Raw genomic sequence first — 72,089 nt, 5'->3', positions numbered from 1 at the left:
TTTGTCTGTGGTTAAAATGTGGAGGAAAATGTTCATTTGTAAAGGCCTTTAAGGGCTGAAGATGGGGATGTTTGTGATCATCTTGAAGGAAAAAAGTGGAAATTTGGATCCATCGTAGGGTGCATTAAGAACCAAAAAACTTGATCAAGCATTTGTCTAGTAACATAAAACTTCCACCAACTAAACTACAGCTTGCTTCCCACACAAAAGCTATAAAAATATAGAAGAATCAGCACCTGTTAGCAAAATTATGAATTGAAATATCTTGAGTTCCGGTGTTAAGTTGCTTGATAATTTTATGGTTAACATTCCTCTTCTTTAGAAATGTTGTAATATGATTTGCTTGCATATCTTGAACACCTCTATAGAAACACTGATTTTGCCGAAGTGGTCAGTTTTTAGGAAATGTTGTCAAAATGACCACTTGAAAAATATCATTGGTTTATTTCTGACACTTCTAAAGCACATGGAGAAGTGCTCATTTTATGGATATAAAATACTTACATGTTGTTCCTCCGCTTGGTGGAAATTACTTAAGAATTCATGTCCTGGTGTCTAAGATGATTAAAGTTACATAACAAGTACAGAAGAAAAACAGTTTTAGTGGTCAAATCAGTTTGACTAGCATGTAGTGTTACTTCCTATCATAAAGACAGAATTAAAAGATACCCAATAGTTCCATTAAAAAGGAAAGTTTTATTCATTTCTTTCTTCTCCATTCCTGTCTCTACTGCTTCATGGCAAACATTGAAGAAAAGAGGAGGCGTGTTAGATTCCGTGGTGGCATCTGCCGTGACGTAGAGCAATGCTTTGCTGTCTGCTACGTATTTGGGGGCTGGTAGACTATCTAAACCTTGAATAACTTATTATCAAAATACCACAGTGATGAGTTTCTCTCCCTCAAAGAATCTGATTCACTTTACAGTTACTAATCAGCAAAGAGCACAGGGAAACTTTTATGAAGAAAACTAGATATAAAGTGTATTATTTTCTTTACAAAATACATAGGCTAAAGCTTTGAATGGAATACTTGAAGGGAGTTTTGCAAGATATTTTAAATATTTCAAAAAGCCCAATGAAAATTCAGTGGATAATAAGAGCTACCTGACTGTACTTTTGGCTTGCATATTTTTATAGCATGCTGATTAAGTGCTCTAATTAGGGGTTATATATGTCTAACTAAGGCATTACATATGATTAAAAATGGAAAAGTATATTATTGCATATGATAAATATAGTTTGTTTACTAGACATATTTTTTTAAAAAATAATGAGGGAAAAGCATAATGAAACAAATACGAGGTGATGAAAACGTTGGGAACCACAAATCTATACTAATCACTTGGCAATTAGTCACCTTTCTATACTGCTGCTTTAGTGAGTATTATTAATTTGTGATTTATACCTTACATTTTTCTGAAAGAATTTAAAGTGTCTCATGCTAGCTAAATATTGTTCTTTCAGTATTTTGGTTACTTTCTTAATGCGTCCAGTGAGATTATAGAATCCTTAAGGAAAAGAAGCACCAGTCTTAGATATCCTTATGAACTTCATCCTGTTTTTCTAGCAGGCATTTTCTGGCATAGAGTAAGTGGTTTCCCCTTGTCCTACTCATTGACCAATGGATTGTTGGTAGAATTTTCTAGTCAGATCCACTTGTTGCCCTCATTCGGCAAATACTGATTCAAAGACTACTATGTGTCAACTACGGTACCTAATGTCAAGTGTAATTAGGCAAAGGGAATAAACATAAAAGGAGTAGGCTGAAAGTGTTCAAGGAAAAGGGAACAGTTTATGCAAAACTGAAACTGGGAAAGAGCTGGGCTGGTCCCAGGAACTGAAAGGACAAGAGGTTTAAGCTCTGTGGGCGAAGGAATGAGATGAGCTTGAAGAGGCTAGCGAAAGCCACATCATGCATGACCTGGTAGGCCATGGTATGATGTTCTTAAAATTTTACTTTCTGACTGTTTGGGTGAAGAGATTGGGGTTGGGGTGAGGGTGACAAGAGGTGTATCAGAGAAATCAGCACAGAGGCCAGGTGTTGGCTTAGACCAAAGTGGTAGAAGAGGAATAAAGAGAAATACATTTAAGATTTTTTGTGAAGGTAGAACCATAGGGCTTACAGATGAGTTAGATGTAGGAGATGAGGGAAAGGCAGAGGTTTCTGGCTTGCACAGTTGCATGAAACTGAATATGCCACTGTCTGAGTTGGGAAGACTGGGGGAGGACAGGTAGAGCTGGGAGACTTTGAAAGAGAATCAAGAGTTTGGGAAAAAAAAAAAAAAAAAAAAGAGTTTGACTGGGGCTATGTTGTGTTTGAGATGCCTGAGAGAGATTGAGAGAGAGATGGCAAGTTAGTAATTATGTTTACAATCTGGAGCCTACTGGATATATGGTTGATCAGCGTATATAATATTTATATACAATGTATATTTAATTAAAATAGTATTTAAAGATATGTTAGTGGGACTCCATATTTCAGAGATTGAAGAGGATAGTGTAAGAAGATAGAGAAGAAATGGGGAAAGGAAATAGGAAGGAAACTGGGATGTGTAATGTACCAGAGGTCAAGAGAAGAGAATGGTCAACTGAGAAGTGTGCAGCTTGAAGGCTACTGAGAAGTGAGCGTGAGGATAATAAAGTGACCATTAGATTGGACAACACCAAGGTCACTGGAGGCCTTAATCAGGTAGTTTGGAGAGCATGACAGAGGTGAGCAATTTAAGACAGTACAAGCAGATAAGTCTTTGGGGAGATTAGGATAGCGTATAAAAAGGAAATTCATAAAAAAAGAGACAGATCTGGGGAAGGAGATGGGGCTGAAATGAACTAAGTTTTTAGGTACGGTGAGCTTCAGGTTGCTACAGAACATCTGAGTGATAATATCTTACAGGAGGCTGGATTATGAATTGAGAACTTTGGAACCATGTATGTGCAGCCAAAGCTGGGACAGGCATCTCTGGCCCAGATGCCCTTTTAACATACCAGGTCCCCTCGTACTGTCCCTGCTCAAGGTCCTGATGTAAAAGAGATTTAGCATCTAACCTCTCTTCCAGACGTGAGGCTTGAACTACTCACCTCAGCTAGTAGCCACTGACTCCATCCTCTCTCTAGAATCTACAAGCCACCTTAGCCCTTTCCGTGGCCCTACAGTTTTTTTCTGTAAGCGAAATTTCTAGAAGTAGCATTTCTGGGCCACAAGATATGTCTTGATCTGACATTTCAGAGGCATGACCGTGGCAGGTTGGAGAAAGCTGAATGAGATATGCTGTCTCTCTCTGTTCCTGCTCTGAGTGGTACCTTACTTCTGCTTGGTTTCTGTAGCCTTTGCTAAATAAATCAAGAACTTCATCTTTCTTGGGTCAGTTAGTGTGGTCTCTTGAGCCACTCCATGGCCCAAGACTTTCTTTCAGTGTTGGGAAGGAGAAAATAGCTATGAAAATCAGAGGAGGTGGGAGGACTTTTGGAAGTGGAACCCATTATATATGATTACTGAGAACTTTTCTCAGCACTTTGGTTTAGACTGTTTTAAGATTCCTCATGGGAACACTTTCTTGTGAGAGTTGCATGCAGGTATATTTTACAGACTCCTTTTCCTTTTTTCAAAATAACTTTAACATACACCTACTCAAATAAGCCACCCATCTTATATGAACTGAGTCATTTGTCAATAACAAGTGCAGAAGCCAGTGTGGAGGCTGACTGCTCCATCAAGAGCACAAAGTGTATTGTATTTCAGCTTAAGCACGTCGAGCAGTGAACTTTTCCTTGTTCATAGGACATCCATTGAGTTACATGTGGGTCCTCAGTGTCCTGAGAGAGACTGTAAGTTCAATGCAAAGGGGACAGGGACACAACATGGGTAGAACGTAATAGAGATGATGTATGGTACATCAAGAAAGGACTATCTCATTGTATTCGTTATTGTATTAGTGTCCTAGGGTGGCCACAACAAAGTATCACAAAGGGGTGGCTTAGAACAACAGAGATGTATTGTCTCCTAGTTCTGAAGGCTAGGAGCCCCAAATCAAGGTGTTGGCAGGGCCATGCCTTCTTCTGAAACCTGCAGAAGAAGTCTTCTTTGCTTCTTTCTAGCTTCTGGTGGTTGGCCAGCGACCTTTGGTGTTTGTTGGTTTACAGCTGCATAATTAGTCTCTGCCTTCATCACCACGTGGCTTTCTGTGTCTGCATGTGGCTGCCATCTCTCAAGAACACTAATTATGTTGGATTAGGGCCCACCCTACTCCAGTATGACCTCATCTTAACTAATTATGTCCATTTCCAAATTTTTGTGACCCTATTTCCAATTAAGTTCCCAGCCTGAAGTACTAGGGATAAGGACTTCAACCTATCTTTTTTTTTTTTTTTTGAGGAGACACAGTTCAGCCCACAACACTCATGTTCACATCAAGGAAGGGATGGGAGGGAGGAAAGGGGGAAAGAAAAGTGATAGTTATGGATAATGAGTTGGAAGGCTAGTTGTCCCCATTACTGTTTCCAGACCACTACTTCCCTACCCTCTTCTAACAAAAAATTGCTTCCAGGGGGCCCTGCTATTTGGCTAAACTACCCTCTCTTCCTTTCTTCTGGTAGATATTGTTATGTACTGAACAGTCTTCTGTTCTTTGCACTAAATACTGGGCAGTGGTTCTCAAACTCTTCTGGATATTCCAGATCACCTGGGAACTCGGTAAAAATACACAGAAGTCCAGGCCCTATCCTGCTTCAACCAGCCTGTCTCTGTATCTTCTAAGGCTCCCTCAAGTTTGAGAACCACTGGCCTTGGACATATGGCTTGCAGTCTTTACCCCAACCTTTGCCAACATCGTGGGTACGTCATCATCAGAGTCACAAAGATGACTCTGCCAGCACCAGACCTTTCATTTCTTGACCTCTTCCCCCTCAGTGACCTTCTACTCACTCCTTCAGAGCCAGCCTGTCCCACAGCCACACCCTGGACCTTGTCGGCATTATCTCATTAATGTGCGGAAGCAATGTCTCTTGCCTCCTACTGGCTTCCTACAATTCCTTCCTCAGCCCCTGGCCATCTGGTGGCAGCTCCTTCCAGCCCGTCTTGAAATCTGAGATAGCTCCAGACTGCCTCTTCCCACAGGCCCCCACGTGGTCTAGGAGAAATACCCACCGCTGGGAGGGGTGCTCCCAATGCAGCCTTACCGCTCCCCCCCTCCCCTTTGGTCAGAGCTTCTCTTACCAGTCCTTACACTTTTCAAACTTAAGGAGGCACATTTGAAGCTCTTCAGGTTGCTTCCTTAAAGTATCTCTTTCACTTGATTTAAGAAGAGAGGAGAACCATTCCCTTCACCTGGGGGGGGGGTGGGTGTGGAAAGAAAAAGCCAAGGTATTCCAACAATTCTCCAAAGAAAACTCTCAATTTTTCAGCTCTTGTGCTTATACAAACTCCAGTTGGGTGGATTAAAGGTCACAAAACCAGTTTGACCCCTCTTTACAAGTTCTGCATTGGTGGTATAGCCCCTCATTATAGCACCTATTGTTTTCTTCTCAGTCTTTAGGCCAAAACTAAAACAGAAAGAGCCCCAACTGAACATCCTGTTTACATAGTACACTGCTCCCTAATTTAGGAAATGGCTAGTTCGTTTGTTAAACAATTTTCACTAGGACCATTCCTTGACCTTAAGGGGACCCTTCCCTAATTCGTGGTCCCATTTACTTTCACCACTAGCCTTCTCCCGCCTCCCTGCATCACAGGTTAGATTTCATGGTTCCTACTCTCAGTAATCCTCTTGCCAATGCCATAAATTTCCTTGTCTCCTTATCTTTTCCTCACATCAATCTGGAAAAACCTCCATCCTGGATTAACTCAACAGCCTACAGCCTCCATGCCTGCACCCAGGCAGCTGTGCACCACACTTTAGAAACACAAAAGGGCAAGTTGGTATGACTATAATTTTAAGGTCACTAGCTCTAGGCCCTTACTGCCAACAATTCTGTTATATTTCTTGGAGAACACGAAGTCATTATACTGTAACACCTTCTCCCTAGCAAATTTGCCACCCAACCTTCAACTGCACCCATCCTATTCTCTTTCCCTCCTGTTAAAATAGAGATATTCCCCCTTTGGTCCAAGACCAATGCCTCTGTTTCTTCTTTGGATCTCATTCCCTCTCACCTTCTTAGGAACCATACACCATTAATTATCCCTTCTTCCATCTGGATTCCTATCAGTGTCTAAATATACTAAAGTCTCCCCTAGATTAACAAACCTGTAACAGCTTACACTATATAAAGTACTGTGCATCACTATTATGCTAAGTACTTCATATATGCAAATTATTTAGTCATCATACTACCCTGTGAAGTAGGTAGTATTTTTATCTCCATTTTTTAAAGAGGAAACAGATTCAGAGAGATTACATAACTTGCCCAAGATCACACAGCTGATGAGTAAAGTGGGATTCAAACCCAAGGAGTTTGGTTCCACAGCCTTTTCTATTCTCTGGATTCCCTGTTGGTCTGTTTTTGCTGTCCGTTGTTTCTCCAGATTTTCCATTTCATTGTCTTGTCTCCTCCATGAACTGTTTATTCCCCCCATCCCGCTCTAACTTTTATTATGATAAATTCAAAATTTACAGAAAAGCTGCAAGAATATGCAGTGGGCCCCTATATACACTTTACTGAGATTCACACACATAAATAGGTGTATACACACACACACACACACAGAGGCAGTTACACAATGACATGATTCAAATTTCAGTTACCATGGTATACTAACTGTAATTGTGTAAAGACTTCCCTGCCAGATCTTCAAATAGCTACATAATGAACAGATGCCCATGATGATCAGTGACAGTGACCAATCATGACACTTCTTTCAAAAATCCATCAGATTGGTCACTGCACATCTGTTACTCAGTTCCTGCAGACAGCAAAGCATGCAATTGTGTTGCCTCCTTGTCTCTCAGTGATAAACTCACATGACATTTTATAAAAATGGATACTGATCAAAAAAGATGAAAGTGCAGGAAAGAAATTAAAAGTGATAATGCTAAAAGTGAAATTCCAATCAAACATAAATGGAGTTGTAGAAGACAGAACTGGGAATATTGACACTGCCACCATTAGAAACACTCTAGATATGCAGCCAGAGGAACTTAGTGAAGGCAAACCTATCAAGATTAATGAGGAAAAGTGGTTGTGATGAAAAGGATGAAGATGTCCCGGGGGAAGTGACGTTAGCAAAAACTTCACATTAAAAGAGCTTTTGGAGATATTTCACAGCATTGTAAGTGCAAATGATAAAAGGATGCAAGCTGATCCAAACTTAGAAAGGAGTATGACAATTTGCAAAGGCATAGAGAAGATTCTATATAGTTAGTTATATGATCAGAAGAACTGTTCAAACTACTCTGTTTTACAAAGAAAATATTTTAATCCTCAATGTTTCTAATGGTTTAAATTACAGTATACTAAATAAAAATTAGTTTTACTAGTATTTCATTTTCCTACATTTATAACTGACCATAAGAGTTCATAGTGTTTTGACAAAACTGTTTAAAGGTCATGCAACAGTGGTAATTTTCCCCATTGATTATTAAAAATAAGTTTGCACAGATTCACTTTACACAGTCATTTCTGAGTCCTGTACTACCATGCAAAGTGAGGACTGCATATATGTATACATATATATTTTTTTTTTGCCTGAGCCATTTGAAAGTACTCTGCAGATATCATGATGCTTCATCCCCTAAATATTTCAACATGTATCTCTATCTCTTAAGAACAGGGGCATTCTTCTAGGTAATCACAATACCTCTCTTACCACTCTGAAGAACTTTAACATTGATACCATATCTAATATTCATTATGTATTCAAATTTTCCCAACTGTCTGAATAATATCCTTTGTAGCATTTTTTAAAATCCAATGGCTACATAAAGGCCAAACATAGCCTTTAGTTGCCTTTAACGTAGAATAGTTCTGCTGCTTTTTTTTTCTTTTCTTCTCCTGACGTTCATATTCTTTAATGAGTTCTGTAGAGTGTCCCACTACTTGGATTTGTGTGATTGTTCTCTCATGCTTAGATCTAGATATTTATGTTCTAGAACTTGTTTCCTTCACCTGCCCTCCTCCCATTTCCCAACCAGTGCCCAGGTAGCTATGGTAAGGTATGGTGAAATTTCTGTAATGTCCTTCTCTCCTTTTTATTCCTTTCTCTCTCCTTAACCAAGTAACCAACCAATCCTCTTCTCTCAAAAAAAACAAAACCAAACTACTCTAAGTAACTCCCTCAACCCTGCCACACATTCTTATGACTGACTGAAATTCCATCATCCATTCCATTCATTCTGTTGTTTCTAGGAGAGTCTCTCTTTTCACCCCTTGGGTGCTCAAATGCCTGCACATTCTCTATCCCAATCAAAATCTGCTCTCAAGAAAAGATTGAAAACCCTTATATTCAAAGTGAAATGACTACCAGCAGTTTAAAAAGGCACATCTCCCAGGGGAAGATTTGCCTTTTAGCAAAGTTCTGTGGAGATATATGCCCAGTGCTCAGCCAGTTGCCAGGGCATAATAGAGTCTCTAATTTTTTGTTGAATTAAATTGCCATATAGCTCAGCAGGCAAATTAGAGATTTCCATATCAAACTCTGTCTTCATTAAAGCACTGCTTTCAGTGGTAACTCTTTCTACTGATAAGTTCATATAGGAGGGCTAGAGTCTTGGATAACCAGGTGGGCATTTGAAGAAAATCTTTGAAATATTGTTGTTTTACTCTTGGCAAACAAAGTAATTCTTGTAATATAATTTTCATGGATGGCTTGTCTCATGAACTAGTTTATAAACTTGAATTCAGAGAAAACAAAGTTATGATATCTTTAGGTCTCATTCTCCCACGACTCCTAACACATGCCTTACCTGTAATCAAAGTTCAACAGATGTATACATTTGACAAGAATGCTACATAGATGATGGTTTGTCCTCTTTTGTTCATCATATCACAAGGTATATAATGTCTGTTGGTAGTCATTTAAGTTTTATCATTGGGTTAAGGTGGTGTGTGAGATTTCTTTAATTGTCAGATTACCTCTTTAATTATTAATGAGTACTGTATAAGGAGGTACTTAGAGACTATGTGAATGTTTTATTTTCCAACCTTTCACCCAGTAGTGTTAACATCCATTGATAATCCTTCCCTTCTCAGTTATTATTTTGGTGGTTACAAAATGAAGATTTTCTAATCCCATCAATCCATCTACATTTATTACCTGACATTTTTCTGTAAAGAAGAGCTTTCCTTCCTCTCTTGCACCCTACCCCCACCCCCTGCCTTTTTTTTGAGTATTTTAATTGACTCATGGATCCTTTTTCATTCAATATGCTATAATGAATTGCCATCATTATTTTTATCTTTCAGATTGCCCTGTTTTGGCTAGTAGGAGGACCTTTAATCTGGCTTCTGTGTCTTTTGACATATCCCATTAGTTTGGAATGCTTATTTGGTTGCTTTTAATTGAGTGCCAGATATTGCATTTGGATAATTGTACAAATAGTTGGAGGCCTACAATAATATTATCTTTCTCCAAGGAGGATTTATGTTTGCTTCTGGCAAGAGGTTAAGGCCACTAGCAATCCTAGATCATTTTAATCCAATTGGAGAACCTGAGAGGATTTGAAGCTGGGAGGGCTGATCTATTTCTGGTTTACCCTCACTCCCAATGCAGCTCTTTGGGTCCCAACCCAAAACCTGGCGTCACTCCCTTTGACCTTCCCTGAACTTCAGTTTTTATACCCCTATCCCTGCTAGTCTGTCAAAAGTTCTGTTCAGCTTCTTAGCCACCTCTTTGGAAAAAGTGGCTTGAAATGTTCTGCTCACCTCTGAGTTTTCTTCTCTCAGGTCTTATTACCTTAAATCTTTGTGTTAGCTCTTGGAGTAATTTTTAAAGTATTTTTTTTCCAGCTTTTGTGGGTTTTCTGGGTAAGGTGCTAGCCTGAATTACCTAATCCATTACTAGAAGTGGAAGTTCTCCTGACCCCAGAGTTGACTTTTAAAAATAAAGTATGGTCACATCATCTTTCTAATTTCAACACTTCAGTGACTGCCTATCTTTCTGCAGAACTGTTAATTAGGCCTGAACGTCTACATCCCCAAATCATCTCCAGCCACTCTCCCTCTCACTTTCTGCTTTCCAAACCCACTCACTCTTTTTTGCATGCCACACCTTCACAATTCTGGCTTTGCACTTGCCGTTCCCATCTCCTGACCGCTGTTCGTTTCTCCCACCCATCTCCCTCTGAGCTAGTTAATGTTTACGTAATCATCAGAGCTCAGTCAAATATTTCTTCGCCAAGGAAGCCTTCCCTGGCTCTCCCAGCCTAGGTAGGTCTCAGTGATGGCACCATGCTCTTCTGCAAAGAACTTAGTGAGGTTTGTAAGTTTAGGTTGTTCTGAGTGATTATTCAAGTAAAACCTGTCATCTTCCATATTCTATATGAAGGCAGGGATCATGTCTGTTCTGCTCACCATTGCACACTCAGCGACTGTTTGTGGCAGGCATTCAATAAGATAGAAGAATGAATAAAAATAATTGTCAATCAACAAGTCCTTTTCTGGGTCACTTATCTATGCAATTAGCCCACTTATTTTTACCAGCAGGTCCTCATGTACCTGCATGTTGATGCAGCTAAAATTTCCTGGCTTTTACCTTTGAAGTCTGAAAAAAAAAACAGTTTCGGTTTCCATTTCTCTTATGGTCACATTGATTTCATGTCTATAGAACATTATTTTTAACCAAAGACACACTGTTTTTTTGATGACTTTACAAAACTTTGAAACCAAGAGTTTTCCTAGGTTTCAATAATCATCGAGAAAAAGCCAGTTCAGATCCTTGATTTCCAATTTAGTTAAGTCTTCAGAAAGTGAAAAAAGTCAGAGTCTCAGGCAGGTGATGAAGTCAAAATAATACGACAAATAATGTTGCAAATATTTTGTTTAATATAGATTTCCCTGATAGAGTAAATTTCCATCTGTTTTGCATTTGAAAATAAAAGACAGCTGTTTTGTAGGCAAGAAGTCAATAAATAATGGGAACTCTAATTGATACTATAGATTTCTGTTTTAAAGCCAGACTTAGGCTTACATTGCTAGAAACTTGTATGCACCTGTACCAATTGTTAATTTTCATGCTGTAATATGCTTGACTTGGATATTTTTCTTTCTGTAAACTCATAGAACACACAAGTGTCAACTGTTTCTTTAGACTCTAATTTCTTACTCAGCTTCCCCGAATGGGGTCTTCATTGACAAAGTTAGGTAATAGGAACTGTAAATTAGCTTAGATTTATAGGGATTACAGTTTGCCGCAGCTGGAGAAATATGAAATGAGTGGACACCACTGGGCAACACCTCACTTCAGGCTTTGTGAAAATAAATCTCACTCATCTACAAATGAAGAATGCAGCCCAGTACTCTTTTTAAAAGACACACGTTTAGGGACTTCCCTGGTGGTCCAGTGGTTAAGAATCTGTGCTGCCAATGCAGGGGGCCCAGGTTCAATCCCTGGTCAGGGAACTAGATCCCGCATGCCACAATGAAGATCCCGTGTGCTGCAACTAAGACCCAGCGCAGCCAAATAAATAAGTAAATATTTTAAAAAATAAAATAAAAACTAGCCCTAGTCCCACCAGGGTCCCTAAGTTTAAATAAAATAAAATAAAAGACACATATTTAGGCCCTCCTAATTAACCTTTATGTCAAATGGAGGAACCAATGTATTCACCATGTAGGTTTAGAAATGGGGAAATTCTTAGATATGATAGCAAACAGTCCCAACTTTTCTCCTAAACTCTAGTCTTCTTATCTACTAACCATCTCCTCTTTTTTTTTGCTGCGTTGGGTCTTAGTTGCAGCACACGGGATCTTTGCTGAGGCCTACCGGATCTTTTGTTGTGGCATGCAGGCTTCGCTCTAGTTGTGGTGTGCGGGTTTTCTCTTTCTAGTTGTGGCGCACAGGCTCCAGGGCCTGTGGGCTCTGTAGTTGTGGTGCACGGGCTCTCTCGTTGAGGCATGTGAGCTCAGTAGTTGTGGCGCATGGGCTTAGTTGCCCCATGGCATGTGGGATCTTAGTTCCCTGACCAGGGATCGAACCCGTGTCCTCTGCCTTGGAAGGTGGATTCTTTACCACTGGACCACCGGGGAAGCCCCTAACCATCTCCTCTTAATGTGTCCAAAACTACACTCTTGTTTCCCTTTGCTCCCAAAAGCCTGCCTTCCACAGTCTTCACCCATCTCAATAAATGACAATTCCATTTTCCTAATTGCTAAGCTGAAAACTGAGGGATCATCCCTGGTTCTTCAGTTTCCCTCATAAACTATGTCCAATTCAACAGCAAATCCTGTCAGTTCTACCCTTACCATGCTTCCAGAATCTAATCACATCTCGCCACTGCCACGGTTAGTACACTGGTCCAGGCTACCATAATCTCTTGCCTACACCAATAAATGATCTTCCTGCTTTTACTACTGCCATCCTACAAGGCTCTTCTACAGCCAGTAGCCAGAGTAATCCTTTTAAAATGTAAATTATATAGATTTCTGTCTCAAGTTGGAGTCCAAACTCCTTACCATGGGCCTAAAAGATATGAGATCTGGTCTCTGGCCACCCCTTTGACCTCTTCAGCAGAACTTCCTTTCATTCATTCCACGCCAATCAAACTGGCCTCTCTGATTTTTTTTCTAATATGCCAAGCTTGCCTCTACTTCAGATGCTATTCCATCTACCTGGAATGCTCTTCCCCTGATATCCTCATGGCTAGCTCCTTTATCTTCCTCAGACTTCTGCTTAAATGTTTCCCTTTAGGAAATGCCTTTCCTGAACAGCACATCATTTTTAAAAAGCACCATCTTACCCAGAGTGACTATACATCTCGATTTATCCAGGACAGTCCTGGTTTTATTTGCATCGTCTTAACATAATTGTGGATAATTACTCTCAATGTGTCCTTGTGTGATATATTATGTGGTTGTCCACCCTTAACATGTCTTATTTTTACAGCTTTCATCACTACCTGATATCACCTGTCTGTCTCCTCCCATTAGAATATTTGATAAGAGTTAACCATTTGTTCTATTCTCTAGTATCCCTAGCACTTAGAAATGTCTAGAACATAAATACTCAGTAAATGGGTTGAATGAATGAATGAGTGAATAGGACATTAAGTACCTGATAATGTCAAGTGCTCTCCTGGGAACCAGAGAGGAAAAGATAAATAAGACAGTCTATATTCAATGCACCAGCCCCACCTGAGAGATTCTGGTTTGACTGGTCTTGTGTAGAGACTGGAAACAGATGTATACATATAGGGTGTGTGTGTGTGTGTACACATATATATAGTCAGTGGCTCAAGTGATTATCACAGGCCAAGTTGCAAACCTATGGTCTAGGAGCTATATGCCTGTAGAGGAGTCAGAGGTGAAAGGCAAGTGCACTTCAGAGCCATCTCTTTTCAGTGAATGGCTAGGATGTCCAATCTGCCAAAATCACCATATTGAGTTTGGACATTAGCATTAAAATTTATGCTCTGTACATGATCTTGCCCAGTGTGGCTGGCCAGGGCTACTGATGAATTAAATTCCTAACTTCTGTTTTTGTCACTGGAAACAGTGTTTACTGTAGGGATAGAGTACTGGTTTTACAGAGCCTGAACAGCAAGACTGGGAACTATTTATGGTCCAGAATGTCTTAAGACAATATAAAAAGTAGGGACAGGGAAGTTGTCCATGGAGAACAGATTCTGGGACTTGATGAAAATGAGCAGTTGGACACAATTTATTTGCTGCAGGGAATAGCTTTGTAATCAAACCTGTGCATAACCCTAATTATATCCTTAGGATAAATTTACACGGTAGAAATGCTGTTAACTCAGATGATCTCTGCATACAATTTTCAAGATCATCTTTAATTACTTGGGAATTCACTTTTTTAAAAAGTAAACCTTTTTCTTATTAAATTTAGGAGTACTTCAAGAAGAAACAATTGAGTTGCTTAACATTCTAAGAAATAATAATTCTAGATACTTCAAGAAATCTTGGTAATTCTCTCCTCTGACAATTTATAGTCAGGCTTAATTCTTCCTCACTATGTATTCTTAGCACTTTGCAGGTGTAACTCTATTATAGCACTTACCACACTATAGTGTATTTATTTGTTTTCCTCTTTGGCCATACCCTCCACATCTCCTTTCCCTCCCAGCACTACCTACCCCTGCTCCAAGTCCACCTCCCCAACCCCAGAGTGTTTTAAACTCTGAACTCTTAAAGCAGCAGTGCCTAGAACATCTTCAAAGTGCAGAATCCTCTGCCCTCTGAGATTTTGATTCAGGAGGTCTAGGGTGGGGCTGGGGAATCTGCAGCCAACTTTCCCAGGTGATCTGGGTGGTCAGTTCACAAACAACTGACAGAAAGTAGGAATTATCTTAGTCATCATTGCATAACTAGTACCTGGTAAATATACACCCAGTAAATGAATAAACTGAATGAATGGCCTGGAAAAAATGTGGGACTTCTCTGAAGGAATCATTTCATATAGACCAAAACCAGTTACATCAGAAAGCACTTTGATTATGTGCTGTGTGAATTACTCAACAGGTCCAAAATGAAGGGGATGAAAGAGCACACTTGGCTGTCATGGATCCTGTGAAGATAAGAACAGTCCAGCAGGTGATTAGGCAGTTTACAAATACAAATCTTGGCTAAACAGAATAGCTGGTGATCTGGCATAAGCATTTTAGAATTCATCCATTCATATTTTATCTATCATTTTCCAGTAAGCCTTCACTTTTCCTAGACATACGTACCTTGTTGCCTCATCAGAGGTGGAGAAAAGAAGTTTCAAGAAAAAGATTATAAATGAGAAATATTTTTAAAACTTGGAAATGGTCTGCAAAGCGAATATTCTATCACTTTATGAAAATATGAATCTTAAGTTTACATTTATCAAGGCATGTTCATGTCAAGCTCTAAACCAACCTACCTCTGAGCTTTGAATTAATTCACCATTCATGCTGATGAAATTCTCTACTTTTAGTTGCTGTGACATATTCTCTAGTAGCTTTTTCCAATCTTCTCCCACCAACACCATATTTAAGACCCACTTGAGGTAAATACATTTCAGCCAAAATCTTTTCTTACTCTAGGATCCAAGGGTGCAGAACTGCCTCTCAGGAAACTAGGAAATCTTCCTTCAGATACATTCCAGGAGTTGGCCCATTAGTAACAACATCAAGACAGAATTTTCAATAATAGGTTTTACGTTTTAAAACATCAGTAATTCAGTTGCATAATATCAATTCGGCTTTTCTTTCACTTTGAATACAGTACATACATGCGCTTTGAGTTAGAAAATAAGTTTTCCTTATGTACATAGAAAAAATTATAGCTTGGACTTAGCACTGACAGATAAGGAATTGTCAATCTGCCATTTATGCAAATTGGCTGTGTTCTCAGAACAGCATTGCTAAGAGCCAAGGCCTCTGCTTTCAAATCTCAGGTCTTTAATGACTCTGAGTCATGCTAGTCAGTTTCCTTCTTGGTGTGGTAACCAGAAATGATTATCTTTCCACCAGAAGGTTGTTGGGGAATTAAGTATTACTGATAATTGTGAAAACAGAAAGGAAGAAAGAGATATTAATACTTTGAAGCATGTATTCTGTTAATAAAAATGAAAACAGGAGGTCTTTGGTCACTTGAAATTTCAGGTGGTCTCAGCTTTTACATAAGTTATTCATTGGAAGTGCTATACTGAACTGATCAGTCACGCTAAAGCAAATCCAGCAGACAAGGATAACAGAAATTATCAATAAAAGGAGTACATGGAAAGGTAATTAGAATATTTCAATCCTATAAGCATATTTAAAAGCAATTAAATGGCTTAGGGCCACATACAGAAAGTGTGCACATGCATATGCTATATATGTCGAATGTTATGTTTTGTCTTTTGTAGTTCTGAAGAGCGTTCAAATAGGAGCCACTTCTTCATGTACTTATAATGTTTAATCCAGTGACTTGAATGTAGTAGATACTCAGTGAATGAATGATTTTTTTAAAAAGTGAATTAAGTTCAGTGACAAGAAACGAGTTAGGTAAAACTTATTATAGTTACTTGGAATGTTAAACAGCTATTTGTTTAAAAGCTATTTGTTTCCATGTGTTAACATGGAAAACTGCTTATAATATAGTGTTAGGTAAAATAGGAATACACTGTAATGTTATTGTGAAAAACCTGTGAATAAAATAAGACAGCATAACTATAGGAAAATGTTAAAATGGGACTTGAGAAGTTTCAACTATGGGTAGTCTTATGTCTCCTCTCTACTTGCTATTTTTTCTTTAATAAACATGTATTTCTTAATCATATAATTTGGCATATCTGGAATTGGCAGCAAATGCTATAGGAGTTGATGTATTGCTTTGTGATAGCTCTTATATTTCTGACATACTAGGTCATGCTGCTGCTAACTGGTAGAGTCTGCAAGCAGGAAGACTAGTTAGAAGATAACTTATGACAGTTTATGTATTGGCCAAGAATATGTTTAGCTACACATAACAGAAAACAGTTTAACCAAATTGGAGTTTATTTTTCAGACTTACTAAGTCCAGGGGTAGCCACTCTAGGGCTGCTGCAGCAGCTTTAAGATGTCCTGAATGACCCAGGCTCCTCCTCTCATTCTGCTCCAGGATCCTTAGCTTATAGACTTCATATTTTCCACATCATGTTCACCTTCATTTTTGTCATGAGGTTCCATCTCCATCTTCATGTTAATATTCTAGGAGGAAGAAAAAAAAGGAAGAAATGAATTGGGGTATATCTACATTAGGAAAAAAATTCTTTTTTAGACATCTTCACCGTGTGTCTAGAACTATATCCATGGCCACCCAAAAGTGTATGGGATCTAGGGAAAAGCATTTGTGGCTAGGCACATTGCTAGCCCTTCTTCTCAAAAAAAAAAAGTGTCAGGATCTTTCTAATAAGAAAGAGGTAACAAGCAATGTCTTTCCCTTCTTCTCATATAAGGAATACTCATCCCCTCCCTTAAAGAAAGAAAAAATCCCAAAGTCTCTGCAGTGAGCTTAGAGTCCAAGATTCAGGAGTCCCAATGATGTGGAGTACTCCCCAGTAAGAGTGTGGATCCTCATGCACCGGCACCAATTAAAAAAGTTACCTGCCTCAATACTCCTATTAAGTAATGATGGATAGACAGGGTACATGATGTTGGTAAAACTCCTATTCAGAAAGGCGAAGATGGAAACACCCAGTGGTCACTGGTCCATAGACCATCTCATATCCTGTTGGAAAGAGCAAAGATTCCATGCCCTTGCTTAATCAGTCAATTCCTGGTTCTGTTCTTTAGGAGGATCTTACTACTCCATTATATTCCAGGGATCACATCTGAGGCAGACAATGTGGAAGATACATTTTCTGGAGAAGTAAAATTTTAGCAGTCTGAGAAGTCTAGATCCAAGAGTGGTGAGTCCAGAATCTGGTGCCATTTTTCCATTTGGGCCAATTGACACTCTGAAAACAGTAATGGAGAGGTTGAGAACTAGCTAGAGTTCTCTGTTGCCTCAAGGGGAGTAACTGGGGAGTGGAGGGTGAAAAATAAGTTGGATTCCAAAGAGCTACATCCTGGGAGTAACTTTTAATTATTAATCCTTGATTGGGGATTAAGGTGATCTGCTTTTAGTCTAAGCATCTCCCAATATTCATGGCCTCAAGCAGTCCCCCTCCCACATAGACTCTGAGCCGGGTAGTGTGACTTGCTTTGGCCAATAACACATTATTAAGCATAACGTAAGCAAAGGCTTGCATATTGAGGCTTGTCTTCTTGGAATGCTCCCTCTTGGAACCCCGAGAGGGGTCCATGCTGTGAGGAAGCCCAAGTTAGCCACATGAAGAAGCCTTGTAGAGAAAAACCAGGGAATTCAGCCAAGGGCCAGAACAGAGGCCCAAGACATGTGGCCCTAGTTGAGCCAGGCCTCAGCCATCTGAGACACCCCAAGTGAGACTCCAGATATGGAGCAGAGATGAGCCATCTGCACTACGCCCTGACTGAATTCCTGAGCCAGAGAATCCCGGATCATAAGCAAACAAGAGTTGTTGTTTTAAGTCATAAGTTTTGGGGTCATTTGTTCACAGCAATAAATAACTGAAACACTGCTAAAAGAATAAAGAATGTATAACAAGTAACCTAATTGTTGAGAGGGAATAGAATTTAAAATACTTCAAAAGAAGGCATGAAAGGAAAGAAAAGAACACAGAACAGATGAAACAAATAGAAAGCAAACAGTAAAATGGTAGATTTAAACTCAGATACTTGCTTTTAGGAAATTCCATATGTGAGTAGGCACACATCAAGATTTTGTCTCAATACAATTTGTAAAGCCTGGAAATTCTTGACTTTTACTTAGTAGTCCCTGAATTCTGTCCATATCATTCTCACCTTAGTTTAAATGGCATCAAGGCACCTGCCCTGATGCCATTTGTAATAAGCCTGCTGGGGTAGGATACTACCCTTAATCTATTCTTTGCTGATGTGTCACTCAAGTTTGGTTTAGAACAGTTTAAGAAAGGCTTGGAACCCTAATATTTATTACTACAACCTCTTATTTTTTACAGGCTTCCATGTTTGGTAAGGTAATAGCTTTTTCAACCCAGAATGCCTCCAAGTTACAGAATTAAGCCACTTTAGATTTCAGGCCACATGAAGAGAGTATCTCTTTGCGAGCTGTGTTCCTTTTTCTGCCAGCTGTTGGGGATACAGTCGTGATTAATTTTCTTTGATTTTGACCAGGGCCTCTCCCCCCCGCCCGACACACACGCATATATGGCGATTATATGAATTTAACGTAGTGTTTCTTCCTCCACCGCTGAAAAATTATTCAACAGACTCACCATCCAGGGCATTTTACAATCCAGAAAATATGGAAAATTCACAGGCGGTGTATATTTTAGAGGTGAGTACATGGTGCTCCGAAAGCTCCATGAGGACAGGCAAGGTGTCTTGGCTGATCAGGGCTGTAGTCTAAGCCTCCACTTCACCCGGCATGCAATAGGCACTCGACAAATTTGTTGAATGAATAAACAAGTCTCTACCGTGTTTGTGGCCTTTAAGACACATATACGTGCTTCTACTGTCAAAACCCAAAGCTAGGTTTCCCTTCTGCAATGCTGAGAATGTTTCCCGTAAAACAGGAATGCGTGCAACCAGGTCGGGCAATCGCAGGCCACGGTGCGCCGCAGGGCCTGCCTGTGCGGAACGGGGCGGGCGACCCCGTCTGGCCGCAACGGCCATAGCAGCTGATCGCCTCCTCTCGGGGTCGGTGGCGTCAGGGGTAGGAGGCCTCTAGTGAGGAGGCAAATAAAGCCAACCGCACAGAAACGGGTTGTTCCGTTTCACATCCTCCCTCTCCTCCCTCGGGTGCCTGAGTTTCCTCCGAACAAAGTGACCCTCCATCTGTCTGCAGGTAGGTGGAGCCCGCCGCACGGTGCGAACCTCCCCTCCTCACAGCCACGCGATCCCAGACGCTTGCGGACGTAGACCCTCCGGGACCCAGCTGGCGGCGAAAGGACACGCCCCCTCCAGGGAGCACGGGGCCGCTGCACGCACACCTCGAGCGCGCCTCCCCGCGAGTAAGCGCGCATGCGCACGCGGGGCGGGCCGCCTACCCGTCACCCACTGAGCTCCCGGTCCCCTCACCCCACCCCAGCCCCCCTGCCTCTCAGGCTCCACCTCCGCGACGGGGCTGCCGAGAGGAGGCGACCGGAAGCCACTTTAAAGCAGAGCTCGAGGTGACAGGCGAGCGAGGCGGGTCGGGAGTGCAGTCGCGGTTTTCTGCGCTCCCGGCGGCGGAATGGCCCGAGCGCCGCTCGCCGCGTCTCCGGCCTGCGACCCCTAGACGCCCGAGCCCGTCCCCCACGCCCACCCCCCACACACCCCCCTCCCCCCCCCCCCCCCGGCGCGAACAGTGTAAGCCGGCGGCACCGCGACTCGGCTCCTGTGGTCCGTTTTCTCAGGCTGCCCGTTCAGGTAAAGGGCTCCGGGTGGGCTCTGAGGGGCCGAAGAGGGACCCTCGCTGGGAAGGCGGGCGCGGAAGGGGTCGCCGGCCTCGCTGCCGGCTTTCACGTACAGGGGTGAGTGCTGTTTAGACTGTGCCTTTTTTACTGAATTCACTCGGATCCCGTCAATATCAGGACGGCATTGGTTTACACTTCTTAGTCACTTCGGGCCTCTAGCAGGTGTATAAATTGGAGTTAATTCGCTGAAGGGTTTAGTCTGGGGCGCCGGCGTCTCCCCATTCCCACTGGGTCGGGGAGACTCGGGGGTGCGTCTGTGCGGTTGCCCCCGCTGGGCAGACCCTGCGCGCTCTGGGGCGCAGATCGAGGGGGGAGGGCACGGCCGCTGAGAGGAGCCTTCCGGAGGACCCGTGTTCCGGCTGCAGCCCAGAAGTTTGAAAGCTGATTTCAGTTTAACTTTGAAGTCGTCGCCTTCCTCCCCGCCGGCCCGAGAAGCGCCCGCCGCGTTTCCCCGGCTCTTCTCGGGTCGAGCCTCCGAGCCTCGCAGGACGGTCTTCGCGGGAAGGTCGGTCGAGGAGAGAAAGAAATTAACTGTGGAAGGCGCCACGAGTGGCTTCTGGAAGGGAGGGCAGCCAGGGCGGGAGTCTCTCGTTGGGTGGGAGGAGGCTGGCCCGGGGGTGTGAGGGCAGGCGGGGGCAGGATGCTCGGGAACACACGGGATGGGCCGCGTTGCGCGGAGTTGGTGCGGCCCGGGGGGCCGAGCTGAGCAAACTACCGCGGCCGGCAGGAGGCGTCGCTCGGACCCGAGCGTCGCGCTGCGCCCGGCCGGAGTGCTGAGTTTGGAGCGGGCAGTTTCCCCGGATGGTGCGAGGGGTCGGGAGTGCCCGAGAACCGGGGGCATCACGAGGTGAAGGGTAGAGCGGTAGGTCGCCTACAGCGGGGACTGGAGGAAGGTGTCCTTCCAATCTTTATTTTTCTGTTATGCAAACTAATTGAGGAACTAGGTTCTAGTGACTTCCCCACTCCAGCCACTCCTCCAGTTCTCTGCCCCTTTCTCGGTTTTATTTCTGAGGTTGACAGAGGGCAAAAATAGGAAAAGTTGTGGCGTGTGTGTATGCACCCGTATAAATGAACTGGGTTTCGTCTGTTTTGCCTTGATTGGGTGTGATAGGAGTGGGGTGTGTGTGTGTGTGCGCGCGCGCGTGGGGGAAGGCACAGGCCAGTTTGGTGTGGTGAAGAGGGAATACCACAATCTGTGCCAATTGTGCCTTGAGGCAAGAGCACCAAATGATGAATAATAACGCCTGGTTTGGCTGCTTTCCAGTTGATTTATGTCTTATGTCAAGTCTGTCCTTCTTCATGAAGCTTTCCCTAACAATGCCAGCTCACATTGAACTTTCCTTTTTCTACCTTTTTTTTGTACTTACTGTGTGCATTAAAACCTTGTTATAAAAAAAAAAAACCTTGTTATATACTGTGTTTTTACTTTTTTTGAGTTTGATCATTAAGCACTTTTTACACATGTACATTTATGAATCTCTCCAATTAGTTCTTTTTAATCATTTTTCTGGGTACTCAGTTTTATCATTTTGTTGCTATTGTTGACTCATAAAGCCTCACAGAACTAGGCATTTAATAGGTGCTTTTTCTTCAGTAATTCAGCAAAAAAATATTGTGGAGCACCCACTATGTGCATTGTGCCAGGCACTGTACTGGGTACCTGGGATGCATACTTGATGAAGTCATGAGCCCTTGCATCAAAGATTTCTTTCAGTCTGTTGGACAAGGGAGAAGATTAATTGCTCATCACCACCCCTTTACCACCTGGCACAATGCTCAGTAAATATTTTCAGAATTAGTTAATGAATGCTAGATTGTGGAGGAGACACCATTCATCACTTTACAAAGTTTTCTTTGCTTTTTACTTAAAGTTCCAGTTTCTTTCAAGGGGTCTGATTCTTTGAAGAAAGCACTTTTTTAGTCACTGAGTAGTTCTTTAGGGATCTGAAATTTGGTGGTTTTTTTTTTTCTTGTGTTATTTTTCTATGCCTTCATTTGTCTTTTTGAAGAAATGCATATATGTAACTTTTCTGAAGAGAAGGAGGCCCCTTTCTGTATTAGGAAGTTGTGTTTGGTTTCTGAAACAGTGTGCAGTGGTTGTTGCTGATGTAGCTTCTGTTACTAACAAGCCCTGATATTCTTCCTCCAGTAGTGGTGATGTTTGGGGATTGCAAAAGTAGACCCTTAACGTCCTTGGGGAATATATTGGAACTTTCTGAATCTAGAAATGCTTCAGTAGGCTTTCTCCCATATAATATTTCGATTGAGAAGCCCCTGTTTCCTGAGTGTATTCTTACACCCCAAATTCACTCACAGTTAACTTTGCAGTTTTTCCTGCGTTTGATAAACTTTTTTTTTAACAAAGAAGTAGTTTTTGTCACCTCATGAGATAGGCAATACATAAACAACTGTGAAGAGAGCCACGAAGCAGTAGAGATGTGGTTTCCCCACTGTCATTAGATGCACTTATTTCTACCCCTCACCCTCCACCCCATCCTAGACTTACTGTAAACATTCATACCCCAGCAGAATTACAAGTCATATATTAAGTCCACAAATAAATGTCAAGAGCCTATTGGAAGATAGTATCTCTCTTTCACCTTTACCTGTTGTGGGCTTTTGAATAAACTTGGCTGCTTTGGAGCCTTGGTTTCTCAGTAAAATTTAAAACTGACCTGTAAAGGTGAAATACAGTATAAGAGGAATGATTTCAGGGACTTAGAGACTAGAACAAAACACGTTGATGAATGAATAGGATTCGGTTGTTGTCAGCTTGTAAATGATATTCTTTCTTTTCCTGGTAGGATTTTTCAGACTGAGGAGCAATTGGAGCTGATCCACATCATGGAAATGGAAACCACCGAACCTGAGCCAGACTGTGTAGTGCAGCCTCCCTCTCCTCCTGATGACTTTTCATGCCAAATGAGACTCTCTGAGAAGATCACTCCATTGAAGACTTGTTTTAAGAAAAAGGATCAGAAGAGATTGGGAGCCGGAACCCTGAGGTCTTTGAGACCAATATTAAATACTTTGTTAGAATCTGGCTCACTTGATGGGGTTTTTAGACCTAGAAATCAGAGTGCAGAAGAGAGCAGCTTACATGAATCTATGGTGAAAAAACCTTTGGAAATCAATCCATCGTGTCCACCAGCAGAAGACAGTATGTCTGTCCTGATTCCTGATGGAACAAATGTCGGGGGCCAGATACCAGAAGCCCATCCTACCACTGATGATCCTGAACAAGTGGTTCCAATCCAGGATCATAGCTTTCCACCAGAAACCATCAGTGGGACAGTGGCAGATTCTACAGCGGGGCACTTCCAGGCTGACCTTTTGCACCCAGTTTCAAGTGATGTTCCTGCTAGTCCTGACTGCATAGACAAAGTCATGGATTACGTTCCAGGGGTTTTCCAAGACAACAGTTTTACAATCCAGTACATTTTGGATACCAGTGATAAGTTGAATACTGAGCTCTTTCAGGACAAAAGTGAAGAGGCCTCCCTTGACCTTGTGTTTGAGCTGGTGAACCAGCTACAGTACCACACTCACCAAGAGAACGGAATTGAAATTTGCATGGACTTTTTGCAAGGCACTTGTATTTATGGCAGGGATTGTTTGAAGCACCACACGGTCTTGCCGTATCATTGGCAGATCAAGAGGACAACTACTCAGAAGTGGCAGAGTGTATCCAATGATTCCCAGGAGCACTTGGAAAGATTTTACTGTAACCCAGAGAATGATAGAATGAGAATGAAGTATGGGTATGTATTTATAACTACTTTAAAGCTATTATTAAATCCTATAGAGAAGGTAAAGAGGCTTTAGTAGGGTAGTTTCTTTCAGTAGTAACCTAACAGGTTTTTTTTTTTTCTACTGTTATTCTTTTGGCTGTATGCTATCCTGATTTTTCATGGCAGTTGAATGCAGGCTATTTATCTAACCAGACAATGAAGGTTTTATGATTTGAACAATTCAAATGTCACTCTGTGCAATATGTGTGTGACTGAGAAGTTGCATATACATTGAGTGTTGTGAATCGAATACTATTTTAATCATACAGGAGAGCTTGCTTTTGAAAGAAAATCCATGGAGAATCTTATAAATTACGAATGCCTAATTATCTAATTTTAAAGTTTTGTATATTGAGTAGTTCCTGTTTTTTAAAGGAAAATAGTATTATTTGGAGATTTTTGTGGCCCTCTTTACATTTTGAATAGTCCAAACAATTTTTCTGTGAATGATTCCGAAGTACCTCCCAAACTTCTGAATCATGCCCAAACATGTTAAATCTCTTTTTTAGTTTCCTTAAAGCTTTTTACCATTAATTTTATTATTCTGTTTATCTTACAGATAAAATAAATTGTTCCACAACTCAGGGTATTTTTTTAAACCTGAAAGAGTCTTACAACAGTGAGTGAAGGAAAAATTTATGTTAATGGACATATCTGTTTGTCATTTACATAAAAGTTATTCTCATGTTTTTGTAGGCAAGATATGTATATAAATAATTTGGTTCTTTTATGGATGTCCAAGCATTATTCACTGATAGGGAACTGAAATTTCCACATCTCAGTTCTTCTTTAATGAACTTGAAAGTGGAGAAAATAATACTTGCCACATGTAAAGTTGCTAGTGCAAAAATGGCTGTATAATAAGCATTGATCTTTATATTCCTAAGTTGTTTCTCCTGTAGTATAAAGGGACTTAAAATAGTAGGCTGACCATCCTAACCCAGAAGTTCGGGAGAAAAACTTTGTGGAGAGTCATCTTTGTTCACAAATAAGTCAGGTTACACTACCCAAGTGTCTGGAGAGTTAGAAGGCAAATGGTGGCAGTGAACCATTTTCATGTTGTCTAATTCTATTAGTTTTGATGTTAACCTTCTGTGTTCTAACAGTGCCAGAGCGTTGTTGGCATTACAGTAACCTGGTCTTTGTTTAACTTCTCTTGCTCCCATTTAGTATTAGCTAGGTGGTTTTCTTTGGATATTTCAGTTGTATAGTACACAGATCTATGTGTCTTTTTAGCAACTTAATTACCATGAGACTGGAATTTTGCGTCTTATGTTTCAAAAGCGACATATGGAACAAGATGAGAAACAATTTAAAGCCCAAGTTTAAAGGCGTTATTTTGTAGAAGACCTCTTCGGATAAAAGTAAAGCTTATATCAAAAATGTAGTTCTCCTGATCGTAAATCCATTCTCTTGATAATGTAAATGCATTCAAGATTCTGTCTTGCTTGGGTAGCAAAATTCTCAGATCCTGTAACAAAGCTAAGTACTTCTGACTTATTTTTTTTAGCCAGCATTGGAAGAGAGAAAAATGTTTTCCATTTTGTCTTAAAAATCTTTTTAATAAGGTATTGTCCAAAATCTCTGTTGCCCATGAGCTAGCAATTCTGATTGGTATGTCAAGGGTAATTAATTTTATATACTCTCAAAGCCACTCTAATCCTTCCATCTCCAGATTGCAAAACTGTGCAGAACAGTGGCCTCCCACTTCACTCTTATAAAGCAAATTTCCAGTCTGCTAAGTACTTCAGCATCTTGGTACATTAGGTTTCTATCTGTTTGAATTGCTCAGGAAGAAACTAGCAGGATTATTGTCCAACACATTACGTTCTGTTACCTTGAGCAAGGCAAGACAGATATTTTGATTCCCAGAAAATCCAGGAACTCTTATGATAGCAGCACACTGAGTATTTTATCCTTTGGTAAAATTTCTTTGCTGAAGAATAGACACAGATAAAAGCCCATACGCATTCATTGTTGGATCAGTTATAAAGTAGCTGCAGTGAGTGCTTGATTTCCAGATCAGTTTTAAGGAAGTAAATTAGTGTTTATTTGACACTTGAGAGGAGAAATATGAGTGAATTATTATACGTGGTTCTGCCCTGATAAAAATGGCAAAAAGTATGAACAGTTAATTACTAGTAAAGTGAAGTTCTCTGTGGACTACAGTAAGAAATGTTATAAGATTGTAGATAGCTAAATGTCAAAAATTAGGCTTTTGGGAAGTTGACCTGTAGTCATTGCAACCTGGTTTTCCTTGTATTCCAAAGCGATGTTGTGTTTCCTGGCAACAAGATGCAGATAACGGCATGTTGAGCCTTGCTGAGAGATTCACAAACAAGCTGGAGCAGCCCAGGTTCACATGGTTACCACATTATTTGGCTAAAGCTATTAATCTCTGTGGTCAGGCCTGTAAAGCTGGTCTATCTGTGCAGATTGCACATAACCAGGAAGTGTGTGTTCAGCTGTGTATATGCCCAAGTCGAACCAGTCTTTAGATTCAGGAATAATGAATGGCAGTTGTTTATCCCACTTGTTTTCAGCAGTTTATATGACTTGGTAAATCATTATTATATACTATACCCATAATAGTTCATTGTGTGGAACTTGGGGAAAGTTCATAGTTCTGAGTCTCTAGCAGAGACAAAAGTTCATAGTTTCAAACTGTGTAGATAAAATTCTTTGGTTTTTGCAAATGGATTTAACATCTAACTTAATCCAAATTAGATGTGCAGTGTTCATTTTATTCTCAAGAGTGAATGGAAGGAAAGTTGAGCTAGATAAGTTCACAGGTGCCTTCCAGCTCCTTAGTCAAGATGCTTAGATACTAAAAACACATGTAAAAACAGGATTTTAATAATAAAAGTGCCTACTTGGTTCATTATAATGAAATTATTTTAATTACTCTTTTCCAGTTTTGCCTTCACCCCAAATTATACCATTCTACTTTGCTTTCTCATTCCTTTTGTACATCTGCAAAATCAACTGGAAAGTAGTTGTATGTATGAACTCCCCATATTTAGATGCTAAGGCTTTTGCACACGGGATGGGCTTTGGAGAATTTCCAAATTCCAGATAAGCAGTTAAGAAAACAACATCGAATGTTGTGTTTTCCATTAAGAAAACATAGTCTCTGACAGTTCAGGCACTCATCCTTAGTAGAAAATGATATTAAATGGCAGGACTAAGCAGTTTTAAAAGGGTCTCGGTAGCTGTGCGGAATACTGTTGTGGATAATTGAAATTGTGGAGGATGTGCAAATCTCCCTTTAGCAACTGCGACCACCATAGGTTTTCACATTACGTTCATTTTAAAGTGTGCCAGAATAGTCTTCTAGTTATTATCGCCCATAAGGAAGAGGCACTGTGCTGACCTTATTTTGTAGGTAATTCCACCTACTGTGAAAATATGACCAGTGATTATTTCTAATTCTGAATTTCCTGCAAAGGGGGGAGGATGAAGAAGAAAGTTGCAAGCTCTGACTCCATGATTAATTTTTCTCAGAAGACAGTGTTCTTTTCTCCTCTTTAGAATTAAAGCTTATTGATAAAAAAGGAGTTTAAATTTTATAGCTTAAGCCTAGAGTGTTGTCATAGTCTTAGCTAATTAGTTTTGAGTGATTTTGATTGCTGGTGGCTCTTAGAAGTTTTTGTTCTTTTAAAAACTGTCCAAGGGACAATACCATTAGAAGACTTCACAGGAACTCTGTGAAAGAAGACAAGGAGAATTGCATATTAGTGATAATAAAGAGCATATGCTGTTCTTTTCTATATGACTTGCAGAGTGGATTATCAAAGTAGAGCAAGCTCCTGACTGAACTCTACTGGAATAGTTAAATTAGCCAAGTTAGCTCTGGCCTGCACAGCTGTGATGATGTATGAACTAACTCATTATGTGTTATTGATAATACTGGAGAGAGGAGAACAGCTGAAACTTACTATGCCTTGTGACTTTCTGGTATTTCTTGAATATACACAGCTGGATGAGTTTGAATTTATTTTAAAAATTCTTGCCTAAGAGAAAGCAAGAGCTCCATAAGCAAGAACTGTGTTTGAAGTGACTTTCAAAATAATGTGCCTTGTGCTTTAGGAGAGAGCAATCCAGTGAATTATTTTCTGTACCTCTTTATGATGCTATTTACATATGAAATAAAACTAATTGGCTTCTGTCTATACTAATCCAGGGAAGTTAATGGGTCTGTGTAGAGCTGTCATGGGAATCAATAGCAATCATTCATTTATTCCCTTTCTAAGCAGATTAGACTTTTTGAAGCAGCTGTCACCTGGCTTCAGGTTGGGGTCAGTCTGTTCCTGATATATTCATGGTAATGAAAATGAAGCTTGCAAAGATGTGTAACTTTTAAATCAGACAGTTGGAGGAGATAACTTACAAGGTTATCTCACAGTTCCTAAAAATAATTGCGTGATACATTCATTATACATTTTATTGTTGAGTTGACTCTAAAGCTTTTACTTTTTATTGTAAATAAACAGAAAAAAATAATAACTCCATTCAGCGTTTAAAACTTCATTCTGCATATGTGAACGTGCAAAAAATGCAACTTTTGACTGATTACTGTGTTCCTGTAAAACTACTTCCATTGTTACACTAGAATTTCTAGATTCTAGATTTGCATTCTACCGTAAAACAAAGGTAAATTCATAAATTCCATCTGTGTGCATCTTTGATCTTAGTGACCCTTAGTTTCATATTGGGTTTGGGGGGACTATTTCTAAAGGGTGTAAAGCAGTATGTAGCCCTTACAAACCTTGACTACTTATGGAATTCTACTAAAATCCAGCCATTTGAGATGGTGACTGTTTTCCTATGGCCTCTTATATCTCATGCCCTGATTTGAGACCACCAGATTCTGCATCCTTTGTCTGATGGTAATAATTTTGATCACGTTTAAAATAGGACCTGAGATCCTCTTAACCTAGGTCATCAGCCTTTGATAATTACCAGTATCCTGTTTGTGAGTTGTAGTTGCCTTTTTGTGGAAGGAAAGCTTAAGTACTTTTGAGTTACAAGATAATTCTTGATTATCCTGGAACAACTTTCTGTAAGGCTGGTTCAAATTGGACACTGGTAAGTTTTGCAAGAAACTCCCTTTGTAAAAGCAGTAGAGTTTCTCATTTAAATAAGTCTGAGAGTCTTAAGCTAAAAGGAAGTGAATATGAATGATATTTGTATCTTTGGAAGATACCAGAGTGCTGAGGATTGAGCCATTTTGTGTTTCATTCTGGGCTTGAAATCGTTAGGTAATAGCTTAAGCCCTTGAGGTAAACTGTACTTTGCAACACCATAAACAGAAACTGTACAAAAGAATAAAATATTTCTAATTAAAGTTCATTTCTAGGAGCAAACAAGTCACGTTTTTAAATATGAAGGAACTCCCTTAACAAGACCAAATATTATTTTTGTATTTATGGCAGTGCCTTCTAGGGATCAGGGATCATACTGCACAGACTCACCTCTATTTAAAATCCCTGTAAGTGTTAAACGTAATCCAGCCCAGTCCCCAACACATTAACTGAAAGCCTCAAATTTCTAATGTAGATGAATTCCTTGTTAATAGGGGGATTTTAAATTACAAGGGATAGGTTCTGAAATACATTTTGAAATCTTTGAAAATAAAGGATTTTACGTAAAAATAAATTCCACTTATTTAGCTTGGTAGTTTGATATATATTTGATTTGTGCAAAAGATAGTATTGCAGTCTTGTTCTAAATAAATATGACTAATTCTGTGATCAGGCACTCAAATTTTAGAAGTTGCTTATATTAATAAACTTCTGATTATGAAAATTCCAATTTTCCTTGCTGACCTGTCCAGTCGCTGTTGCTAAGACAAGCATAGAAGGGAATTAACTGAGCATTCCTATTTGCCGTGACCACACCGCAAAATGTGTCTGTCTCATCCATCTTTCTCTGCTATTGCTGTTTACTTACTGGTAACACCCACTTGACCAGTAAAGAACCTTTGCATGGTCATCACAATGAAAGGATAAGCATGTATGAGAATGGGAATGCTAGAGCAAGTGTTTCTTTTCACATTCTACAGAAACCAGTGATTTGCGAGTACGTGTGCCACAAAGTGTTGTGTAAGGAGTGTATTAGAATCCCTCGTGACTAAGTTATCTGAGAGAGAGATCGGGAAATTTGTATTCCTTATGCAAATAGATATCCTTTGTTTTGGTGCTATTGCTTCTGAGCTTAAGGAAGAATTTGTGAATAGTCTTATGTTGAAACTTAGCACTACTCATAATGATTGGAAAATGTTTAGTTTAAGCCACATTTACTGGAATTTCTCTTTATTACATTAATTTTTTGTTTCCTTTCCGGATTAAGAGATTCTTAAACTGTCCCTCTCATTTGACATATAGCCATAGAGTTTGTGTGACTTTCTTTGCTCTAGGTTTTTACCAGCACTGAATAGTCAGGGAAGAATGGCAGGGGTAGGGGTCCCAGGGTGAACTTTGCTTGCAGTGTAGTACATGTGCTTTCAGAATCTTGCCTGCACCCTGTGATCTTCAAAGCTCCTGCAGCTGATCTGGGCATAGGGAGGGCAAATGGCACAAAATACTTTAAGTAATTTCCTGCTGCGGTTGGTCTTTGGTTTCTGACTGTCACCTGGCTTCGCTCTTTCATTTCCAGGCATTGTGAGAATAAAAATAAGCACAGGAGAAATACCAGGTTTGCCTTCCAAGGTAATAAAAGAAAGACATCGTTGAATGGGGGGGTAGAGCATGTGAAACAGGAGGAACTTTGCTTGCTTGCCTTCTGATGTTCGGATTGTCAGAAATGCTGCCACACATCAAAAACTTTGTGTAAAGTCTTCTATTGATACAATTAATTTGTTACTAAAAATTAATTTAGACTGTCTTAACTAATTGATAAAATTGAAAGAAACTTGGCTTTGTAGAATCTCTCTCCCCTAGGAAAAGTTACTGACTTAAGACCCTTTTGAAAGGTTTTGTGGTCATAGTTTACAAAACCTAGACAATAAAAAAAATTCTCTTAATATGTTTTCTGTAGGAAGTTTTTATTTTTCTTTCGGAAATTTGCTTTAAAAACTCTCAGTGATAAATTCTTTATATAGTTTGTATACATTTAAGTCTCTCATGCTAAGAGCCTCTTAGTTATATCTGGGTTCTCATGATAAGCCATCAATGAGTATATTTTTAATTTGGTCACTTATCAATTAGTTTACCTGTACTAATTGGGGAAAAAGACACGGCAAAATTTGAAATAAAAAGGATTTGTTTATAATTTTAAAAGTCAATTCAGAAATAAGCTAATAGATTGTATCTTACTAGGGGTTATTAGGGGATATATTTTATGATAATTATAATTAGTATTTCATTTATGTGTAAATGAGTTCCAAATTGTTTGAAGTTATTTGGAAACAGTTATTTTTAAGAAATTTTAGCATTTGCATATAACTGATTTTATAATTATGTAGAAAAGTTTTATAAGTAAATATATTTCAGCCCACTTTAAACGTCAAATTTCATATACACAAAATTTAATTAATCAGCTGAGAACACAGCAGACATTTTTTATTGTCTACTTTGAGACAATTAACCTCCTTTCTTGATAGAAACCTCTCAGTTTTAAAAATATTTCACTTAAAGGGGATATTTACTATTCTTCATAAAGAACAATAACTGCATACTTTAAGGTAGTATAAGGCATGATACATTTCTTTTTAATCTGTTGCGTGCTTTCTATCCCAGCTGTTCTTGTAGAAGTTGTTTCACTTCCTTTTCAGGCCATGGTTGAGAAGTATGTCTCACTTAAGTTACCTTCTAGGAGTCTCAGGACATGTGACTGAACTGGGATAAAAGTTAAGGCTATATGACATTTTTGATGTCTTCAGTGTGCAAATTTAAGCCCGTGCCTCCATAAATAGATAGCAGTGAGATCTTCTGATCTTACAAGCATAATTTTTATTTATGAAAGATTTTAGGCTTATCCACATTGTATTCAGAAGTTCTTTTGTATTCTTTGCTTTGAACTGATGGTTTTGTAATAAAAAAAAAAAGCCCAACGTAACAGTATTTTAGTAGGTTCTCTTCCTCAGGTGGCTATTGTAATTTGCTTTAAGTGGTTGTATGGGGTAGAGGGGACTTCAATGTATGATATATTTAGGGGTTTAGGAAACAGGTGTACTCAGATGGCTGTGTCTTAGTACAAAATTTTTTGAGAATAAACTTACACGTATTTGTTTAGTTCCCCACATGCTTTTAGAGAATATAGAATAATAAAAGCTTAAAAACAAGTATCCTTTCACTTAGAAAGCCTACCTCACTGCCTTTTTTCTCCTATTTCTTATCCTCTTGTTTCTATTTCACTGTGTTCACTTCTAGAATCACCTTAATACCACAGATTATATGTCTGACAATTTGTAAATCAGACATGGGGTTTACAAATAAATGTGGTTCCACACAGCATCCACTCATTAACTTACTGCCTTCTCATTCACCTGTTTCGAAGATGTCCTAGGAGGGACCAAGAGAGCAGCACACACAGCCAGAAGTTTGCCCTAAGAAAGTTGATCCCCAGAAACTCATTGACTCTTAAAGTACGGAATATTTTTACCTACCCAAAAATCTTTTGAGGTAAATCCATGAACCAGGTTTAATATTAATTGTTTTACGGAGTGATCTAAATCTCAGTAATCCTGCCTTGAATAGGTCAGTGTCTCCTTAGAGGTGGGCAGGTTTAGTTGTGAGTCAGCATTTGATTCTTAGTCTGCTCATAAGTACTGAGGGCCATATGCAAAATAATTTAAAAAAAACACAACAACTCCCAATTTTGATTTGTACGTATGTCTGTGCCTACAACTACTTCTGGATACAAAGGGGAAAACCCAGTTGTTACCAGGGCCCGATGTCATAGTGTAGAAGTTAAGTAGAGAATTTTAACCTCTGGTACATATTGAAAGATATTGCTTTGTATATAGGCAACATACAAAGATAGATAATTTTATAGATAATTTTTATTGCCTCCCCAAATAGCCCTGCGCTATTTATTCGAGTCAGTGTTAGCGAAAGTCTTAATTAATAACAGAATAAATGACAGTTACTATGCTTCTAAAGCAGAAAGAGTACATAGTCCTCTGAAGTTTAATAACTACACTGCTATCACAAAGTATGTTGGTATTATATATGCCATGGCTTTGATTCTCATCACCTTGTAACATATTTGAAGGGATCTATAAGCTGCCAGATATTCCAACATTGCTAAATGAGTTCCTGGAAACATCAAAGCCAGGTATCAAAAGCCAGCTATATTTCGTGCGCCTGTGAAATTTCTTTAGCAGCAGCAAACATACCCCATCTGTCATGCCTGTCTCAAGTCTGTAGCAGAAGAGCCTAAATACTCTCCATATTGCATTTGATCTTTATCCTTCTATCATTATGACCCTTAGTTTGGGGAGACATTTTCACTTTACATCATAGTAATAAGTAATTGTGTCTGATTAATCCAGCTATGAGGGTGGGTGTTGATTAGTTTGAGGTCACAGGTTTATCCTTGTAGAAACCAGTTAACTTTTATAGGCAGGAAGCCAAGGTTCCGAAGTCTAACCCACCTGGTTAAAACTGTACAGAGTAGTGTCCAGAAAACTTTATACTTAATTGACCTTTGCTAAAGTCTGAGTTCTATATCTTATTTGCATCATCTTCCCACTTAAATGTTTTCCGTCTCCTGTGTCTCCTGTTTCATTTAATGGCACCATTATCCAGTCATCCAGATCAGAAACATGGGACACATTCTGGACCCTTTCTACTCCCTTCAGCCCCTCCATGCAGTTAGAGTCTAACTCTTAAATACTCTCCAATCATCCCCACTGTTACCTCCTGAGTTCTCTACCATCATTTGCTTTATATGCAGTTCTAGTAGCTATAGGTGGCTAAGCATAGAATAATAAATATTAATAATAAACATGCTAATAAATATTTAGCAAATAAGGGCCTGTCTCCACCCTTCCCCCACCTTCCTCTACCAAAAATAAACAAATCAGTCCTCCATACCACTACTGTTGGAGTGATGTTTATAAAAAGGCAAGTCTCTGACCCTTTTTGAAACCCACCGTGATTCCTACTGCCCACAGAATCAAGTCCTAACTTCTTAACCTAGCATACAAAGCTCTTCATTATCTGGCCCCAGCCAGCCTATCCAGTCCAGTCTCGTCTCTTATCATCCCACTCACACACACATACACCCTGACCTCCCACATGAACTGCATGTGCTGCTCACTCTGGGTCTCTTGTGCCTCGCTTGGTTGGCTTCTACACATGTCAGTCACTCTGCATGTGGTGACTCTCATTGTCTGCCTGGTGGCTGGCCAAACTTGGTTCCCGTTTCATCCATTCTGGGACACCTTCCTTGACCACCTTGCGTGACCCCTTTCCCAGCAGAGTTAGGCCCTCTGCCTCTGAATTGTTCCAGACCACCTTTGTGCCACATTTCACACTGTGCCACAGGGTTTGCTTGTCTCTCTCTCTCCCCACTGACTTTGGGTATTTTGCCTTTTTCATCTTCTTATCCCAAGATGTAGTCCAGTGCCTAATCAGTGTGTCTACTTAAGATTACTTTCGTTTGTTTTCAGTTGTCACATTTCTTTCTTCGTTTCAAACAATTTATAGAGAAATTGCCTAAAATGGTTATACTCTCCTGAGCTCCCAAATGCATAGTCCCAAGAACTATTTATCCAGCGAAGAGATCATGTCCTGACTAATTTCTGTTTCATTCAGCAACTATTCTTTAATAGTTTTGGCTTTCATTACGGCTCTATTATTTATGTCGCAGGCCCTTTTTACTTTTTAGTATCTAAAATATACATAGAAGAAATGATGGTGTGTGGGGCAGACTTTCTGACTTGGTGTGGGTGTTGGTGCTCTGTGTGTTAATAATATATGTTGGAAATGTTGGTATGTCAAGGTGTTTGTTAAGTAGGAAGAAAACCACTGTTAGAAAGCATCTAAGTTATGAGAATGGGTGTTCTTTTCAGAATTTTTAATTAGTTTTGTATCTGGATTCTTGTATTGGTATATGTGGTGGTATGTTTGTTGGTGAAGCATGTGGACACAGAATTGTTAATATTTCAGCAGTTCATGTTCATTCTTCCCATCAAAACAAAAATCAGCAATCTGTTCACAATATTTTTTTTAATTCATCATGATAAGGTTATATTTTGGGTGAGTCCAGATTGATTGATGGTAGCCGCATGATATATTTAATGAAATCTAAATCCTACTGTGCAGTGGCTATCTCCCATACTCACTCTTTTCTGGCCATCCCTCAGTAGGGCTACCATTAAGTCAGATAGGGTTCTCATCTGCCAGGATGATTGCATCTTGCCTTTGTGAAGCCCTATCCTCCCCACCTCCACCCCCATCTCTAGCACTGTCTCTGTTGCTCAGTTTTTACACATCCTGTGTTTACTACTTTGACCTTTTACCACAGTCTGCTCAGTACTCTAAATTCCAACCTTTATTTAAGGCTCTGAGACCCTGGACTTACCTCCTTAGCTCATGGCCCGACATCTCTCACAGTGTCTGTTATATATCCTGTTCACATTTTCTCATCTCTTATGTACCCTTGTTTGGGTTTCCTTTTCCAGCTCTCTGTTCCTGTCCTTCCCTGTCCCTACCCTTCAAGCAAAATACTGGAAGAACTCTTTTTTTCTTGTTCTTCCACACAACCTTCACTTACTGGTAATTATTTCCTATTAAACTATTCCTAAAATTCTTTCTCTTACAGAAAGCTATCTTGGATTGATACTGGAAAGCCTCTTACTTTTCCTGACCTTTATCCATTCCTGGAGGAGTAGCCATCTCCTCTCCCATAATGCTGCATTATTCTGTTCTTTGTCCTCTCATTCTATTCTTTGTCCTCTCATTCCCAGAGTGTACTTGCCACCGATGAGTTTAGATAGGCAAATGTACTGCTTCTTTGGTTTTAGATTTTGTTAATTATTTCCCTCTTGAAGCCCTGGAAGTCAGGGACTACATCTGCTTAATTATTTGTGTATTGCCTTACAGCCCACCATCACCATTTCCACACACACGACTCATAACTGCTTTCTGGTAACATGAAACAATGGCTTGATAAGAGTGGTAAATGTTGAACATTTGGCATTTGTGTTGCATGAATTTTACACTGATGCACATTGAGGAGAATAAAAACTCTTGGCTTTGTTTTTTTTTGGCTGCATTGGGTCTTTGTTGCTGCACACAGGCTTTCTCTAGTCGTGGCGAGCAGGGGCTACTTTGCAGTGTGTGGGCTTCTCACTGCGGTGGCTTCTCTTGTTGCGGAGCACGGGCTCTAGGCGCGCAGGCTTCAGTAGTTGTGGCTCACGGGCTCTAGAGTGCAGGCTCAGTAGTTGTGGTGCACGGGCTTAGTTGCTTCACGGCTGTCGGATCTTCCCGGACCAGGGCTCGAACCCATGTCCCCTGCATTGGCAGGCGGATTCTTTAACCACTGCACCACCAGGGAAATCCCGGCGTTGGATTTTTTAAGGATTCCCTGTTTAAGGGAGAACAGGTGGTAAAATTAATCTTATAAAAAGATAATGTTTTTCAGATTTGTTGTTTTGTCTCTGTCAAGTCTACTAAAGCATATTGAAAATCAAATAGAGCTAAAACAGTACTTTGATACATCAATCCACAGAACAGTTGATTGTAGTAAATTAGGATTTGTCATAAAAATTTCATAATGCCCAAAGGACTGAAGTACACAGAGAACATAGCAAAAGCTGCAGTTTTAGATATCTTTCTCATGCAGATCATTACCTATGAAGTCTCAATAATACAGGAGTAAACAGAAATTGCTAGAGAGATGTCCAGAATAAAATCTGATACTTTAATAGCAAAAAGCATTGGCTGTTTATATTATAATATATGTTATTAACATAATGACTGCTCTTCTAAGAACTCCATAAAGAAAATACTGAGGATTTATTAACTCATAATTGGGAACAGTTACTGGGAAATAAACTTAAAATAGGAAAATCTGTTTAGAAACTGGAAATGATCTTAACAGGGAGAAGGAGGTTAATATCTCTCCACTCAGTGATAACATCAGATTCTCCTAAAGTTAAGGAAAAATTGTTTAAAGCAACTTGTTGTGAAATTTAATTTAGGTATAGGGGTTCCAGTTTTCAGTGCTTTTCTTTTTTGAAGAATTTCCCAGAAATGTTTTTTAAAATTTTGGATTAAGTATTCCTTTTGACCATAAATAATTTTAAACAAGGTAGTGTTCAAATGTGATGTAAACTACATTTTATTGTCTTCTTCCCATTTCACACTTAAAATTATATGTTCCATTTAAGACTACATCCTACTAGTTAGGTTGAAATTAGGTATCCTAATCCTAACTTGAAATTAAGCAAGAAATTAGGGTTTTTGGAAGCTTTTTAGGAATTTTTTAAGGAACATACTGCTTTTTACAAGTTACGTGCTCCATGGCACCATCAGTTGGTATATGACTTTTTTTTTCTTTTTTCAAATAGAACCTGATTCACAAATTGTGAACATTGGGGTGGAGGGTGGGAAATATTTTCTTTCCCTCATATTTGCCAGGGTGTTTAGTGAGAGATGTTAATAGGTCTTCATGGGTAAAAGGGAGAGAGCACTGTCATAGGTTTAGAAGAGTACCTTCTAGCCCTCATCATGGTACTTCAGTATCTACCTTAGCATATTAAAGGGACCGAGGAGTGGCTGCAGTAAGTAAATTGTTTAACTTTGTGTAACCAAGTTTTTCAAACTTTTGACCACAGAATGCTTTTTGCCCAGAATACTTATTAACAGTCCTTGAAACAAATGTTCGAAGAGCAGTCTGGAGCATCATACTAACCAACAAAACCCATAGATCAAAATTAATACCTTTTTCAAAATCTTGATTTACTGAAAGGAAATATGTTAATTATTGGGAATATCTGTCCAAACACCTGGGTTTCACCTGAGCCAGTTCTGAGTGCCACTGGATCTGGAGTATTTGGATGTGTGTTATAGACAGTCATTTAGAAATCTGTGGTTGAAAGAATGTATTTGGAAGCTTAGTCACTCTGCTTATATCTGTGATGTTATTATTTTATGTTTTCTTAGGGGAATTTTGAAATATACATGAAGAGAGAGAAAAATAAAATGAACATTTTGCCATTAATGGTTCAGATGTTTCAAACACTAGATGAAGTTCCATTAAAAAAGGAACACGTTTTTTAGACCACCCTTTATAATTTTTTAAGTGATTCTGATTTATATAGCAGGACCTACACACGCACACACGCACGCGCACGTAAAGTGCTTGTTCAGCAGTAGCAGACCAGATAACAGAATGACGAAACTATTCTCATAGCTGAACTTTACAGTAATCCAAACTATTTTCTCTCATGTTTCGTCAACTTTTTTTTCTACCCACAGGATAAAGGACAATATTAATGTTGGGTAGATGAGCAGTACTTGCCTCATCTGGGGTCATTTTATTTTTCCTGTCTTTCATCAGACAATATTGTGTATTCCTATGTTGACTTACGAAAACTGATGCCTCTTGAAAAAGAGAAGTTCGTTTCTCTGTCTGCTTTCTGTGGCAGCTTCATCTTAGAGCTGACTCCCTGATTGGTTGAGACCAGGTTTGGCTCATCCCACTGTGGTAGGGAGGGTGGGACTGTGTTGATTGGTTTAGGCCAGTGATGTTAAGGGATAGAATCAATCCCTACTCCATGGCTTGCACGTTTTGGTCTTAAGGCATATACGAAATGGGGAAAAAACCAGGAATGATGTCCTTTTACTCCAAACAAGACAAGCTTTGAAAATTCTACAGTATGCTATACTAGATATTTGTAATATCACATGAGATGTTTAGATATTTCCATTATTTATTAACAGTTCATTTTTTTTCTTGGGTCTTCTTAGAGGACAAGAATTCTGGGCAGACTTGAATGCCATGAATGTGTATGAAACAACTGAATTTGACCAACTACGAAGGCTGTCCACACCACCCTCTAGCAATGTCAACTCTATTTACCACACAGTCTGGAAATTCTTCTGTAGGGACCACTTTGGATGGAGAGAGTATCCTGAGGTATTTACAGGTTCTTTTTTCCAAAAGTGCGTTTAAATTTTTTTGTCTTTCACTGTTCCTTCTCAACGATGACTAGACAGAACCACAGATCAAAGAACTTATGGATGTAAAATTGAGTCTTGTTGATACGAGTAACGCTTTTCTCTCTTGATTTTTCTGAAAATATATTTTTTTCCATTAATCTGTAACCCATAAATAGAATACCACTATTATCAGAGAGAAAATGCTTTTCCCAGTATCTTTCTTTCTTTCTTTTTTTTAGATGTAGGGGGTAGGAGTTTATTAATTAATTTATTTATTTTTGCTGTGTTGGGTCTTCGTTTCTGTGCGAGGGCTATCTCTAGTTGAGGCAAGCGGGGGCTACTCTTCATCGCGGTGCGCGGGCCTCTCACTGTTGTGGCCTCTCTTGTTGCGGAGCACAGGCTCTGGACGCGCAGGCTCAGCGGCCATGGCTCACGGGCCTAGTTGCTCCGCGGCATGTGGGATCCTCCCAGACCAGGGCTCGAACCTGTGTCCCCTGCATTAGCAGGCAGATTCTCAACCACTGCGCCACCAGGGAGGCCCTTCCCAGTATCTTATACTATAGGAGCCAAGTATTAAATGTGGTAAGTACTCAGACTCAGTGCCGCCTTTGGAGTAATTTTAATGAGATGAGCACTGGTGTAACTTTTGGCTATATCTGGCTCCTGGTGGTTGGATCATGTGTTACACTGTTAGCAGTTTAGAAGTCTAGGGGGAAACAATCACCCTTAAGCCCCTGGAAGAAGTACTTGAAAATGTTTACTGAACTGTGGTCAGGCAAATCAGTCATTTAAAATTCTATCACATGTGCACATGCATCCTTAGTCTGAGATGGTAAGAATAGTTCATCCATCACAAAGCGAGGTTTTAAAATGGTGGTGGTTTATTTTGCCTGTGAGAATTCTGAGTCACATTTCAATGCCCTGAAATGGACTTAAAGATTAATTTCACATTCCAAAGATCTGACTTCTTCAACTTGATTAAGTTCATTTCCAGTATTACAAAAAGGGAGAATTGACTTATCTACCTTAGGTTTTCTTTTAAGGCAATAGCAAAAGAAAATGACCTAGTATGTTAATTAGTGTAAAACATAATATTGAGTTAAAATTTCTGTCTCTTAAGTAGTCACTAGGATCTAATACCTTTCAAAGAGAATAAGAGGCTGTTTAAAATGTATCCTCAGAATAGTTGGACTGTCCCTGTGTTTTTCCTCAGAGAGGTTTCTTGGGTTTGGAACTTAATTGGTTTATTTGAACTGTATATACTACTATCTTTAATCCTGTTCTGAAACTCCCTTAAGAAATATTAAAAAAAAAGTCTCCAGGACATTCTTATAGCCTCAAAATAGAATAGACTAATCCTTCACATGTTTCATAAGGTGGAAATCCATGTTCTGAACAGGAAGCATTTTTCTATTCTGCATCTGTAAAGAAAATAAAATTCCTACGTGTAACAGGAGGTAATTTGACTCACTGTACTTTATTGAAACACTTCTGATGTTAATAGCAAAGTTAACTATTTTTACCTTTAGTTACATTAACATTTTTCATATTTTATAGTGACTATTTACCATTTATTGCTTTTTTAACTTGCTTTTTTTTTCTTTACCTTCTGTTTTCTACTGCATAGTCTGTTATTCGATTGATTGAAGAAGCCAACTCTCGGGGTTTGAAAGAGGTCCGATTTATGATGTGGAACAACCACTACATTCTTCACAACTCATTCTTCAGGAGAGAAATAAAAAGGAGACCCCTCTTCCGTTCCTGTTTTATACTGCTTCCATATTTACAGTAAGTGTCCAGCAGAAAGTCTCATCTTTGCTTCCATTTTATGTAAATGTACACTTAATGCCAAAGAGAAAAAGACTGTAAAAGACTAACTTATTACCTCTAGAATATAAAATTCTGAGTTATCTTTAGATTTAATTCTTCAAAAAATATAGTTCAGATAAGCTGCAGTTAACCCAACACTAAAAGAGTGAGCATCCTATTGAATTTTTTGAACTGAAAAGCAGAGTTAACATTTTTCCACAGCTAAAAGTACTTATACAGTATCTGGGATAAGACAGAGTTTGCATTTGCCTCCTTCATGGAAGATTGAGATACCCTTCCATGTTATGGGACTATTTCCTAGACCAGGTAAACTGCCTTGGCAAGTAGAGAGAGTCCCTCAAGGTGGTGTTCTCCATTCTTCTTCCTTGAGTGAATTTGCATGGGAAGAATTCACCTTTTCAAATAATTTGCATTCTCATTTGCTCAGTAAGCCCCATCTTCCTATAATATGCACTAAAATTACCTGTCATACTTTTAGGTCGAGACAGAACTCATCCTTCTGAATTATAGGTGAGCTCTCCTTCCATTTTCCCAAGTGTCATTTTTCTTTTCCCTCTCCAGAGAGCCCAGTGGCACATCTCCATAGGTCCCAAAAGCTGGGGCACATTACCATTAGCAAGGCCATGTCTGAAAGGTAGTCTCTCTAGGGAAATCATTATCTACTCTAGTCAGATACACCATATTTAGAGCTTGACTTTTAAAATGCTACTAGGTTTACTTGGTTTTATGAACTGGGGAGGTCTAGGGTAATATTGGTTGGTCTCTTCTGCTGATCTTTGAGGTAAAAATCTTCTTTTGTATTCTTACTAGTAGTTTTTTATTCCAAGGCCAAAGTGTGTTTTTCCCAGATCATTATGGCAGAGTGTTGATGATTCTAATTCTGAGATTGCAAAGGGAACATTAAAAACAAAATATAAACAAAAGTCCCTGAAATGCTAGGTACCCAAAAACAATTTGTTAATAAGGCAGATTTTAGAAATATATATATCGACTTGAGGTAAATATGTGCTTTCTTCTTAGTTCAAGTGTAAGGGTTTTTTTTAATTATTATTAGAAACTAATAAAAATGCTATTTCACTAGCACAGCTGGAGATAGTGTCAGCGTCCAGTAGTTAGGAACATATTGTCCTCCTAGTGAGACAGTAGAACTCATTAGTGAGACCGGCAGCTTGGCATGCTGAGCCAATCAAGCGAGATGCAGCTTCTGTGAGAGAGGAAGAATGCTCATTCAAGTGCTGCATTGTTGGGGGAGTTTTACAGAATAGTGAAAGTTGATTTGTTTTCCATCTTAAGTAATTATGGAATACCCTCTTCCCCCCACCTTTTTTTAAACTTACGCTTGTTTTGTAAAAGTATGAACTGTAAAAATAATATGAGCAGTAGTAGAATTAATGCCACAGATATAGCCTTCCTATTTATAACATAGGCTTACAAGAGAACAAAGAAAGTCACTCTTTTCTTTTTAAAACTTCCTAGTTTAGTCTTCTTATCTGGAACAGTGATCATCAGGTATAAAGTAGGAGCTTAGCAAGTCAAAGAGATAGTGCAGACATTTCAAGAGGAAAAGAGCAGAGAAGCAGCAAGTTCACTAGGGTGGAATGGGTAAATGCAGCCTTCAGTTCCTGTCTGCCCTAGAGTCTGGGGCTGGCCTAGAGGGCAGAAAGAGGAGGGAGACTAATTCCAAAAAGCAGATTTCAGAAGTAGATTTCCAGAGAGACTGTGATCTTAGCCAGGAAGAAAGTTTTGTTTTTAAGTGTTAGCAAACACAGAGGGTCAAAGAAAAACATAGGTGTCAAAAAGGCCACAATTATCAGGGAACCAGAGATACCTAAGAATTGGGAATGCTGGAGTAGGGAGGTGGAGGGTGAGGCGGGGGCTTAGTTCATGAATTACGGCAAAAGCTTGGCTCTTTTTAAAAGAGGGTTTCCCTGCTTTTTTTCCCCTTCCAGTTTTATTGATATATAATTGACATAAAACACTGTATAAGTTGAAAATGGACAGCGTAATGACTTAATATATGTATATGTTGTAAAATGGCTACCACAATCAAGTTTAGCTAACATTCCTCATAGTTAAAATTTTTTTCCATATGCTTTGATGATTTTTAATAGGGCTGATAAAAAGGATCTTATTCTTTAATATTCTTAGAATACTTGAGCTAAGGCTGCATAAGCACACAAATATCAGATTTAGAGGTTTGGAAGTCCATTTCAGCTGGAAGGACATCTGCCCTGTGCAATCACCTCATGGTCATGAGAAGGCCTGAGAGGACTTCTTTGACTCCTCCCCAAAAAGGATAAAATTAATTTTTACTTCATCACTGAAGTTAGGTTAGGAAACGTCTTTCGGAATGGCCAGGGGAGGGAAGGAGAATGATAAAAGGTGACCTTGGATTAGGAAAATTTGTTCTTCAGAGGCCCTGGAGTACAAGTGCCATAGCCTCTGACTTTGCCTCTCTAAAGAAGGCTGCTTACGGTGTGAAGCTCGCAGTATGTCATTGGAATATCCATGAGCTGGATACAAACTCAGTATTCTTGGAAAATAAAGCTACATTTGTAACTGCTTAGAATATGTATTTTTAACCCATGGCAACCAGAGTGTAGAGTTCCATCAGACAGATGTCTATATACATTTTTATGTTTTAGCCCAATTAAGATGTTGGCTTATTATAAGTAAGCATCCATGGGTAAGAATGGATGCTTAACCAAATACATAAAATCTGATTTAATGTCTTAGGATAGATGGGATTTATTTACACAGGCTCATCTTCAAGCATGTGTAAGGAAATAATAGACCCCACCAGTCCCCTGAAAAAGGAAAGGAGACATTTGAAGCTTTCATTTTGTGAAACTGATTTTTAGGCAGGAGTGCTAGCGGAAGGAAAAGGAACAGTCTCTTCCATTGTCAGTGCCACGTTTTCAGTATGGCTGTGACAGCCTAAAACCTATTTTGGGCAGAGTGGTTGGGAGAATCTTACCTTCCTCCTTCAATCCAGAAACCTCTGTTGGTAACTTCAACCCCTAACAATACTGGGAACTTTGCAGAGCAGGGATAGAGGGAACAGCTAAAAATAAGGAGCTTATAGTCTGTGTTTCCTACCATTACTCTAGAATGGTGATGGCTTTTTAAGGAGTTACAGACCTATCAGAGTCTGATTAAAGCAGTAGGGGCCTCTCTTCAAAAAAATGTACCAGTGAAGGAAGGCTCTGGAGGAATCTGTCAGGGCTTTGTGAAAATGCTCCAGAAGACAAGAACTGTTGTGCCCTCTGTCATGAAGGTTGGGGAAAACAGCACCCCTTTAGATCTGCTCCTGAACTTAAAAGCACCTGGGGGATTCTGCAAGCCCCGGATTCACCCAGAACTCTGTCTCTGTCTAACAAAGGGACTTTGAGGCACATTAATCATAGGCGCAGCTACTTGAAGGAGGTGGGGGGTAGAGGAGGCAGGTTGTACCTCTATAGCAAGCCATCTCTTAAAAGTCAAAAGGCTGTGGGGTAGTGGCAATGGTAGTGGGAATCAGGCAGACCTGAATTGCAATCCTGGTATCCATCCATCACTTTCAAGCCTTGTTTAAAGATTTAAAAAAAAAGACAAGAAGAAAATATATGTACATGTGAATTGTGAAATATATGGAAATGCAAGGAGTATGTGCTTAGAAACTAGATAGGCCTGGGTTCATATGCTGTCTCTGTTCTTTACTAGCTGTGCTGGCAGTTTCTTGATTTGAAAAGTGCTCTACAGCAGTATCCAATAACCAAGCCATTGTGTGGGGTTATGACAGGTAGTGACACTGGGTGTGAAGTTCCTGGTCCACAGTATGTGCTTAGTGTAAGGTGGCTGATGGTAAATATCCTCCTGGAGATTAGATGCATGTTCACCTATTGTTGTAACCTGTGTCCCAAAGCTCTTTTGAAAATTTCAGTTTCCTAATGATTTGGCAGACTTAGGGCTTCCCCGTGACCAATGTATGCTTATGAGTGGAGTAGTACCCCAGCCCTGAATCTGGGTCTCAGGGTCAGGATTATCTTTCTCTCTGCTTCTTCCGTTTTGCTCTGTTTTGAAAATGGCTAAGAAAAATGATTTAAATCATTTAATCAGGCAGGAATAAGTAACTGCTTGTCTAAACTCATCCTTCAACGTAACAGACCTGAATTTAAGGTTCAAGGATATTCTAGTGTCTAGGGCTTAAAGTAATTAGCTCCATCTTAAGCACATCTGAAGCTATAACATTTGAATTGTATTGATGGTTTTGTTGTTATATGTGATATTTAAAACTGAAGCAAATGCCTACTCCATGATTTGTTTGTTTTTATACAAAAACCAAAGTATAAGCTTTTTATTTTTAATATTTTCTGTCATCTCCCTGTAAGCTCCCTCTTGCCCTGCTTCACTTTGCCTCCACTCACTATGCTTCCCCATGTACACAACCTCTAGCAATGATACGTTTTGTGCTTAGTACAGCAAAGTTTGAGGAACGTATATAAATTGTTCCTCCCTTGAAATTGTTCCTCCTATATAGTTATAGGAGCATAACTATATAGGCAAAAGAGGAATCCAGGATTCAGAAAGTAAAGATATTTATAAATTGGCACTTGCTTGCTTGCCTTGCAGCAGTACATTCCAGAGTTTTCTCCACAAGGAGGAGGCCAGGGGAAGCTAATAATAGGTTATCTCTATACAGGCAGTGTTAGCTCTAAGGTTTTTTTTTCTTTAGTTGATAGCATTTTCTATGTTGTTTTTTTAAACAAGCATTGAAGCTATTCAAATTATAATATTAGATACTGCTGTAGAGCACTGTATGTGAGATGGAGGTTTTGATGTAGAGCACCTTACTGCTGAGGTTGTACACTGACGTTCTCCCTCTCCCTTCTAGGACACTTGGTGGTGTTCCCACACAGGCACCTCCGCCTCTTGAAGCAACCTCATCATCACAAATCATCTGCCCAGATGGGGTCACCTCAGCAAACTTTTACCCTGAAACTTGGGTGTATATGCATCCCTCTCAGGACTTCATCCAAGTGCCTGTTTCTGCAGAGGACAAAAGTTATCGAATCATTTATAATCTTTTTCATAAGACTGTGCCTGAGTTTAAATATAGAATTTTGCAAATACTGAGAGTCCAAAACCAGTTTCTTTGGGAGAAATATAAAAGGTGAGTCAGCAGTATGAAAAGTTCGAGAGCTTTTCTTGATGTAGCTAATGACAAATGCAGAACATAATAGTAGAGACTTGCATAGAACTAATGTCATATTTGTTCATATATTTTAACTCACATATAATTCTCATAACAGACCTACAAGAAAGGTTATTACAATCTGCATTTTACAGAAAGGAAACTGAGTCACAGAAAAGTTTGGTAACTTGCCACAGGTCATACAGCTAATATGATACAGTGCTGGAATTTGAACCCAGGCAGTCTAGCACCAGAGGCCTTGTTTTTAATCACTTTACTATGCTGCCTCTCAAGTCAGCAACAAATTAATGTAATTCAGAGGGATACATGTAGATTTGAGGAACCTCAGAATTAAGAGACTCTCAGGTTGGTGGAATTAGGTAAGGAAGTCACCCTGAGAAGATGTGAGAACTAGATTTGAAATGGAAGAGAGAGCAGGTGAACAAATGGTTGATGGAGAAAAAAGGGAAAGGGCTTTTCTCGTCTGCAGTGGAAAAGATAAGTTTAAACTTTTAGTATGATCTTTGATGAGATTTTGCCCTTGGTAGCTACTTTAACATTTCCTCCCCATTGAAACCATAAAAAGAAGTTTATGACTGACTACATCATGCCTATTAAACTGATCTATTCATTTTTCTGAATTCCCTGTCCACTGTTTGCCTTAGGAAAAAGGAGTATATGAACAGGAAAATGTCTGGCCGTGACAGAATAATAAATGAGAGACATTTATTTCATGGAACATCCCAGGATGTGGTAGATGGAATCTGCAAGCACAACTTTGACCCTCGAGTCTGTGGAAAGCATGCTACAATGTTTGGACAAGGCAGTTATTTTGCAAAGAAGGCAAGCTACTCGCATAACTTTTCTAAGAAGTCCTCCAAAGGAGTCCATTTCATGTTTCTGGCTAAAGTGCTAACTGGCAGATACACGATGGGCAGCCATGGCATGAGAAGGCCCCCGCCCGTGAATCCCGGAAGTGTCACCAGTGACCTGTATGACTCTTGTGTGGATAATTTCTTTGAGCCTCAGATTTTTGTCATCTTCAATGATGACCAGAGTTACCCTTATTTTGTTATCCAGTATGAAGAAGTCAGTAACACTGTTTCCATTTGAAAAATCTTGGTACTGATAAATTATTTGTATAAACTCAATCCAGCATTTGTAGCAGGTTTTGGATGGGTGGGCCAGAGTGGGGAACAGCATTGACATTAATAGGGCACTTTTAAGACCCATTTTTTTTAAGTTGCTAGAAAGTGAAATTTTTTTTTTAAGGAAAAACACAAGTTTTAAAATGACCACTTATTCTTTAATTATTTACTAATTGTTGTTAGTGTACTCAAGTGTGGAAAAGACTACGGATTGCATACTCTTTTCATTCACACCTGTACATATAGACAGCAGTGTTATTGGAAGCATTTTTTATAAAGAAACTGAACAGCCTAACTAATTACATGTGGCTTAAGCCTGGTAGAAGTTTGGCCAAATGAAACGGAGGCTGTGAGCAAAGTGAGGATTCTATTTATTTACAAAGATTAAAACTGACTGGAACTAGTACTACCATATTTAATCCCTGTGCAAAGCATCACTGCTGTGCTGTAGGATAAGTTCATGACATTCTGGTGGGTGGAAAGAAATTTCTATTTCTATCAGCAGGACTGAAATATGTCACCCAACCAGAGAACATCAATGACTTTAACTGTTCTGCAGAGTTTACCCGAGAACTCAGAGTTCTGTTTAGAGGAAGTAAGAAAGAAAAAAAAGGAACCATTTGAAAAGTTTGTCACCAGCAAAATTTTTCATTAACTAGTTCTCTGAAATGTGATTCTCGTGTTAAACTTCAGCATTGGAAAACTCAGTCTCTTTCATTATCATCCCACCCCAGTTTGAAGGAGTTGGGTATCTAATTTGGTTAAAGCCAGTCTGGAGAATTAGAAGTATTACTTTATTTTAGGGTTCCAGACCTAGGCCCTGACCGAAGGTTTTAGAGAAAGGAAGTACGTCTGTAACTGAATTGGTCAGGTTTTTTACTGTGCTTTGCACAAAGTAGACCCTCAAAAGAAGTCTTTGTTCACATGGAAATATTGTTAAAGGTGGAGCTCCCACCCTTCCGCCTGCTTTGCCAGATGCAGCTGGGTTCCCTGGCCAACTCTGTATTTTACACTACTTCACAGAAACACAGACTTGGAAATTGTGCCACTGGCCCAGCAGGAGCAGTGTTAGGTGAACATGCCACTGCCTCAGCTCAGAAAGGTAGCAGCTTGGTGTACTTCGCCTTAAATAAAGCAAATGGACCTGGATTTATAAAAGCAGTAGTGGTTGTTCACAAAAGAATTCACCACGGAATTCTTTCAGGTACCAAGCTCCCCTAGTATGTTTGTGGTTATTTCATTTACACACAACCCTTCAGGAACTTCTGTGTTGTTGAAAGCAAGATCTATCTATCCTGATGTCTCAGTGACTCGGCCTGTTTAAGCACTTACCAGGGCTTCCACACGGTAATTTATTTTGCCCTAGTAGATCTTGTTGTTTGCTGCCATTGGCATGAAGCAGCCAGCTGAGGCTGGTACAGTTGTCCTTTCATTCAGTTGTAACTTGTAAACCAGTGATTCCCAATCTTTTTCAAGTTAAGACACCTTACTGTTGCTTGTTTGATTTTATGAGACTTGTTCCGTTTTTTCTCCCTAAAGAAAAAAAACTTTATGACATATTTATTTTTTTAATAAAACTGAGCAAAAATAAAAGTTCTGGTAATTCTTTAAAACTTTTTCTTGTGGTTTTGGTTTCATTTAAGACAACTGCGTTCCAACACGTAGTGGGTGATCTGTAAATGCTGGTCGGTTGCTTGAATGGATGTGTGATTGAATGACTGAATGAACAGACCTAACCAGAAACTGCTGCCTAAACACTTGTGCTCTGATAATCAGCAAAAAATACATTATCTGGCAGTCAACTGTAAGTCACAAGAGAATAGTGAATATTTTATTTTGCAGGTAAGTGCTTGAGGGAATGGGACAAGTTTTATTTCAGCAAACTGCTGTAGTAAAAACTATGACCAGGTTGTCCCCTGCAACAAGTGCTGAAGGAAATAAGTGTAAAAATCTCATCTGCTCTCAAGCACGTCCGCTTTCAGCTAACCTAAAGTGACCCAACTGGTAAACGTGAGCCTCTCTGACAGTACTTTCTCTCCAGTGTAATGATTTTTAAATTCATGTATAGTATTGTATGTTCTAACTAAACAAGAACTGTGGAATCAGACTAAATTTTGTAATGGTTCCATGGATTTAAAACATACTGAAAAGTATTCAGTAAATCTATCTCCCTACTGGCACAGCTGTAATTTACACCATTTCAGAAAACTGCAACTCACTCTTAAACTACGGTTAAGATTTTCAGGGGGAGTCTGCAAACTAAGATATTCCAGTGTCATACAATTCTGTAGACAGGAAGGTTTATGTGTGCAAAGTTAATAAATATTGGGCCTTTGTATTTATAAATTCTAAAACCCAACTCCACATTTTTTAACCTCTTTTAGTAAATGGCTTAAGATATAAAAATAATTATTAGGGCCTGAAATACTGATCTTTGAGGAGGAATTTTTGTTATACTAGGTCTGAAAATGACTTTAAGAAGAAAATATATTCAATACCCAAACAGTCCTATATGGTCAGTTTAAATCAGGGTTTTTTTCCCTCCTTTATTTAAGGAAGGTAAGAAGGTTTCATGTGGTTAGTTTACTCATCTTTGTAGTTTTTTTTTTTTTTTGGTTTTTTAAGACTACAAATGATAAGAATGTTACAACTTTGAGATCCTATAATGCAAATTTTTGTAAAGTGCTGTACAAATCAATAGCGTTTATTTACAAATTAAGAGCCAGAAGCAGTATGGAGGCTCCTCAAAAAACTAAAATAGAATTACCATATGATCCAGCAGTCCCACTCCTGGGCATATGTCCAGACAAAACTAATTCAAAAAGATGCATGCACCCCTATGTTCATAGCAGCATTATTCACAATAGCCAATACATGGAAACAACCTAAATGTCCATCAACAGATGAATGGATAAAGAAGATGTAAATATATACAATGGAATATTAGCCATAAAAAAGAACGAAATAATGCCATTTGCAGCCACATGGATGCAACTAGAGATTACCACACCAAGTGAAGTAAGAAAGAGAAAGACAAATACCATATGATATCATTTACATGTGGAATCTAAAATATGATACAAATGAACCTATCTACAAAACAGAGACACAGAAAACATACTTGTGGTTGCCAAGGGGGAGTGGGGCAGGGAGAGAGAGAGGGAGAGGGATGGATTGGGAGTTTGGGGTTAGTAGATGCAAACTATTACATTTAGAATGCATAAACAAGGTCCTACCGTATAGCACAGGGAACTATACCAAATCTCCTGGGATAAACCATAATGGAAAAGGATATAAAAAAAGAATGTATACGTGTGTGTAACTGAGTCACTTTGCTATACAGCAGAAATTAGCACGACATTGTAAATCAAGTATACGTCAAAAAAAAGAAAAAAAAAAAAAGCCAGAAGCATTTTCCTTAGAAATGATAGTGTTGGGTTTTAAAAACACACCCATCTAGTATATTGACTTAGGTACTCTTATTGCAGGAAAGTTAGAGAAATAAAACAATACTTTTCCTTAGCTTGCTTACCTCACTCATAAGCTGTCATCATCATAGGTAGAAAAAGATGTTATCGAAGCGTTTCATCAGCATTATTAGTTGGTCTTATTTTATTGCTTTACTCACTCTTCAGCATATTTTTTGGGAGACTAACGCCTGAATAGAACTCTCAGATGGCAGCTCTTTTAAGGCTTTAATCTTAGATGAATGTGGAAGATTTGTGTGTTAGAAGTGTTTCATGAACACTGCTAAATCCTCCAAACCAGAGCAAAGATGCCCACCCACTTTGATTATGTCAGAGTTTTATGGGCTTAATTGTTCTTAAGTACCTAATTAATAAGATGAAAAATGACCAAAAGCTTCTATGAATTCAGTGATCTTTTAAAGCAAATTCATATTAACATCACAACAGTATCTACGTTTGATATGTAGGATATATTTAGTCTACAGGCAACGTTTAGGGCTCACATGGATTAATGGGCTCCTTACGATAACTCCCATATGCTGCTGAAGTTTACAGCCAACAGGCTGGAAACCACTGGGCTAGACTATTTCTATATTCAAGTTTTATGTCTATCTCAATTATATCCAGTCCTAAAATAGCCTTAATCAAATCAGCTAAGAGGCTCAACCCAGTGTTCAAGAGCCTCTAACCCTTCTAAAATAACAAGTTTTAGGTGCCAAATTGTCATTTGTGGGGCCTTATGTGCACATACATCAGCTGCCCTTCAGCGTTTCACAGCGCGTTAAGGACCGCATCTAACAGATCTGAGTGGCAAGAGAACACTACAGGTGCTATTCAACTATACGATAATGCAAGACTCTTCAATGCTAATATGAAATTCTTGTGTAACCATCAGTTTATAAATTTTCTTGAGGAGCAGTGATGGATTTGGGGCATTAACCCACGTTTTTCTGACAAAGGTCCTCCTTGAAGGTTTGCATTTCATAGTATCTTGGTTAAGGATTTAAATCGTAATTTCTAAGCTGAGTTCAATGAACTGTTCCACTTAGGAGTAGCAGCCATAAATCTAATGAGAATTACTCTCAATGATCTAAGCCAACTGAACCCAGTAACTACAAGCTTTAGTTCCAACCACTCATAAATGTAGCTGAACTTCTTCTAAATGTAAATTTCTACCCATATGACTACATTTTCTAAAAACACAAGTTTGTGGTCTCATTTATAATTAACTTGTGGGCATATATAAGTCAGTGCTGGATAGGGGTAGGAATGCAGATTTTGTGAATCATTGTTACTCAATTTTGCAGTGAATTACTGTCATCAGAGAGCAGTGGCTTAGTCACAAGCCTGTCTGAGAAAGTTACACAATCTTAGTGTGTGGCTTGTGGACTAACTGAGATAAAGAATGTAAAGCAGCACAGTGCCTGGCTCATGGTATACAATCAAATTTTAGCCAGTGGTAGTAATAATAGAAGTAGTAGTAGGGTAGGCTGAATAACGTCCCCAAAATATCCAAGTCCTAATCCCAGGAACCTATGAATATGTTATATGGCAAACAAGGCTTTGCAGACATGTTTAAGGGTCTTGAGATGGGGAGATGATTCTGGATTATCCTAGGATGCCCAATGCAATCACAAGAGTTCTTGTAAGAGTGAGGCAGAAGGTCAAGAGAGATTGGAAGATGCTATGGTGCTGACTGTGAAGATGGAGGATGAGGCCATGAGCCAAAGAAGGCAGGTGGCCTTTAGGAGCTAGAAAAGGTAAGGAAACATGCTCCCTTAGAGCCTCCAAAAGGAATGCAGCCCTGCTGACACCTTGACTTTAGGAATTCTGCCCTCCAGAACTTTTTAAGATAATACATTTGTGTTATCTTAAGCTACAAGTTGGGTAATTTGTAACAACAGCAATAGGAAGCTAATACAAGTAGTAAATATAATAGAAATTATATTGAATCATCAGGAAGCTGTTCTAATATAAATTAGTAATTAAAAAGAACACTACAGATATGAAAAATTCCAATGCTTGTTGGAAATTTTTAAAGGTTATGTGAAACCCCAAGAGAGTAGACCGCCCGCCCGTGGCTTCCCAGGAGTGGTATACATGCATACCAAAGACAAACCTCACTTAAAATAAGGCTGCTTCTAAGAGGTATTTAAAGACTGAATAAAAACAAGCACTGTAGTTGGTCAGATAGCCCAGTCTTCATGAAAGACGGGAGAGAAAGCAAATTGCTTTTGAGAAATGGTTGGTGAAAAAGATGTAGGGATGAAAAATGTTAGCACTGAGATTGTCTAATAGTGGGTTTACTTTGAAGATTCAAGCCTCTTTTGAGTGATCTTTTGTTCCTACTAGGAAAGAGTACACATCTATTTAGAAAACATTCGTTGACTAGCTCCTAGAACCCAGGGAATTCCTCCTTGAAAGGGCACTGCTCCAGGATATAAAGTAGCTTCCTTTAACTTAGCAAGGTACGGAGTTTTCCTCAGCCCCTTGTTAAGGAATATCAGAAACCCTTGTCTTTTTACTGCCTCAAACTGAAAGACTAACTCCACTCTTAACCAGCTCCTATTTTTCTGTAATCAGAAAACAGAGGACCTCATTTGGAGCTTTGTTTTGAAGGAATGAACATCCATTTAGCTTTGCTTTTCTCTGTTACACCTTCCTCCAAAGAGTCTTGTGGAGAGGGTCAAGGTAATCAGTTTGTTGTGGTAAAAATACATAAAGATGTCTTAAATCATAATGGATGCAATGAATTCTTTATCTCTCATAACAGAAATCCAGAACAGGTTATTCCAACACTGATTAAATTCAAAGGTGCAACAGCTCCCAGGATTCTGTACGATTCTCTTGGTTCTCCCCTCATGATTACAAAATAACTGCTCTGGCTCCAAGTACTACAATACATCCCATTTGTGACATCCAAAAGTAGGAAGGGATGATCCTCATCTAGTGCCTTTTATTTTTTCTTTCAAGAGTTAGTAAATCTTACAAAAGCTTCCTAGTTGACTGCCATTTTTGTCTTTTGTCCTGGGTTGCATCTGGTGACCATGCTTAAACCAATCCCTGGCAAGGGGTACAGAATCACTATGAAAGATGTGAACTAACCAACAGTCACTCCCTAGGGCAGGGGACTAATCCATTAAGCAGGTGATGACCCATACCTGAACAAGATTGGGGTTTTGTTAGGAAAAAGGAAAATGGCCACTGGGGAGAAAACCCAACAATTATCTATCTCAAATATTGTTTTTCAAGGTTAAATGAAGGAATTGTATTAAAGAGCACCCCTTGTGGAAGTTTTTCAATCTATTTCACAAAGACCCTGGGTACCCATTTCCTTAAAGATCAAATGGTTATGGAAGGAAAACATTACTTCAGAAAGCTTATAAACTGACTTAAAGCTGGATTTACCACTGTCTGGTCTGTGAAACTTCCAGATTCTAAGTGGAGCTATTTTTAATATGAAACTTTGGCCCTTACAATGGACTGACATCAAAAAGACCGTGCAGCATGGAACGCAGAAACAAATCTTAGCCCCATTATCTCCCTGTGGGGTAATTTTAGCAGGTTAGCATCAGTTTTCCTTATAATAAATAACCTCATGGGCTGTATAAGGAATAAAAGAGAATTCGTGTAAAATGTTTAGCACAATAATAAATAAATAATAAAGCTGACTTCTTGTTACTTGAGTCCAAGGACTCAAATGAGGCAAACTTGAAGATCTATATTTGGGAGTAGGGATAAATCCCTGTAAAGTTAAAGTATCCAGTTTCCTTGGTTTTAGACTCAAGATCTCCTACCTCCTAATCACAATTTTTAAAACTATAAACTACAAACATTAAAAAAAAATACAGCTAAGTAGAATATAATGAAAACTTACTTCAATTAAAGAAAAAATAGAATTGACCACACACACACACAAAAGTTAACTGTCTACCCCATCTCTTAGCATCAATGCCAACCCCTCAGCTTTATGAACTGCTACAGCAGGCTGGGGTTCTCACTCAGAATTTGGGAGGGGAGGTAGGATTGGCAATGGGCAGCATCAGAAATGGACACTCATCCCTCAGAATTTGCTGGGACACTATAGGCCTTGAGTTTGTGGCAGTGAGATAAGCCTACTTGGAGACAATAAAGTTAAATTATCTCATTATCAGCAAGCAAACTCAGTAGCTTTCTCCATTAATGCACACAAACATATCATGGAATTAAGGTATTACCAGGCAGTATCTGACTGAGAAACTCAGGAATACCCCATCCTGGGTGTGCCCCGTTCTGCCTTGGACCCATCAACTTCACCTTCCCACAAGATCTCTGAGGAGGTATTTGCCCAAAGGAAGCAAAGCAAAGAGACTCTTTATTATCATCTGGGGTCTTGACTCCAATCTCTTAATACAGTAAACTGGACTGAGGGTTGGAAGGTGGAAGGCTACTTTTTCTATTATTAGTTAGGACCAAATGCCTTCGGATCTAGCAGGATATATAGAAGCCCTGCTTCAACTACTCCCTACTTCCAATGCCTTAACTGGGGTTAAGCCTTTACTTCTATGATACAAAGAAAAACCAGTTTAATTCATTTTCCTGTCAGCTCTAAGAAGAGAAAAGTATTCATTATTTAGAGCAAGGGTTGACAAACTTTTTCTATAAAGAGCTTGATAATAAATATTTTAGACTTGGTGTGTCACACAGAATCTCACAGCTACTGAACCCTGCCATCATAGCACAAAAGTAGCCCCAGATGATGTGTAAGTGAATGAGAATCGCTGTGTTCCAATAAAACCTTACTACTAGCCTGAGGTCATCTATGCTGTATACCACTTTTCATTCAATGTAAATAATTGAACCATAGTTAGTTTATTTGACTTGTTACTTGAGATGTTCAGGTACTGTATTAAATTTTTGCTTCTTGCTCCTACTGTAGCTGTGCTCCTAATTATAGGGAATGCACTATTATTACTTGTTAATATTTTATTTTCTTTCCCTCCCTATCCTATATTAGACTATGTTCAACTCAAAAAGAAAACGGAAAACCTTTAAGAAGTCTAAGCCCTTGTGGCTGACATTACTTGTGAAGGCATGTTTTTCACTTTGGGGTCAGTGATGGATGATGAGGCCACTATGAGAAGGCTTCCATCAATACACTGATAGACACACCAGTTGAAAGGCAGTCCCATCCTTGCTGTTCTGGTTCAACAGAAACCTCCCATCAGAGGACAGAATAGATGAGAATCCAAGTGGATAAAATAGTGGCAGATGGTCAGTCTCTTACTGGGGTTCCAAGTGGACAGAAACATTTTCTGACTTTGGAATTTTCTGTCATAGGGTGGCCAAGGGCCTAAAGAAGTCCCTAAAGGCAAGAGGTCACTTATAATAATCCCCATCCCCTTTGTTCAAGAGTTAGAGTTGTCTCGATGGTGGTGGGGCTCCCCAGAGCCAAGAAATAGTACAGGGCATTTCACTGGAGGCAATGAGAGACAACAGGATGGAAAGGGTAGAAACTATATTACAGAGCTATGACCATATATTTGACAAGGCTGAGGATCAGCCCCAAGTCTGAAGAGGCCTCAATGTCAGATATGCAAGAGATCAGCACTGGGATATGGGTTTTATTCTAGTCTTCTCTCCGGAAATGGGAGAAGAGGGTATCTGATGAGTAAAAACAATGTTAGAAGCTGCAGACATACCTAGAGACAAAATAAGGAGCTCTAGAGGGCTTCCCAGGGCTTCCCTGGTGGCGCAGTGGTTGAGCGTCTGCCTGCCAATGCAGAGGACACGGGTTCGTGCCCCGATCCGGGAAGATCCCACATGCCGCGGAGCGGCCGGGCCCGTGAGCCATGGCCGCTGAGCCTGCGCGTCCGGAGCCTGTGCTCCGCAACGGGAGAGGCCACAACAGTGAGAGGCCCACGTACCGGGGGGGGGGGGGGAACCGGGGGGAACCTCTAGAGAGCTTTGGCGGTATTCATAGAGTTGCCACAGGACCTCAGAAAAGCCAGCGAGGCGGTAGTGATGGCTATGGGGGTAGTGATTATGATCATTGGAGTGATGATGTCGGTCCTTCATGTTTTTGTTTTGTTGTTTTGGCCACGCAGTGCAGGTTGTGGGATTTTAGGTCCCTGACCAGGTACTGAACCTGGGCCCTTGGCAATGAGAGCATGGAGTCCTAAACACCGGACCTCCAGGAAATCCCCCTTCATGTTGATGTTGCCTGTGATGATAGCAGTAGTGATGTGGTGGTGATGGAGATGATATGGTGATGGTGGTAGTGGAGTCATGCTCGTCGTCAAGGTGGTCATGTAGGTCATGACGGTGGTGATGGTGATGATAGCATTGTTGCTATCAGTAGCGGTGGCGGTTGAAAGAGAAAAAAATAAAGACAACTAGTACTTGATCTAGAAAGAAAGTAGGGGTAATAAATTATATAGTGTCCAGCTCCACTATAAAGACTCACAAGGAAAGTACAAAAATTTTGACCTTGAGCCCTGACTCAGAATTCAATCTGATAACTTTGGAGCCAGAAAAGAAAAACAGTAGATTCAAAAGCTTCTGTTGATTGTTTAGTGAGAAATAGAGACCTATGGTGAATGGTTTTCTTCTTCTTCTTTTTTTTTTGGAAGATATGTTAATGGATTCTTGATTTTGAAAGTGAAGCTTTTCACCACCTCCACTCTTGATGGCTTGATGGAGAGGGTCAGGGCTGCCTTATTGTATAACTCCAGGGAGTGTTATTCACGCATGTGTGTGAATAGCACCCTGGAGGAGTTTAATGCTCAGACTGCAGCTATGCTTAAGGCCTTGGCATGATAGAGTAGCCTGTAGTTGTCTGAGAAACTGGCGCAGGGATTCAAGGAAGAGCTAAGAAGGCAGAAAGTTCTCGGAAGGGAAAGAGTAGTGCCAACAACAGGGAGACAGGTCAGGCCCAAAGCTGTACAGAATCGATAAGATATTCCCAGCAGTGGACAGCAGTCCATGAACTTAGGAAGGGCATTGTGTGATACCGAAATTTAAATTGATTCCTGTTCAGAACTGTATCTACCCTGTGTTATCCACACACATAAGTCTTAAGGCTTATGATAGCCTTGAGTCTCAAGGAATGCTGGAAATGAGATTATGTCCACTCTTGGGAGTCATGTGGAGAAGGAATAGGATGGAAGACTACAGGTGATGGACAACTGAGCGAGGACAGAGATATCAAGCAACCACCAGGAAAATGTAACCACCAAAAGAATTTAAGAACCTTCTGCAGAAATTCAGGGGCATGTGCTGGCCTTCTCATAAAAAAGTGAGATAGGAGAAATTGAGTTACTTCATTGGAATATTAAAGAAAAGGGTGACCCTGGAAGGCTGGAAATGTTTATTGAATATTTGTGATATTTACTGAACATTTATTATGTGCTACACTATGTATTAAATGCCAGGCCTTATCTCAATTTATGGTGAGAAAATAAGACCTATAATAAATTATTTAGATCAAGAGAATGTAGCCAGTGAGTGGCAGAGCCCTATTTAAACCTATCTGCTAAATTCCAAACTCACACTCAAAAACCACCGGTCTCCAAACATTGTGATGATACGTTCCCATCATTAAAAACTTTGGAGGCATGTACCACAATCTTTGTATATTTATTTACTCATAAATTATATATAATGTACATATCTTCTCCACTAATAAATTATATGCATTACAAAATAGACATGAAAATAGAAAAGAGATGAAGTAAATAATTTTTTCAATGTTTTAAAAATAAGAAATGTGTTTTTATATTTATTAAATGTACCCAAATATTTTTATTCTTACTAAAAAATAATAATAGCTGGAAAAAGCATATCACAAATATATCCAAATGGAAGATGTCCATCACCGACTAAGCTTACTAAATCATGATAGTCATTTTTCATTCTTAACTTCCTTAGTTTTGGAAGTCCTAGCCATGGCAGTCAGAGAAGAAAAAGAAATAAGAGGAATCCAAATTGGAAAAGAAGAAGTAAAACTGTCACTGTTTGCAGATGACATGATACTATACATGGAAAATCCTAAAGATGCTACCAGGAAACTACTAGAACTCATCAGTGAATTTGGTTAAATTGTAGGATACTAAATTAATAAACAGAAATCTCTTGCATTTCTATACACTAAAGATTAGAGAGAGAAATTAAGGAAACAATCCCATTTACCATCCCATCAAAAATGAATAAAATACCTAGGGATAAACCTACCTAAGGAGGAAAAAGACCTGTACTCTGAAAACTATAAGATGCTGATGAAAGAAATTGAAGATGACACAAACAGATGGAAAGATATACCATGTTCTTGGATTGGAAGAATCAATATTATGAAAATGACTATACTACCAAGATAATCTACAGATTCAATGCAATCCAAATTACCAAAGGCATTTTTCAGAGAACAAAAAATTTTTAAATTTGTATGGAAACACAAAAGACCCCAAATAACCAAAGCAATCCTAAGAAGGAAAAACAAAGCTGGAGGAATCTGGCTCCCTGACTTCAGACTATACTACAAAGCTACAGCAATCAAGACAGTATGGTACTGGCACAAAACAGAAATATAGATCAATGGAACAGGATAGAAAGCTCAGAAATAAATGCAAGCACCTATGGTCAATTAATCTATGACAAAGGAGGCAAGAATATACATTGGAGAAAAGACAGTCTCTTCAATAAGTGGTGCTGGAAAAACTGGACAGCTATATGTAAAAGAATGAAATTAGAACACACCCTAATACCATACATAAAAATAAACTCAAAGTGGATTAAAGACCTAAATGTAAGGTCAGATACTATAAAACACTTAGAGGAAAACATAGGCAGAACCCTCTATGACATAAATTGCAGCAAGATCTTTTTGGATCCACCTCCTAGAGCAGTGAAAATAAAAACAAAAATAAACAAATGGGACCTAATGAAACTTGAAAGCTTTTGCACAGCAAAGGAAACCATAAACAAAAAGAAAAGACAACCCACAGAATGGGAGAACATATTTGCAAATGAAGTGACCAACAAAGGATTAATCTCCAAAACATACAAACAACTCATGCAGCTCAATATTAAAAAAACAAACAACCCAGTCAAAAAATGGGTATAAGATCGAAATAGACATTTCTCCAAAGAAGACATACAGATGGCCAAAAAACACATGAAAAGATACTCAACATCACTAATTATTAGAGAAATGCAAATCAAAACTACAGTGAGGTATCACTTCACACCAGTCAGAATGACCATCATCAAAAAGTTTACAAACAATAAATGCTGGAGAGGGTGTGGAGAAAAGGGAACCCTCCTACACTGTTGGTGGGAATGTAAATTGGTACAACAATTATGGAGAACAGCATGGAGGCTCCTTAAAAATCTAAAAACAGACCTACCATATCCCATTCCTGGGCATATATCCAGAGAAAACCATAATTTGAGAAGATATATGCACCCCAGTGTTCATTGTAGCACTATTTACAATAGCCGAGACATGGAAGCAACCTAAATGTCCATGGACAGAGGAACGGATAAAGAAGATATGGTACATATATACAATGGAATATATATGGTACATATATGGTACATATATACAATGGAATGAAAAAGAATGAAATAATGCCATTGTAGCAACATGGATGGACACAGAGATTATCATACTAAGTGAAGTAAGTCAGAGAAAGACAAATGCCATATATCACTTATATGTGGAATCTAAAAAAATGATATAAACTTATTTACAAAACAGAAACGGACTTACAGATATTGAAAAAAAATTTATGGTTACCAAAGGGGAAAGGTGGGGGGAGGGATAAATTAGGAATTTGGGATTAACATGTACACATTACTAGATATAAAATAGATAACCAACAAGGACCTACTGTATAGCACAGGGAACTCTATTCAATATTTTGTAATAATCTATATGGGAAAAGAATCTGAAAAAGAATGGATATAGGTATAACTGAATCACTTTGCTGTACACCTGAAACTAACACAACATTGTAAATCAACTATACTCTAATATAAAAATTAAATTTAAAAACTTTTAAAAACAAGAAATGTAGTGTTTTTATATTTATTAAATGTACACAAATATTTTTGTTCTTACTAAAAAATGATAATAGTAGCTGGAAAAATTATATCATGAATATATTCAAATTGAAGATGTCTATCACTGACTAAGCTTACTAAATCATGATACCCATTTTTTTTCATTCTTAACCTCCTAGACAAAGATTTCTGTTGAAATTCAGCTAGTAAATATTCATATTTCCAGGGCTTCCCTGGTGGTGCAGTGGTTGAGAGTCCGCCTGCCGATGCAGGGGACACGGGTTTGTGCCCTGGTCCGGGAAGATCCCACATGCCACGGAGCGGCTGGGCCCGTGAGCCATGGCCGCTGAGCCTGCGCGTCCGGAGCCTGTGCTCCGCAACGGGAGAGGCCGCAGCAGTGAGAGGCCCGCGTACCAAAAAAAAAAAAAAAAAAAATCATATTTCCAGATGTCAGTCATTCTTGCAAACTAATAGAGAAGTGTTGCATTTTTATATTTTTAACCTATGGCTTCAAATTCCATCGAAGCTCCTCATTTAGATGACTTTTAAATGGAAAATTTCACTTCTGAATGTTTCTAAGAATGCACGAGAATATTTTTATGTGATATACTGTTTTTAGAAATAGAATCACATAAAATGGAAACACATCAAAATATTCTTTTTCAAAATGTTCTTTCCAAAGTATGTCTTGTGAAATAGATAAGTATTTCTTATGCATCGTTTGAAAGTGAAAAGACAGTGTCACTTGAAAAGACAAAAATGTTTGTTTTGTGTTTTTTCAAAAATGTCTTCTAAGTCACTAGCGTCAGCTACTTGTCATCAGAAGAAAAAGTCAGAAACTTTGAAACATTAGTGTTATCATAAAAATAGGAATGTATAAGTCATCTTTAATGCTACCTTTCTTTTAAGCATTTTATCATGAGGTAACCAGTGAATCTAGGTAAGAGACAAAGGTTTTCATGGCCACAATCCTCCCATACCTATCTTATAAAATTTTACAAAAATAAAACTATTTAGACAGGGTTTGGCAAATGTTTTCTGTAAAGGCCTTGATAGTAAATATATTAGGTTTTCCAGGCCATACAGTCTCTATTGCAACTACTCAACTCAGCTGTTGATGATACTAAATAGATAATATTAAACCAAGGAGCATGCTGTGTAAATAAAAATTATTTACAAAAACAGGTATCAGGTGGGATTTGGATGTGGCCATACTTTGCCGACGCAAGACTTAGGGTGGAATAATCCTTAAATCCACTCAACGAAGTGCAGATAAGCTGCCGTATGTTACTCCAAAAGGAAAAGAGTACTAGTGCCTCTGTCTCCTCTGGGAACCTCTCACTTTTTCCCGAAGGTACTATGTCTACTGTATGTGATGTGTCCCCATCCAACAGACAGGCCTGATAAGGGTGCCAGTGTCAAAGTTGGGGAAACAAGATTTTTCTTAAATACCTTTAGATAAAGAAATGAATGTAAATAGATGTTCCAAATTTTTGTCTTGCATCTCAGTTGATCATTGTTTACACCCCACTCTGGAGATCTTCACTCAAAACTATTGCACATCTGGCTATGAAAGCAGATCATTGGGATAAAAATGGGAGGTGAAGTGAAGGAGCAGGTTGTGGGAGCTTTACGGCCTCTAACACTAGCCAACTTTCAGATTGTTAGGCGTGGGGGGCGGCAATGTGATGGCGGCCTTCAAGGATGAAGGTCAAAGACTACAGAGGTGAACCAATGGAAGAAGAAACAGAACAGGGCTTGGGCTTTGGACAGACTTTCTAATCACCATCCATCCAAAGTCTGTTGTGCTCTTACCACACTCTGTTGTTATGATTTAATTAAAGGTATGTCTCTACCAGTAGACTGGGAGCTAGCTCCATGAGGGTATCTTTATATCATTAGTACCCTTTTTTTTTTCTTTTCTTAGAAACCAGGTGTCATGAACACTCAAATAATGTTTGCTGAGTGAATGAATGCAGAGGTAAAGAAGAAGTGCCACAAGATTTGGGACTCTTTCTTAAGGAATAAGGTTAAGATTAACTAAAATAAGACACATAAAAATATAAGGCAGTGTATGTCTCCAAAGTGTCCCTGTGCATCTCAGCACCACCCCAAGTGAGGGAGGGAGGAAATTACTATGACTCGGGAGAAAGGGATATTTCGTCATCACCGGGAGATGTGCTACATAAGGAGATGCAAGGTAAGCAACCAGTTTTTTTAATTGCGTTTTTTCCACAGATAGCCAGAGTGGCAATGATTTAGTTGATTTGATCAACAGACTGCAGAACCGGAAAATAATGGTAAAACACAACCTACTTCATGCCAAATTATGTGGTTTGTTCAGACTTACTGAACTGGAAAAGGCCAAATCACTTTTCACTTGGCACTGCATAAGTATTACCTACAATGATTAAGGGCAGAATCCCAGACCATGTCAAGATATCAGCCAGCGGATGACATGTAGTCCTCAAGCAGGCATGGCTTCCCCTGAAAAAAAAAGGCTAATCCTATCTTCTGTATTTCATATGTTTGGGCTGGTATCATTTCATATATCTCAAGTGTTGTTAAACCTGGATATTATTTGTCAGTTAAGATTCTTTCAGTCACACTAATCTTTGTGAGCCTTATATATAGGTTTGTGCTGGCTCTCTGAAAATTCCTGCTGAATCAACATATTCACTTCTCTTTGGGATAGGGAAATGGACCACACAGTTTGAAACAGAGTGAACAGAGGTGTGAGTAAAGTGTAAAAGTAGGAAATTAATGTTACTTTTCAAGTAGCAAAGGACTCTCCTTGGAGAAAGAAAAGCTAAACTCTAGTCCCAGCTTTCCTGATAGCTTTATCCAAGTTACCCAGCCCTTCTAGGCCTCAGTTTCCTCATCTGTAAAATGAGTGGGTCAGATCTCTACTAAGACTTCTAACTCTGATTCTAAGACAAATGAAGAATTAATACGTCCGTCTTTAATACTGAAGACCTTGACCTTAATGACATAATATGCTTCATCAAGAAAGTCATCTGATTCCAGGCTGACTGCAAGGTGGAAAGTACAAGTCGAAACTCAAGATTATTCACACTCCCGCATCTCCACAGGACTCTCAGACATATTTACTGCCTCTAAGAGCAGCCATTCTTTGTGACAGCCAATCTCAGTCTTGATTTCTAGAGCCGTGTGAATTATTCTTTCTCAGGTTTCTCTCTCTCCACCTCCACTAGCCAGTGCCCACACCACAAACTTTTCCCTCCCTCCTCCAAGAATACCAGAGGGTGTGTGTCTTCAAGGGCCACCAAAGCCTGCCCTGAAACCTGATCACGAGGACAGGGGACCCTGATCTGGAGTCAACCCAGTCCTCTCCAGTGACCCACTTTTTAATGGGTAACTTGCCGGCTGGAAAGGCCTCCTGTGATATTGACTCTGGCCTTCTCCCCTGCGGCTCGTGCTGCTGTGCAAGCCCAACGGCCTGGGAGTCCAGAGTTTTTTCGGAAACACTTCTCATCTGTACCGGCTTCCCAGAGCAGGGAAACTCTGCCAAGAATGGATGGCATCCTCTTCTTGAATGGAGCATTCAAAGCTGCTGCCACGTGTTGAAGGTGAGCCATTTCTGTCTCGTGTGCCCCTCCTTGGTCAGGCTGTGCTCTGACTCAGCTTCACATGCAGCTGTTCCCTGGGGTGTTATCACGGTTTTTTCTAATGAGCCATTTCTCCTTCCTGCAGCCGCTCTGGGACTCAGACCTCAGGTCACTCTGCGAGTCCCCCAGCCTCTGCCTCAGCATGGATTCTCACAGCGACCTTGCAGCTGATGGAAATTCTGCCTGCAAGCAAGTTAATTCCTCATGCTTCTACTAGATACATATTTAATGCATTTTTAAAATAGATACTGAAGGTCATTTCCATGGCTCTTGCAGATTATCGATGGCAAATTCTTTTCAATAAACTTTTATATGCATAAATGATTGATTTAACATGGGGCAGATTTTATTACCATAAGAAATAGAGGTTATAAGTATTATTTGCTGTCCTCCGTGGCACAGCAATGTCGGAAACCACAGACTATGCTCCGAACACAGACATCTGAAAAACATGTGATTTCCATCGTATTTCTTAAAAATTTTACTGGTTGCTGAAGACCCTTATTGGGCCATAATTATAAATAGCCCAGAACATGAAATAGCTGTGAGAGCTAAGAAAGACCTTCCTGCTGGAACAAGTTCATTCTTAGAAACCAAGGCCTCTTATAACTTAGGAGAAAATTGTAATATCGTATGTGCATTGACAGTACTTTAAGAAAAGTCTTTTTCCAATTCTTTATCTGAACATTGGTCAGGTTATTTGTTCAAATCTTCGAATGGATTAGAAATGAGTGCACTGTCTTCCAAAAAAAGGAGGTCCATCCTAAGAGAAAATGCCTTTCCTGAAACATTTCCTAAACTCCCTCTTACAGAAGCCATATTTACTCCTGACTAAGAAATGCCCACATACTGAACCAGCCAAGAAGACGATTACACACTGATTTTAGGAGCTTTTCCACTTTTTTCTTTTTTTTTTTAAATAAATTTATTTTTGGCTGTGTTGGGTCTTTCTTGCTGCATTCAGGCTTTCTCTAGCTGCAGTGAGTGGGGTCTACTCTTCGTTGTGGTGCGCAGGCTTCTCATTGCGGTGGTTTCTCTTGTGGAGCACAGGCTCTAGGGCCGTGGGCTTCAGTAGTTGTGGCCCCTGGGCTCAGTAGTTGTGGCTCGCGGGCTCTAGAGCACAGGCTCAGTAGCTGTGGCGCAGGGGCTTAGTTGCTCGGCGGCATGTGGGATCTTCCCAGACCAGGGCTCAAACCCGGGTCCCCTGCATTGGCAGGCGGATCCTTAACCACTGCACCACCAGGGAAGTCCTGGAGCTTTTCCACTTTTAACATTTGAAATTAATTCCAGCCAGAACTGTGATGTATAAGTACACATGAAAAGAACTTTGTATGAAGATTATATATAACTATACTGCAATGCTCTATTTTTCAACATGTTTATCAAATAGCTAAGACATGCACAAGTAAAAAATGCAAAAGTTACAAGAGAATATATAGAGTTTCCCTAATTCTCCCTTAATCCCTGTTGAGGCAAAAACTTTGTTTCTTGTATACCCTTCCAAAGATAATGTGTATATATATATTTTTTCAAAGATGATAGCATATTGAACATAATTCTTGCATGTTTTTTCCTCGCTTAAATTTATCTTGGAGCTCAACCTCATTCTTTTTAATGACAAGAAATTTCTCTCATATGAATGTTCCATAATTTACTTAGCCAATCTCCTAGTGATGAACTTCTGGGTTGTTTACAGTCTTTTGCTATTATAAGCTATGCTGTGGTAAATATCCATATATATAGATAGATAGATACCCATATATCTTCCTGCATATATGCCATTGTTTCCATAGATTAAACTCCTACAAGTGGGATTTTGGGTCTAAGGATAATTTATTTTTGGCCATGCAGCGCAGCTTGTGGGATCTTAGTTGCCCCACCAGGGATCGAACCCAGGCCCCGAGAGTGAAAGAACCAAGTCCTAACCACTGGACCACCAGGGAATTCCCAATAATGTATTTTTAATTTTAGTAGATATTGCAATTTTGACCTCCTTAGAGACTGAACCGATTTACAAGCATTCCTTACATACCTCTCCCAATTAAAAAAAAAAAAAAGTATGAAAGAGCAATGCTCTCCTAATAAGTCTCTTTGCTCTATTTGAGTTTGTGTTTGTGGAATTGCTTTAAATATAGAGAATATCAGACTATAACACAACTGACATAATATTATCACTCAGGTCTCAACTCAAATGTTGTTACTCCCTCCACAAAGCTTCCCTGACCACCCAAAACACACATCCCCAAGCACACTCTAGCTCACTCTCCTTTGTGTATCACCGTCACTTATCGCTATCAGAAAATTACTTTGCTTCTTTGTTTATTCTCTCCCCCTACCCTGCCACCTCTCACTAGAGGGTAAACCTTGGGAGAACAGGAAGCACGACGACCCAGTACTTTGAACAGAACCTGGCATGGAATTGACACTCAACATGTGTGTGTTGAGTGAAACCCTGGCTTCAAAGGTACCTTTGTTACCCGTGGATGTGAGTTTACTCTGGAATAACTTTCCAGAGCCCTCCAAGAAAGGGGATGGGAGTTGCTCAGAGGAGTTTCTAACACATTCAGGGAATACTTTACAGGCCTCAGAGAGAAAACAGACTCCCACAATTTTGAGGAAAACAAATGGGGCTGGTAGAAACCATCCAGTTCTTTGATTTGGGCCCGAACAAAAATCACATTATCCTTAGTTCTGAGCAAACTATGGGTCAAAGTAGAATAGAAATTAATATTTGTAAAGTGGCTTGAAGAGTGTCAAGCACCATTGCTACGGCTATTAAGAGAATAGAGAGATATTCTTAATGAAAAACAAAGAAGTGGTTTTTGACTTTCAGTTCATAAAGTGCCCCCTTTTGAGGAAGTTCTGTCAGGTGGTATCTGCTGGAGAGGTGATTCACTAAATACAGGTGGTAATAAATGAGTGTTTGTCAAATGGGTGTTTCTAAATCCTCTGTGGGTTATTAGCTGGGTGCCGGGTATGGCTGGCAGGCTCAGCTAGCCCTAATTAATTAGATTCAGCTGTGTGGGAAACTTTAGTAATGACTGTTGGTATGAATATTTCTCACTGCCCATTAACTGGCTTGGCACCAGGAAGACATGAAAATGCCATTTGAGCTTTCTAGATGTTATATATTCCGGGAGATACAGGATGTTATATATTCTGGGAGATACAGGCGATACCATGTGAATTTTCCCATTGGAAAAGATTTTTCAGTCTTAATACAGGAAGTAGATTCATCTTCATTGTCCAAGAAAGTACATTTCTCAGAATTCTTAGAGAAGCTTGCTACTCAGTTCCTTATATAGAACTTGCATGTAGGCTTTCATGAGCCAGTGCCATGTCAAGGGGAGGCTTCTGGGGTTTAGACCCCTTTAATCCTCATTGGAGTCACCTTTGCCAATTCTTTAAATGGACAGTGAGTGTTTTCTCAACCTTAAAGTGTTATGAAAGTGCAGCTTCCTAGACAAGTCTCCCAGCTACATGGCTGGCCCCGAGCACCCCCATAGAGCAGTCCTGAAGGCACCCTTGGGCCTGGTCCTCTAGATCTGAAAGCCCTGGAGAAAGCAGTCCTGGCAGGGCCATCTGTCCAAAGACAGCCTCGATTGTCAGCTCACTACTTCCTCCCCACCAGACATACCACCTCCAGGGAATTCAGTCTGGGTGGCCTTTCATAGAGTTCCCTGTTCTGATCTCAGCAAACCCAGGGCCTAAGTGAACTTCTGACTCTGGGGAAGAATGTTGTGGGACTGGGTTGTCCTGTGTGGAACAGAACAGGTTCAGGAGAACTTTGCTGAGTCTGCCAAGGGGTTTCTTCTCAGGCCCAGGCTCTACAAGTGGAAACTTCCAAATATTAACTCTTAGTAAAAGGGCCTGATAGTCACACAAGACCCTCCCTCCAAGAGCGGCACAAAACCCTGAGCCCCCCTAGACTGGGCCATTTGAGCAGGTGCCGTCTCCAAACCTGGGAGGAAAGTACAAAGCCAAGTTGGGAGTGGCTAGAGGCATTCAAGATTTATTTGAAACACATGATTTCTAAGATGTAAGGACCAAAGTTGATCTGAAGGATTCAAGATATTCCTTTTCATACCACATATTTTCCAGGCCTTTTGTAGAATACCCTCCAAAGAAAAATGAAGGATATATTTGTGTTTAAGAAATACACAAGATTTTGAAAAAAGGTTAATGCTAGAATCCTGCCCCATTTAAGATTCTCCCGTAGATTTCCCTTACAGGTTATCAAACATCCGTCTGCCTGCCTTAGATTTTCTGTCCAGGAAATAAGAATTTTCCCACAAGTAACCTAAGCTGCCTAAGGGGAAAAGGTGGAGAGACACACATACTTCCTGGCATGTGGAATGAGGAATGATGTTATGATTCCCACTCACATGATCCACTGAGATTGTTGCTGAAACAAAATGCCCTCTAATTAAGAGCGCTGCCCCTTAGAAAGGCTCATCTTGCCCTGCTTACAGTACTAACAATGTCTGCCTTTTGAATGAGTACCTAATAAGAACCTGTGTCTCCACTCAGTTTTGCAGAGATGAGGCACAGTGTAAGGACATGGCTTTCTTTTTTCCTTTTTTTTTTAAAAGTCCTGTACAGAACTGTTCTGTCAAGGACCTGTAGCCGGGTGACCAGTGTGGCTATGAATAGCCTAACCCTGAGTCAAGTTTGTACGAGAAAAGCCTATGTGGGATATTATCTTAGTCAGCTGGGGCTGCCATAGCAGAATACCATTGCTCGGTGCCTTAAACAGCAGAAACTTATTTTCTCACCGTTCTGGAGGCTGGAAGTCTGAGATTAGGGTGCCAGCTTGGCCAGACTCTGGTGAGGACTCTCTTCCTGGTTCACGAATGGCCATCTTCTTCCTGTGTCAGAGACAAAGAAGAAAGAGAGAATATGAGGGACCCACCCAAAAGCCACACTACAAATACCTTCACCCCTGGGGGGTGCAGGGCTCACAAAGGCACCAGCCAGACAAGGCCCAGCTATCCGCACTGAAGGCTAACAAAACACAGTCCAAATTCCTTCCTCCTTCGTCTAGTATTTATTGAGCCCCTACCGTGAGCCAGGCACAGGTCTAGGCAATGAGGATATGGCGACCAAGAAAGTATTGACATTCCCTGCCCTCATGAGGCTTCCAACTTATATATTCCACCAAAAGCCTGGCCCTCAATAATTCTGATACAGAGCTAGAGGCTCTGACAAGCTAAGGTCTAAGCACTCAACCAGTGTTGCATTTTTAAGATGTGCATTGTTTCACGTTTCTTGCCTTTGTCGAGTTTTGAGACACCCCAGGAGTCACATTCTGTTCAGAGGTGGAACCACCCAGGGTGGGAGCAGAAGCCCATGAGCCTCACCCCATGAGTACTGCTTGGCCCTGTGGCTAACATACTTGCCGCCTGGCTGTTGGGCTGCACACTGCAGACCTGTGAGCCTTGTAGTCGTCCAGTCTAGAGACTGAAGGAAGAGCAGAGACATCAACGGCTTATCAGACAGGGGGACTCTTACGCAAACGTACGGCAGGCAGAAAGCAGAACATACCAGCCATCCTCGCTACCTGTGGGAGGAGACTACTATTTATAGAGGGGAATTAATGTCAGGTGGACTCAGTTACCAGGGACTAATTAAGCCCTATAATTAAGAGAACTGGGTAGTCATGTGAGAGAAGCTGGACCTGGTTGAGCAGGGCTATACAGAAGGCAAAAGAGTAGCCATCTTGAATGGCCGGATCATATATTGGCCCTGGACCAGACGGTTCCAACATGCACCCGTTTCTTCACTGACAAAGCGGGGATGATGCTGTTTACCTGTGTCCTAGGGATGTGTGTGAATCTTACCCACCAGTCAGAGATTGGAAAGCCCACTTAGGTGGAAAGACAAGTAAATGAGCTTTACAACTTGCCTTCGCGCAGCTAACTTGCTGCCTGCCTTTTAGGAGATCCGCGTATAAACACAGGACCATGTAATTAACCTGATGTCAACACCAGCTGAACAAAGGCACAGGGCTGAGGAGGGCCAGGTGGCCCAGGAGAGACACATTTGGGCAGAGGCTTTGGGAGAGAAGGAGCCCTTTCTTCCGGCTCCTCATTCAGATCCCTTCAAGGGAGGAATGACCTACCAAACGTGGGCAAACGGTTCCCAGAACTGCTGAGTTTCATTCACACAGAAAAAAACACAAAAAGTTACCCCTGGCAGGCATTTATTTTCCAAGAAGCCATGGGCAGCCAGCGGCTGTGGGCACTTGTCCAGATACTTCAGGTGGAAGCTGCCATTACCTGATATGGTGATGTCTGCTGTGCTAAATAGGGCGTGGAACATGAACTGCATTTGGTCCTGTGACTGCTGACAGAGATGGGGGAGGGGTGGGAGTTAATGGTTAAATTTCTATCTCCCATGTTGTCCAATGTTCTTCTTCACTTGGGGAAATAACTAATATTGTGATGAGATGATTTATAATGAATTTTAAAGGCATAAATGCCTTTAAAACACAAGGTGTGAGAGAAAGCCATGTTGTCACTATAGTAATAAAAAATGCAAAGGTAGGGCTTTCCCGGTGGCGCAGTGGTTGAGAGTCCACCTGCCAATGCAGGGGACACGGGTTCGTGCCCCGGTCCGGGAGGATCCCACATGCCTCGGAGCGGCTGGGCCCATGAGCCATGGCCGCTGGGCATAACCAGAATGGTTATCAAAACAGAACACAAGTAACAAATGTTGGTGAGGATGTGGAGAAAAGGGAACCCTTGTACAGTATTGATGATGGGAATGTAGATTGGTGCAGCCACTTTGGAAAACAGTATGGAGGTTTCTCATAAAACAAAAAATAGAACCACCATATGACCCAAAAATTCCACTCTGGGGTATATATATCCGAAGAAAACGAAAACACTAATTCAAAAAGATACATGAACCCCAATGTTCATAGCAGCATTATTTACAATTGTCAAGATATGGAAGCAATGTAAGTGTCCATCAACAGATGAATGGATAAAGAAGATGTGGCACATATATACAATGGAATACTACTCAGCCATAAAAAAAATAATAATAATGCATTTGCAGCAACATGGATGGACTTGGAGGGTATTACACTAAGTGAAATAAGTTAAAGACAAGTACTGTATGATATCACTTATATGTAGAATCTAAAAAATAAAACTAACTAGTGAATATAACAAAAAAGAAACAGACTCACAGATGTAGAGAACAAACTAGTGGTTACCAGTAGGGAGAGGGAAGGTGGGAGGGGCAAGATGGCGGGGTTGGGGGGGAGTGGAAGGTACAAACTATTATGTATAAAATAAACTACAAGGATATATTATACAGCACAGGAAACATAGCCAATATTTTATAATAACTATAAATGGAGTATGACCTTTAAAAATTGTGAAGCACTATGTTGTACACTTGTAACTTATACACTACTATACATCACTATACTGCAATTAAAAAATAAAAAGACATAACGAGCTCAAAGACTGTCAGGGCAAGATGTGGCAGCATTAAGGAATCGTCTCCCCAAGGCTCTCCCACAATTTAAAGGAAACTTCCTTCCTTCCCTCTTCCTCTCCTTTCCGTCCTTCATTCTTCTCCCTCCCTGCTCTTAACCATGATTAACAGGTTTTAGTGCTTTAAATAAAAAGCAACACCTTTTTGACCTCTCTGTCCTCCGAGGTGTTCCAAGTGTGTCACCTGCCCAGTGTGACTGCACAGGAACGAGACAGACTTCCAGGTCTGGCTTGAGAAGATAAGTCTCATCACTTTGTGGTCACAGCACATTGTTT

General features: G+C 39.8%; 1 protein-coding gene across 1 annotated transcript; it reads left to right on the top strand.

The window, feature by feature from the left end:
• The first annotated feature begins 20,021 nt into the window (after window positions 1–20,021).
• Window positions 20,022–48,781, top strand: TIPARP (TCDD inducible poly(ADP-ribose) polymerase). Its single transcript, XM_029215452.1, has 6 exons — window positions 20,022–20,063; window positions 22,915–23,871; window positions 38,826–38,994; window positions 40,645–40,805; window positions 45,721–45,999; window positions 46,686–48,781. Exons 2-6 carry the CDS (start codon window positions 22,955–22,957, stop codon window positions 47,131–47,133), a joined length of 1,974 nt encoding a protein of 657 aa, XP_029071285.1. The 5' UTR covers window positions 20,022–20,063; window positions 22,915–22,954; the 3' UTR covers window positions 47,134–48,781.
• The last annotated feature ends 23,308 nt before the right edge of the window (window positions 48,782–72,089 follow it).

The sequence above is a fragment of the Monodon monoceros genome, unplaced genomic scaffold, assembly GCF_005190385.1.
Source record: "Monodon monoceros isolate NGI ecotype Baffin Bay Population unplaced genomic scaffold, NGI_Narwhal_1 Super_Scaffold_11, whole genome shotgun sequence".
Classification (NCBI taxonomy): Eukaryota; Metazoa; Chordata; class Mammalia; order Artiodactyla; family Monodontidae; genus Monodon; species Monodon monoceros.
Note: the sequence above shows the minus strand (reverse complement) of the source record. Positions and strands in the feature narration are given on the sequence as shown.

Coding starts and splice junctions, on each gene's coding strand:
- TIPARP (XM_029215452.1), top strand. CDS start 22,955: ATGGAAATGGAAACCACCGAACCTGAGCCAGACTGTGTAGTGCAGCCT. Junction 23,872..38,825: donor AGAATGAGAATGAAGTATGG/GTATGTATTTAT, acceptor GGGTCTTCTTAG/AGGACAAGAATTCTGGGCAG. Junction 38,995..40,644: donor GATGGAGAGAGTATCCTGAG/GTATTTACAGGT, acceptor TCTACTGCATAG/TCTGTTATTCGATTGATTGA.